General features: G+C 41.4%; 1 protein-coding gene and 1 non-coding gene across 5 annotated transcripts; one reads left to right on the forward strand and one right to left on the reverse strand.

The window, feature by feature from the left end:
* Nucleotides 1-7,494: 7,494 nt before the first annotated feature.
* Nucleotides 7,495-52,529, reverse strand: SINHCAF (SIN3-HDAC complex associated factor). 4 transcript variants are annotated; one of them, XM_064377431.1, is made up of 7 exons: nt 52,343-52,529; nt 32,049-32,190; nt 25,309-25,456; nt 22,902-23,001; nt 21,419-21,545; nt 15,197-15,347; nt 7,495-9,810 (listed from the first exon to the last, which is right to left on the reverse strand). In XM_064377431.1, exons 3-7 carry the CDS (start codon nt 25,434-25,436, stop codon nt 9,651-9,653), a joined length of 666 nt encoding a protein of 221 aa, XP_064233501.1. In that variant the 5' UTR covers nt 25,437-25,456; nt 32,049-32,190; nt 52,343-52,529; the 3' UTR covers nt 7,495-9,650. The 4 variants fall into 4 exon arrangements, with proteins under 4 accessions (XP_064233501.1, XP_064233500.1, XP_064233502.1 ...); XM_064377430.1 differs by lacking the exon at nt 32,049-32,190; XM_064377432.1 differs by lacking the exons at nt 32,049-32,190; nt 52,343-52,529 and adding an exon at nt 52,151-52,200.
* Nucleotides 30,799-30,898, forward strand: LOC135275549 (small nucleolar RNA U13). Its single transcript, XR_010343170.1, has one exon. It is a non-coding gene; the product is annotated as a small nucleolar RNA U13 (small nucleolar RNA).
* Nucleotides 52,530-72,089: the final 19,560 nt, after the last annotated feature.

Below are 72,089 nucleotides of genomic sequence, written 5' to 3' on the forward strand. Positions count from 1 at the left end.
CAATGAATTAACTTCAGTTTTAATTTCGCTGGGTAACCATTAGGTAAGTTTCGGCATCTGTGAAAACTTGAGTGTTACACTGGATGTGCCTACAACACTAAGCATGATGTGTGACTAGCACCACCTAGTGGACATTCATATGGCAATGCGTGATAAGAGAAGCTGCATGGCCAGGATGGAAAAGCTGCTCGTCACAATAGCAGCAAAGGGTTTAGCTAGTTCTTCCTGGCAGCCTCCTCAATAATTCATAGGTTACTGGGAATCATATATCAAATAGTTTTAGCTCTTCAGAAGAAAATAAAATTTATAACTAACTACATTATGACAGACTTTTTTCCTCTTAACAATTGAAACTGGCATCCCAAAGATCTCTAGAAACAGTCATAAAGATAATGCTTACTGCATCTCTCATCACTGGCTTACGTGGAAAAGAACAAAAAAAAAAGTTATAAAGAAAATCTGTCAGGAGTGGTGGCTCACATCTGTAGTCTCGGCACTTTAGGAGGTCAAGACAGAAGGACTGCCTGAGGCCAGGAGTTTGAGACCAGCCTGGCCAATATAGTGAGACCCTATCTCTATTAGAGAAAAAGAAGAAAATCTGCCTGATAAAGAGCTGAAGCAGCAGCCTCAAGCTGCTGGAGCCACAAGCACCCCTGGAACTGTGCACTCAAATGGCATCATCTTTAGCATTAGCTAAACTGGGCGAAAGCACCATTTCTGTAACCTATAACTTGATGGTGCTTGCTCCCTTGGAGTTGTTCAAGAAGTCTAGATGGGCCAAAGCAGGCAACCAGCCTGGCTTAAAATAACTATGCTTGGGGCTTTGGGCCTTGAGGCTAAGAGGTGTGTTGCTCTACTTCAGCATGTTTTATGAACTGGTTCCAAAGTGTTGTTACAGAACAGCCAAATTTTACTCTTCAAAAACTATCTTGAGTAGACCACTACCTGAAACAAATTAATGCAGGAACAGAAAACCAAATATCACATGTACTCGCTACACCTTGGGTACTCATGGATACAAAAAGATAGCAACAACAGACACTGTGGACTACTGAAAGGGGGAGAGTGACAAGAGTTGAAAAACTCTTAGGTACTGTGCTTACTACCTGGGTGATGGGATCATTCACATCCCAAACCTCAGCATCATGTAATATACCCATGTAACAAACCTACGCATGTACTCACTGAATCTAACATAATCATTCCTTTAAAAAATCATCCTGAGAGCCTATCTTGGCCACCCTCTGGATTTCAACATACTTTGTGTGCAGCTTAATTATATCTGGCATCACTTCATGCCCTCTATATAATTTCCCAATCCTGGGATTCATGTGCTGCCAAAGCATAATAATCTTGTAGTGAATACATATTCTCTTTTAAGCACTGAAACCTAACAAAGCTTTGAGCTTTTTTATGGGGGCAGAGGGGTGGTTGCTGATGTGAACTGTTTAAGACCTTTCCTGTGTTCATCATAAATATAGATCAAAAAAGCTTTCATTCTTAGCATATCCAATTAGACTTCATTGCTAAAGATTAAAGAACAAATGAGGGAACAAGCTTATCATTAGGTGCTTATCACTGTGCACCTATTACATGCCAGGCCCTCTATGATCCTCATTTTACTCTTATTATACCTCCATTTGGTATTATTTCCTCCACTTACAAAGGAAATGAACTCAGAGAAAATTTATCAGAGATCATAAAGCTAGTCAGTAGCAAAATCGAGATTTAAATTCAAATCTTTTGACTCTTAATTCCATTGTTTATTCATCTATGCCCTGGTGATATTAACTAATAAGCTCATATGCCAAACATAACACTTACCCCCTATCCACTACATACTTACTTCTGAATAGAAAATAAAAGTCACAGCCGGGCTGGGTGGCTCATGCCTGTAATCCCAGCACTTTGGGAGGCTGAGGCGGGCAGATCACGAGGTCAGGAGATTGAGACCATCACCTGGCTAACATGATGAAAACCCATCTCTACTAAAAGTACAAAAAAATAACTGGGCATGGTGGCACATGCTGTAGTCCCAGCTACTCAGGATGCTGAGGCAGGACATGCCTGTAGACCCAGCTACTCAGGAGGCTGAGGCAGGACATGCCTGTAGACCCAGCTACTCAGGAGGCTGAGGCAGGAGAATCGCTTGAACCCGGGAGGTGGAGGTTGCAGCAAGCCAAGATCGTGCCACTGCACTCCAGCCTGGCTGACAGAGCAAGACTCCATCCCAAAAAAAAAAAGTCACATCAATTAAACAAGAAAAAAGCCCCACAATCTTAGTATGCTACAGTTCTCAAAAAGGACTTAATTCTAGCCATATTTCTCAAGCGTCAAGGGACTACTCAGAACAGTTAGTAGGGCCTTCTACATAGGTGCTCAATGAAAGGTTGTTTTAAAAGTCTCACAGTATTACCCCACAGATTATTTTGTTCATTTACAAAAGAAAAGATATATACTTTAAAATGGAAAAGATCTGCCACTCACCATCTTAACCAAGCGATTAATCTTAGCATCACCAACAGTGGGGACAACTCAACATTGTGTGCTTCTTGACATGACACAGTAACGAAGGCACCACACAACTTACACTATGTCCTTGCCAAAAGTATAATCCAAATCTACTAAGAAAACAACCAAGCCTAGACAACATAGTGAGACCTCATCCCTACCAAAAAAGAAGTTAGCCAGACATGGTGGCACAGGTCTGTAGTTCCAGCTACTCAGGAGGCTGAGACAGGAGAATTGCTTGAGCCCAGGAGTTCAAGGTTACAGTGAGCTATAATCATGTCACTGTACTCCAGCCTGGAAAAAGAGGGATACCCTGTCTCAAAAAAAAATTTTCAGGGAAAAAAAAAAAAAGCCAGGCACGGTGGCTTATGCCGGTAATCCCAGCACTTTGGGAGGCCCAGGTGGGTGGATCATGAGGTCAGGAGTTCGCGACCAGCCTGACCAAGATGGTGAAACCCCGTCCCTACTACAAATACAAAAATTAGCCGGGCACAGTGGTGGGCACCTGTAATCCCAACTACTCAGGAGGCTGAGGCAGGAGAATTGCTTGAATCCAGTAGACAGAGGTTGCAGTGAGCCGAGATTGTGCCACTGCACTCTAGCCTGGACAACAGAGCAAGACTCCATCTCAAAAAAAAAAGCCAGAAAAATCCAGGATAGGGGACATTATACAAGACAATTGGCTTGGACACTTCAAAATGTTCAATGTCATGGGGTGGTGGGGGGAAGCAGAAGACTATTCTAGATTAAAAGAGGAAAGATATAACCAAAAGTATGCCTGAACCTTGACTAGACCCTGGATGAGGAGAAAATGTTTTAAAAGACACCTTGGGATGATAGGGACAATTTATTCCATAAAGATCTATCATATTGGATATTGCGTTACTATTAATCAGCTCAGCTCAGGTATGGCAGTGACAGTATGGCTAGAGAGGAGAATATTCTTATTCCTAGATGAATGTGTATTTACGGGTACAGTATCATGGTGTTACAATTTACTTTCTAATGATTCAGCAAAATAAACTTGATAAAGTACATATGGTAAAATGTTACGACTGTGGATCTAAGTGAAAGTTATACTATTATGCTACTCTTTCAAGTTTTCTGTGTACTTAAAATTTCTTCAAAGTTAAAAGCATTTTTGTAACATTCGTCAATAAAATTCATCAAGACAGTTGGTATAAACTCAACTCTTCTATGAACATGACTTCTGAAAATACCAAGTTGTAAGCAATCAATCAATATAAGTATTTATTGTGACCCTGCTAGTAATACATCCTAATCAACCCCTCTAGGAGATGTAGTGGTGACTAAACAGACATGCTTCCTGCTCTCTTGGAACCCATTTAGCATGTTATTCTGTACATGAGTGTGTTGGAGGAAAGAGAGATTACTCTGGAATGCTTCCCCAAGTGATGCCTCAGCTTAAACCTGAAGGATAAATAAGTGTTGCCTAGTTATAGGATAGTGGGGAAATGGGTCAGAGAAAACAAACAGAAGGTGTGAAGGCACTAATGATGGAGTTGGCCAATCTGGAGAGTGAGAATATTTATTCCTACTGCTTCCTCCAGGCCCCCACTCTTTTTACATAGCTTTTTGGTCTCCTGGCTCCATTAACCAACTCCCTCTACTCAACCTTCAGACCCAGGAGTCGTAACAGGATTCCAATGTTACTAGTCCCAAAAACTGTACTCTCCCTTGAGGTTTCCCTATACTCTACATACAACTTTGTGAAAGGTCCCTTTATTAAACTTTCCTCAAATTATCTATTTTCAGTAAGCCATCTATTTCCTGCCAGCAGGACTGATAAAAATTTCTAGGGACAGATATGGGAGATGTCCGCATATTTTATATGGTATCTGGGACCATGAAATGGAGATGATCTGAGAAGACAGCTGAAGATGAAGCCTTGGCCACTGAGCATCTGAGGTCCAAGGAAAACCTAGAAACTGTGTTTTCAATCAAGAATATTTCAAGAAAGAAATTGCCAGTCACATTAAGTACTGTGGAGAGGCTGGGTAAATAAGATAAATGCTTCGGAATGTCCCACAAAGAAGCCATCCTAGTGACAGATCAACATTGGTAATTGGAGGCCAAGTATACACTTACTTGAGAAAAAAAAAACAGTATGGCCAGGAATGGTGGGTCATGCCAGTAATTCCAACACTTTTGGAGGCTGAGGTGCACAGATCACTTGACATCAGGAGTTCAAGACCAGCCTTGGTAAACATGGCAAAACTCTGTCTCTACCAAAAATACAAAAATTAGCCAGGCATGGTGACAGGCATGCCTGTAATCCCAGCTACTTGGGAGGCTGAGGTGGGAGAATCACTTGAACCCAGGAGGCAGAGGTTGCAGTGAGCTGAGATTGCACCACTGCAATCCAGCCTGGCCTACACAGTGAGACTCTGTCTCAAAAAAGGAAAAAAAACCAAAAAACAGTATAATTGTAGGTTCCTATTTTAACTCTAACAGGAACTTACTAAATAATTTGAGATTTTTTTTTTTGAGATTTAAATATAAACATAAGCAAAAACAACCTTTCTCTTGTATTTGCAAAAAGCTAATACCTGGAGACACAGTTAAGCTAATGTAAGCCATAGAAGTGTAGAGAATAAATGCTGTAAAACAGAATAAATCATTTTCCCCTTTTGGACAAACAGCAGGCTTTGACAAAAAAAACTTTTGCCTCTCTTTAAACTGAATGACTAAGTTCTTTTACACTAAAGCTTGCAACAAAGTTTGTCCAAGACCCCCTAGTCAACATACAATAACCAGCAGTTTCTAACCAGGGTGTAAGGTATTTGATACCTAATGCATTCTCATGACTACAATGAGTAACCAAACTCCACAGCTTCAGAAATTGTTAGACAGAACCCACAGATCCCTTTCTCTGAGAACATGAGCCTGTGAAATTATCTATCTTTGATTCAATTTGGCTTTCTCCTCCCTTCCCAGTTCACTGAACATCACACAAAAATGATTGCCTGGGCACTACAATGCTAAATCTGGGGCACTAGGAAACTGTCCTATGGACACTGAATAAAGAGGCTTCCAGGGTACCTTCCATTGTTCACTGCTGAGCAGCTACCTTGATTGTTTTAAGATACCGTTTCACTAATCCTCCAGCAGTTTTCTCCACAAAAGGACAGATAATACACACTTTGAACATTACCAAATTAAAAAAATAAAATTTGATTAAGTTAAAGATCAACCCATCTGCAAGAGTTAAACTTGCCCCTCATTTCAGCCTTCAGAAAGAAGGTAGGCAAGAAGAGACCCAGGGAATAATTTCCAATGAGGTTTAGGACAGCATTACTATAGCAAGATGGGACAGTTTGGAGAACAAAGGCTTTCAAGTAAGAAAAGCAGATTCTTTCATTCAAGTTACATGACCTCCTGGCACCTCCACTTACTCACCTGTAAATAGATTTTTTTTTTACTTTGCAGGGTAACTTAAACAATGTGTAAAAGTGCCTGGCCCCACACTAGGTTTTTCTTTCCTTTTTTTTTGAGATGGAGTCTTGCTCTGTCACCCAGACTGTAGCGCAGTGGTACGATCTCGGCTCACTGCAACTTCTACCTCTCGGGTTCAAGGGATTCTCCTGCCTCAACCTCGAGTGGCTGGGACCACAGGCGCCTGCCACCATGCCTGGCTAATTTTTGCATTTTTAGTAGAGACAGGGTTTCACCATGTTGGTCAGGCTAGACTCAAACTCCTAACCTCAAGTGATCCACCTGCCTCGGCCTCCCAAAGTGCTGGGATTACAGGCATGAGCCATAGTACCCAGCCAGGATTTTTCGTATCACGAGAGTCATTTTTCTTTTTACTCGCTACACATGAAGGAAGTACTGGCATTGTAGGGCAAGAGGACAAATTTAAAGAGATTCGGTTAAAAAAAAAAATACTGTGGCAGACAAATTCTATGTGCCTTCCCATTAGCCCCACCCCCCACCTCTTGGCGTCCATTCCTTTGTGTGAGCCTCTCCCCCTGGATATGGGAAGGACCTAAGAGGACCCCGTCTTGCTGGCAGCTTGGCTCTCAACACTTGCTGGTAGTGACAGTAATCATGTCAGTGGTCTAGTCAGCAGCCAGGCCACGCAGAGAGCACCCAGCTGGCAAGGAACTGAGGGGGGCCTCCAGCTGACAACCAGAGAGGTCTGGGCACTCAGTCCTACAGCAGCAAGAACTGAATTCTGCCAGCCGAGTGAGGCTGAAATGAGTTCTTCCTAAATCACCAGGTGAGAATGCAGATGAGACCATGAGCATTCTAAAGGACCTAGATTATCTAAACCATGCTCAGAAAAAAACTGAGATTCATTTGTTTTATGCCACTGATTTTGTGGTAATTTAGGACACAGCTATAGGTAATACAGGTACTGTCCATTTCCTTAGTTACCTTGTTAAATTCATAATAACTGTAGTAGGTGGCAGCCAAATCATCCATACTATCCCAAAGCGAATTTAAATACTAACAGTAGTGTAAAAAGTCTGGCCCTTAATAAAACAATTGGTTTCTAAAAGTTTGATATGGATTACACGTTTTAGAATTCCTCATAATCCTGTGAAGTAAATAATCCCATAAATTATTTAACTCAAATTACTAACAAGGGACAGAGCCAGGAACTTGAGAACCGGGGTCCAACCCCTAATGCCACCATCCTTCCTACTTGTATAGTTTCCTTAATAGTCTCAAGGATGCTTCCCACTAAACCCACAGACAATAAAAAAAAAAACCACACCACAGACAGTAAAAACTACTGGGAACATTTTGTTCTTCCTTTTAAGCCCATCTTATCTACTAGATGAATAATTGTGCACATCAGTTAAAATGTCTTTTATTCTAAAGTCTATGTCTCAGTAAAGAGGAATTTATTCCCTTCATGGCTTGTTATTAATAGTAAGCACTTAAACTGAGTACATGTGAAGGCCAGAAACATTATTCTTACTGAAGATCTATCAAACAAAGCCACAAAATAGCTCCTTTTATTTTCTAATAAGACTAGATTTATTCAATACCCTAGTAAAAGTTTTGATTATAAGTATCCAACAGTATAAAAAGTACAAAACAGATCTGTAGATTTCTAATATATTAATACAAAGTGCATGACTACATACAGTACATCCTACAGGCAAAGAGAGGTGGAAGGGGAAAAAGAAGACTGTGGTTGAGGTCTAGTAATAAATAAATAAATACAGAAGTAGAGATGATCCATATTATAGTATATCCTACCACCAATACTGCAGCCAAAATGTACAAAAAAAAAAAAAAAACCATTTCAAAATAACTCAGGAGGATGATAATGGCTGGACTTTTGTAATTCACCTCAAAGACTATGGGAAAGACGACCCAACTCACTGTATAGTCTGTGCATATGGTGGCTTGTAGCACGTAGGATTTTTCCAAAAGAAGATAATATAACATGTTTAGATTAAGAATAACTACACAGTGCTTATAAAAGGTGGCTTACTCCTTATTGTTATTATACTATCCAATTTTTAAAACACAGTTTAAAAATAAGCACTGAGTCTTGTTATTACAAGGCAGGCAAATGCTTCTCACTCATTATGAAAAGAATAAACTGGTGATGCTTTTTCCTGAACATTTACAAAAGAGGCAGTAAGAGTACTCTGGTTTGGGGTCCAGTGAGAAGCTTTTCATGAGGATCTCAGGATTGAAAAGCTCTAAGTTCAGGATATCTCAATGTTCAGAAAACCTAACTAAAAGAAGCCAAACCAAAACCAACCCACTTAACATGAATACAAACCTCTTTTCTTTTAGTAAATTTTACTATTAATACAGAGTGAAAGAAAATAAAAACCTAATAGGCTAAAACAAGTCAAACACCCACTCTAAACAGATAAAAAAAACCTTCACAAAGGTCAACTGAAGTAATCCAGAGCTGAAACTGAATTGTGCAGATTTTCAATGAAGTCATCAAAGTCATGTAACACAAACAAAAGTTGATTATATTTACACACTCATCAAGCCCTCTAAGAAACGTGCCCCAAGAAGCATTAACCTGTTTTGTGCCATCCTGAAGACCTGCACATTTTATTTTTCAGATAGCTTAACATTTTTAACAGAGTGTGTTCTCTACCATGAGGTAATGCTTTGGTACTATTCATACAGGGCTTCACCTGTCCTCAAGACTTGCTATTTCCCCAAGAGGTGCTTTAACTCTGCTTTAGAAGTTTTACATAAATTAAAATCTTTATCAAATATTAATATGAAGGGAGGTAGCACAGGACGCAACATATATAGTCAAGTTACCTCTCTGTATATTTAGAAATTACTTTCTCCTCCAAGATATTTGCCAACAGTAAGCTCAGTCTGTCCCGCTTAATAATCAGTAGTACAGGTTTGAATCTTCAGAACCTTGGCAAGACCTTAATATTTCAAAATTATTAACAACTACCTCTAGGGGCAAAGTCCATGTTAACTGAGTTATGACAAATTTATTATCATGAGGGAAAACAAGTATAGCCAGCCATCTTAAAAAAAATGCCCCAACCACTGCTTCTCAATACAGAAAGACTAAAAACTACATACAGTTTATCATACAACAAATCCCATCTCTGTCCCCTGAAATTCCCCTAGTTTCATTCATTAGAAGGGGATTAAAAAAAAAAAGACTTAAAGAGCACTTTACAGCAGCATTCAGCTTTCCTATGAAATACTCAGCATCTTAAATATTATGTACAACTCTTTTTTTAGTAAGCTAGACACTGGCTTCAGAGTTTGTGGGACTGGGGGAAATCAACCCATTCAAAACTACTCTAGAAGTTGTCTTTTGGCAGAATAGCAGGTATCCAAGTTAAAAATAAGAAGGTCATTCAAGACCAGCCTGGCCAACGTGGTGAAACCCCATCTCTACTAAAAATATAAAAATTAGCCAGGTGTGGTGGTGGGCACCTGTTAACCCAGCTACTAGGGAGGCTGAGGCAGAAGAATCACTTGAACCTGGGAGGCGGAGGTTGCAGTGAGCCAAGATCATGCCACTGCACTCCAGCCTGGGCAACAAGAACAAAACTCTGTCTTGGGGGTGGGAAAAAAAAAGAGGGTCAGTTTGTTGCTTTGTGGTCTTTTCAAAATTTAGATGGTTTTTCTGTTCCCCTTCCACATAAAAACCTCAGTCACCACTCCTGAGTGGAGATGGGCAGAGGCTCTGGCCCTTGCTCCTCTGGCTTCTCAGCAGCTGCTTTCTTATTGCTGCAGCAAGGCTTGAAGAGATGTGTGTCAATGAGAACTTCCCCAAAACGGCCTTTATAGATGATCCCACAACATATCTTCTGTCTAAAAGAAAAAATGGAGAACAAGATACATCGATAAGGAAGAAAAACAGGAATACAAAAGAAATCTACTATTATAACCAGTCCAATATAACCAAACAATTATGCTTCTACAATCTTGCACATTCTAAGTGAAAGTGCTCCTAGAGTAACACCAATTAGCTAGGAAAGAGGAATTACCCAGGTCCCTTAAAGGCCACATTGGAATCTTCTCAAATATTGAAGATGGCATTTTGAGAGACAGCAGTCAGTTTCAAAGGCTGTCCCTCATGTTGTTAACTATTTCTTCCAAAATCACCAATTCTTCAAAAAAAAAAAAACAGCCACCATAAACAAGCTGATGCAGCTAGTATTTTTTTTTTCTTTATCAACTCCTAAGTGCTTGAGCAGCAATTTTTAATTAAATACTGAGTAGATAAAAGTATGTGTGTGGGCCAGGTGTGGTGGCTCACGCCTGTAATCCCAGCACTTTGGGAGGCCAAGGCAGGTGGGTAACTTGAGGTCAGGAATTCAAGACCAGCCTGGCAAACATAGTGAAACCCCACCTCTTCCAAAAATGCAAAAATTAGCCAGGCGTGGTGGTACGAGCCTGTAGTCCCAGCTACTTGGGAGATTGAGGCAGGAGAATCACTTGAACCAAGGAGGCAGAGGTTGCAGCGAGCTGAAATTACACTACTACACTCAAGCCTGGATGACAGAGCAAAACTCTGTCTTGAAAAAAAAAACAACAACAAAAAGTGTGTGTGTTAGCAAAGGTATCAAAAATGATAGACCACATACTCTAAGGAAAAAAGATCATTTCCGATGAAGCCCCCTCCAGGCCCCTCCCCAGTCCCATTTCATCTCATCTCATCCTCTCCCCACTTAATTTTACGTTTATCACTCCCTTTTCTTTATACTTCTTGGTTTCACCATATGTTGGCATTTCTAATCATACTGCACAGTTATCCATTACACACACACACACACACACACACACACACACACACACACACACATACACAGAATCACAATGTATTCTGCAATGTCAATGTTTTGGTCAATATTAATTGAGATCCATACATATTATTATAGAGGTTTATTTCATTTTAACTTATGTGTAATAGTCTATCCTATGAATATGTAACACAGTTTTATTTATCTACTTATTTTAATGTACACATTAGCAGACACATCCTTCAGGTTTTTACTAGTTTATACTGCTGGCATATAGGAATGGGAACATCTTCAACTTTACTCAAAAACAGCCATTTATCAACATGGTTATAACTATTTACACCTGTAACTGACAGTGTTCTCATCACTCCATACCCTCTCTCCAACATTTGATAATAGATTTTATTTTTGTTTTTTACCAATCTAGTGAGTGTAAAATGGTATCTCATTGAAATTTTAATTTGTATGTCCTTGATTTTCAAAAAGTTTGAAGACATTATCATTTAATGAGTTATTTTGTGATTCCTTTCTAAGAGTGTCCATTTTTCTGTTGGTTTATCTTTTTCTTCCATTGTAGGAGTTGTTTGTATATGCCAGATACTAATCTTCTGTCAGATACATGTGCTAGATAACATTTCACTTTCTTTATGGTGTTATTTCATGAATTTAAGTTCATAATTAAAATGTAATCAAACCTGGATTTTTTTTTAAATGCTTAATACTTTGTCATAAAAAATCCTTTCTTACTCAAAAGTCATATTCTATTTTCTACTTTAATGTATCTGTAATTGGTGTTTGTCTATGGTGTGAGATAGGGAACCAAGCAAAATCAATTTTTCCACATGAATAACCATGTTGTTTATAATATCCTAGCAACATTTATCGAACAGACCATTTTCACCCACAAATCACCCTCCATCATGTATCATGTAACAAGTCTGTGTGTGTGTGTGTGCATGTGTGTGTACGTGCGCGCATTTGTTTCCAGGCTCTCTATACTATTCCATTGGTTTTTCTATTCCTAGTCCAAAAACACATTATATCAATTACCATGGCTTTATAATATGTCTTGATTTCTGTTAGGGCAAGTTTATCGACATCTTTCTTTTCCTTCTGAAGATACCTATTTTGGGCCTTTGCTTTTCTATATAAATTGTAAATTAGCATGTCAAGTTCCACAAATATGTTGGGGTTTTGATTGCAATTACCCTGAATCTACGAAGTGATCATCTTCATAACAGTCAGTTTAATAACATCTATGAATATGCTATACCTCTCAATTTATTTAGGTGTCTTTAAATGTTATTCAATGGCTGGGCACGGTGGCTCACGCCCAGCACAATCTACGAAGTGATCATCTTCATAAGAGTCAGTTTAATAACATCTATGAATAGGCTATACCTCTCAATTTATTTAGGTGTCTTTAAATGTTATTCAATGGCTGGGCACGGTAGCTCACGCCCAGCACTTTGGGAGGCCAAGGTGGGTGGATCACCTGAGGTCAGGAGTTCAAGATCAGCCTGGCCAACATAGTGAAACTAACAATAGAAAAATTAGCCAGGTGTGATTAATGGCGCACACCTGTAATCCCAGCTACTCTGGAGGCTGAGACAGGAGAATAGCTTGAACCTGGGAGGCAGAGGTTGCAGTGAGCCAAGGTCTCACCACTGCACTCCAGCCTGGGGAACAGAACGAGACTCTGCCTCAAAAAAATATATATAAAAATACATAAATGTTACAACATTGTATAATTTTCAAATAACTCCTCCAACAAAGGCCTTTTGATATTTTACTACTAGGTTCTTTTATATTTTCTAACACTATGGTAAAATGTATCACTCTAATACCTAGATTTAAATCCTGCTCACTAACTGTGTAACATTAAACAAAGTACTCCCTCTTTGTACCTCTGTTTTCACATAATGCTTCACAGAATTGTTACAAAGATTAAATAAGGCCAGGTGCAGTGTCTCAAACCTGTAATCCCAGCACTTTGGGAGGTCAAGGTAGGTAGATCACTTGAGGCCAGAAGTTCAAGACCAGGCTGGCCAATATGGCGAAACACCACCTCTACTAAAATATAAAAATTAGCCAGGCATGGTGGAGCATGCCTGTAGATCCAGCTATTTGGGGGCTGAAGTGGGAGAATCACTTGAGCCCAGGAGGCGGATGTTGCAGTGAGCCAAGATAACACCGCTGCACTCCAGTCTGGGCTACAGTGTGAAACTCTGCCTTAAAATTAAAAAAAAATTTTTTTAAATTTTTTAAAAAGATTAAATAAATGGATATATTTGACCAGGCATGGTGGCTCACGCCTATAATCCTAGCACTTTGGGAGGCTGAGGTGGGTGGATCACAACAGGAGTTCAAGACCAGCCTGGCCAGCATAATGAAATCCAGTCTCTACTAAAAATACAAAAATCACCTGGGTATGGTGGCGGGGGGCCTGTAATCCCAGCTACTTGGGAGACTGAGGCAAAAGAACCACTTGAACCTGGGAGGCAGCGGTTGCAGTGAGCCAAGATCATTCTACTTTACTCCTATCTGGGAGACACAGCAAGACCCCGTTGCCATAAACAAAAACAAAAGAAAACAAAAAGCATAAATTTAAACCATCTATAAAGTACTTACATTATACACTAGGCACGGTTCTGTTTACTACTACTGGTACTACCACTACCACTACTCCTACCAATATTGTATTGGCTAGAACCTTCTATATAATGCTGAAAGAAATAGTGATAGTCAACACTCTTGATTTGTTTCTGATCATAGAGAAAATGTTTTCATTTATCACAGTTACGTATTATGTAGGCTATACTTTTTCTAAGATACCTGTTGTCTAAGTAAGAAAGTTTCCCTCTATTCCTACTTTGCTAAAAGTTTTGTTTTAAAAAATTAGCCAGGTGTGGTGACACACGCCTGTAATCCCAGCTACTCAGGAGGCTGAGGCAGGAGAATTGTTTGAATGCGGGAGGCAAATGCTGCAGTGAGCCAAGATCACGCCACTGCACTCCAGCCTGGGCAACAGAGTGAGACTTAGTCTCAAAAGAAAGTTTTGTCTTAAACATTAAAGGAATGTACAAATTTGTCAAACTCCTTCTCAGTGCCACTAAGATGACAACACCCTCCTTTAGAAACTATCAGTGTGGACCAGGCATGGTGGCTCACGCCTGTAATCCCAGCACTTTGGGAGGCCAAGGCAGGTGGATCATCTGAGGTCAGGAGTTCGAGACCAGCCTGGCTAACATAATGAAACCCTGTCTCTACTAAAAATACAAAAATTTAGCTGAGCATGGTGGCACACGCCTGTAATCCCAGCTACTCAGGAGGCTGAGGCAGGATAATCACTTGAACCAGGGAGGTGAAGGTTGCAGTGAGCTGAGATAGCACCACTGCACTCCAGCTAGGGCAACAAGAGTGAAACTCCATCTCAAAAAAAAAAAAAAAAAGAAAGAAAGAAAGAAACTGTCAATGTGGTAAATTATGTTAATTGATCTTCATGTTCAAACCAATCTTACATCCCTAGAATAAAACTAGTGGCTGATGATACATTGTTTTGATATCAAACTTGTATCAGCCTTAAAAATGCTTGGGGCCTATGCCCTATTTTACCTGTACTCTGGAAAAGCAAGTGCATGGGCCCCAATCATCTGTTCCTGGACGTTTAGTACAACTTGCCTATTGTGGCCTGGTATTTCTTCAAGGGAAGAGTTTTGACCACTGAATCAATTTTCCTTTTTCTTTTTTTTTTAAGATAGAGTCTTGCTTTGTCGCCTAGGCTGGAGTGCAGTGGTACGACAATAGCTTACTGCAACCCTAACCTCCTAGGCTCAAGCAATCCCCTCACCTTGGCCTCCCAAAATGCTAGGATTACAGGTATAATCACACTTGGCCTAAATCAATTTATTATGAGATTATCTCAGTTTTTCACTTTTTCTTGAGACAGCTTTGCAAGATGTGTTTTTTCTAGTACTATATCTCCTTCATCTGTATGTTCAAATTTATTGGCATAAAGTTGTCTATAATATCCTATTGTTTTTAAAATTTCTGCTTCATCTATATCTAAGTTTCTTTTCTCTTTCTTAAAATTGCTTATGTGTACCATCTCCTTTTCCTGATCCACTTTATCTCTAGTACTTTTCTGGTCATGTTTTTTTTTTTTTTGAAGGACCAACTCTTAGTTTTACTGATTCTCTCCACTGCATATTGTCTTTCTATTCCATTTATCTAGGAACAGAAAATGTAGGTACCTTGATGTGATTTTTATTTTAATAATTTTAATAGGAAGAACATACAAAATCCTACTTCCCTGCTCAATTCCTGCTTAATCCACTGCAATCATGTGTGTTACCAGCTGTTTGCCAAATGCCATTAAATTGCTAAGGAAGTAGAAAAACACTGCCTGTAATTAAGATGGTTTGCTTTAAAGAGATATTTTCTGTTTCTTTTACCTTTTCCAGTATGTGAGATCTAAAAAGGAAAAAACTGGTGTTCTGTTAGAACCAGAAGCCATCTCTGTGTCTGAGCCGTCATCTGACTGGTTACTGTAACAAGGAGATTGAGCTGGGGAGGCACTTGAGGTGGTACTGTGAGCATCAGAATCTGCAATAAAGATTAAAAGAAAAAATAAAATTTTCAGTTTCACTACATGCATCCAAACCTCAGCATAAGACACTGTGAATGAGTTGGTAAAAAAGACAAAGTAAAAAATAATTCATTTTCTATGCACTACTGGTATTTGAAGATATTCACACTAAAGTGTTTTTAAAAGAAAGTGAAAAGATGGAATAGACGTACTTTTTCCTATTCCTCCTGCTTATACAACTAAAATCCCTGGATATTATATATAAAATAAACCTAAGACTCCAAAAGGCAATGACCACCTAGGGAGCTCAAGACCCAAGGCAAGCCATGGTGGTAGGTTCCTTAGTTTTTCCGGATTTTCCTTTTGTCTCATAATCCCCAGCTTTGGAAGTAAAGCAGCAGCCACCCAGAAATGCCAATGGATACAGACAACCAAAACTACAACAACAACAACAACATAAAAATCCAAAACCCCAGTTAAAGCCTGATCTCTCTAGCAAAGAACTAGGAAAGGGTAGCCTAGCCAGACAGAAAACGCTTCTAGACAATAACCTTTCTGTTTCAGCCAAACCTACAGAAAAAACTGTGGGCACCTTTCCTAACCCCAGCAGAGGCTGAGGTGAAGAGCCTACATTTTCACGCTCACAAGACTTACGAAGCACCCCAACACCTGGTGTCAGAGGAAGCCTAATGAAGTCAGGCCTTTCCTTATGGCCCACTAAGTACAAGGCCACCCTCACCATGTGGGAGCCTGAACTCTCCTGATATCCAGTAGTAACAAGGAACCTCCCTCTCCCCGCAACCTCAGATATATCAATGGAGGTTGAGAGAAACTCCAATTTTAACACCTGGTGGTAACAGAGTGGTAGTGCCCCTCCCTCTTTCCCTGCTCTGAGGGGTGTCAAAAAAGCCAGTTAAAATAGAAGGTTTAAATAAGACTCAAAGTCTCACAACATAATCTGAAAATGTCCAGGTTTCAATAAAAAAATCAGTTCAATAATCAGGAAGATCTCAAACTAAATGAAAAGGCCAACACTAAGATGACAAAGATACTAGAATTATCTCACCAAGATTTTAAAGCAGCCATGACAAAAATGCTTCAGTGAGCAACTATGAACATGTCTGAAATAAATGAAACCATACCCTTGGCAAAGAAGTAGGAAGCCTCAGTCAGGCACAGTGGCTCATGCCTGTAATCCCAGCACTTTGGGTGGGCGGATCACCTGAGGTCAGGAGTTTGAGACCAGCCTGGCCAACATGGTGAAACCCCATCACTACTTTAAAAAATACAAAAATTAGCTGTGCATGGTGGCGCATGCCCATAATCCCAGCTACTCAGGAGGCTGAGACAAGAGAATCGCTTGAATCCAGGAGGCAGAGGTTGCAGTGAGCTGAGATCGTGCCACTGTATCTCCAGCCTGGGTGACAGAGCAAGACTCCGTCAAGAAAGAAAAAGAAAGAAAAAAGAAAGAAAGAAAGAAAGAAAGAAGGAAGGAAGGAAAGAGAAAGAAAGAAAGAAGGAAGGAAGGAAAGAGAAAGAAAGAAGGAAGGAAGGAAGGAGAAAGAAGGAAAGGAAAGGAAAGGAAGGAAAGGAAAGGAAAGGAAAGGAAGGAAGGAAGGAAAAGAAAGAAAGAAAAAAAGAAAAAACTAGGAAGCCTAAGTAAAAACAAAACAGCAAACTATAAGGAAAAAATAAATGGAAAATTTATAACTGAAAAAAATACAATAAAGAAAATAAAAACCACAGTGGATGGGCTGAGCAACATGGAGGGGAGAGAGAAAAAATTGAACTAGAAGAATAGAAATTACCCAATATGAACAATACAGAAAACAAATGAACAGGTCATGAGAAACCTGTGGAGCTTAATCAGACATACATCTACATTCATGCCATTGCAGTCCTGAAGGGAGAGGAAAAAAAGAACAGAGGTGAAAAAGTACTCAAATATAGTGGCTGAAAACTTGTCAAATTTGGCGAGACAGAAGTAAGATTCAAAAACCTGACCAAAGCCCAAACAGGATAAACCCAAAGAAATCCATGCCAAAACACATCACAATTAAACCTCTAAAAACTAAACCAGGAGAAAAATCTTGAAAGCAGCCAAAGCATAATGACATTGTACCTATAAAGGGAAAACAAAAGATCCTGATTTAATAAGGAATAAAGGCAGTTCGTTAGCTGCAGAGCTAACCCTGATTTAATACTTTGCCCATTTATTATGAAGAAGACTTCATAAAAACGTTCAAGCCAGACAATAAGTTTCTTGCTTAACAGTCATTGTGCTACAAGGCTGTGGTGCTGCCACATCACAGCAATAGCACTATAATAAACCTCATAAACACAGGTGGAGCCTACCATACACCTTCCCGTCTCAGGACAGGTGGACAGAGCAATCCTTCAATTCAAATAACCAATCAAGTACTTATTAAATATTTATAAGGCATCAAATCCTATGTTATTTGCTGCATTGAAAGAAACAGACTAAAGAAAACTTTGGGGTTTTTTTTAGTTTTTATTTTTTGGGTTTCCTTGAGACCAGATCTTACTTTATCACCCAAGCTGGAGTGCAGTGGCACGATTACAGCTGGCTGCAGCCTCCACCTCTTGATTTTCATGCCTTAGCTTCTTGAGTAGCTACTACTACAGGTGTCCACCACCACAACCAACTAATTTTTTTGTATTTTTCATAGACAAGGTTTTGCCATATTCACCAGGCTGGTCTTGAACTCCTGGCCTCCCAAAGTGCTGGGATTACAGGTGTGAGCCACCATACCCAGCCAAGAAAACATTTCTTGAATAGAGCTCATAAGTATTTTACATTAACAAATATTTTCATAAAACAGCATAAAATTAAGTATCTAAAACAAAGAAAGCACCATTAGTATTTTTAATATGTTAATTTAGCAAACAAAATCCTCAAGAGTAGCAGGCTTTAAAGGAGTAAGTCTAATGGGATGCTTAAGACTTCCTAAATAATTTAACATCAGCAGACAGCTCTATGCAGCTGAGGAAAACCCACTCTCCTAGGAAGTGCTTAATATCTTTAAGCTATTTGAAATTTCAATTATCTGACCATTTTTTATCTGTAAAAATGTGATTTCATATGGTTTCATCGAATACCCGAAATACTAAGATATCTACAACTAACCACATACAAACACAGTATGGAAGAACTCTTCTAGAATGTGGATCTGGAAATTCTTTGAACTGCAATTTTAAGTCTTAAAAATTATCTAAGATTTGGAAGGCACAAAGGAGTGATTAGATGGCATCAAGTCAGTAGGGACAATGAGCAAAGTCAACGAGCAAAGTTGTGGAAGCCCAACACATTCCAGGAACTGACTCAGCTCAAACAAAAATAGGACCTTCAAACACTTTCTAGGAATTCTCAACTGTATTTTGTAGCAAGCAGAAATCATTGCAGATTTTTGGAAAGGATGACACAAAAAGAATAGCTAACATTTATATAGGAATGTATTTTGTTTTACAAAGCTATTTTTTACTTGATTATCCCCATTTCTCTGAATAGAAAATTATGGTTAAACATCAAGTGACTCCAGACTCACACATTTGCTAGTGACAAGAGCCAAAATTCAAAGTCAGATCTATAACTCTAGATACAATGCCTCTCTAGTAGTATACCACAAAATGTCTCAAAAACACAATACAGGGCTGGGCGTGGTAGCTCATGCCTGTAATCCCAGCACTTCGGGATGCCAAGGAGGGTGGATCACCTGAGGTTAAGAGTTCGACACCAGCCTGGAAAACATGGCAAAATCCCGTCTCTACTAAAAATAGAAAACTTAGCCAGGCATGGTGGCATGTGCTGTAATCCCAGCTACTCAGGTGTCTGAGACAGAAGAATCGCTTGAACCCAGGAGGCAGAGGTTGCAGTGAGCTGAGATCGTGCCATTGCACTCCAGCCTGGGTGACAGAGCAAGACTCCATCTCAAAAAAAAAAAAAAAAAACGGTAAGAAAAGAGAATACAGGCCAGGTCTGTACAGGATGCACAGAAGCAAACACACAACCAGAAGCACAGACCATTTAGTGGGAGATATATAAAAATGCACATCTTCCAACTGCTTCAATACACACAGGTGCTAGCAATTTATAATGTAACTGGGGAACACCCTGTTTCGGTTTAAGCCTGCACAATCTACACATCTTATTATCAAAGGGATTTATTTTCAGTCTCCAACTACTATACAGCACAGTTTCACAATATATCTAGCCTTATATTCCCTTAAGTAAGGTAAAAGTTAGATATCACTTTCCCTATAATTAAGGGAAATAGCTAAGAATATACATATGAATAATCAATTCCTCCATCTTCAAGTAATAAAAGAAAATTAATGTTTCCTAAATTTTCATTATAGCATCTAGTAGTGAGGACCGAGCGTAATGATTCACGCTTGTAATCCCAGCACTTTCGGGAGGCTGAGGCAAGAAGATTGCTTGAGCTAAGTCTGAGACCAGCCTGGGCAACATGGCAAAACCCCAACTCCACTAAAAATACAAAATTTAGCCAGGCATTGTGGTGCACATTTGTAGTCTCAGCTATTAAGGAGGCTGAGGCACAAGAATCACTTGTACCCGAGAGGCAGAGGCTGCAGTGACCCAAGATCATGCCACCATAATACAGCCTGGAAGACAGAACAAGACCCTTTTCCAAAAAAAAAAAAAGGAAAGAAAGAAAGAAAGAGAGAGAGAGAGAGAGAGAGACAGAGAGAGAGAGAGAAAGGGAGGGAGGGAGGGGGGGGAGGGAGGGAAGGAGGAAGGAAGGAAGGAAGGAAGGAAGGAAACATCTAATGAGAATGATGGAAGGTAGAGTTAAACTTTAGGGAGATGGGGGCTTGAGAGCTGGTTAGGAAAGCATATAATTAAAATACAAAGAGACACACACTTATATTACCTAAATATTTTACTACATCTCTACCACTTATTAAGTGACCCATATCAAGGTTAAATCACACCTTTGTGCTTCCTATTCTAAGCTCTCAGATGGATGTAACAGATCATTACATATGTAAAGTGCATAGTATACCAAAATGCTCAAAAGAGGTGTAAGCTCTCCTGCACTCCTCACTTTACCGTCACTAAACTTAGATGTCTTTTTCCACTGTTCTAAAACAAGCATGATAACCATTTGTCTTAACTGATAATGTTTTCTCTAACAGGGTCCTATATAGAGTTTTAAAAAGCACTGAGAGCTTCAATGCAGGTCTACAACCCCTAGCCACAATTCTGAGAAAGCTCTGAAAACAGAAAGCGTATTCCTAAGCTATCTGGCCACAAAATGTGGCATGACCTAAACTATGATTATTAAGAAGACAAACCTGGACAGTCTATAAACCATGTACTTATTCCACTAAAGGTGAATACTGCTACTTTTTGCTGTAAAAATACTAATGTGTTTGGTTCAATAATGCTCCTTCAAACCCTCCCAAGGGTGATAGAGATATTAATATATAATAACATTATATGCAGTGTATTTCCTTTTCAAAATCCAAAATCTCAATTCCAAAATACAGATGTGCCACTATGGCAACCTCCCCCCAAAAAAACTTCCAATAATAGCATGTGACCTGACACTAATTAGACATTCCCTTCTCATTTTATCACGCAACACACACTGCTCCTTACACCTGAAAGCAAATCCTGAGGCTAGTTTTATTTCAATATGTAAGTTATGATTTCTAAAGTTATTTTCCAGAAAACCTGGACTTTGGTCTCGGATTGTCCTATAATTATTTACATACCTTCTTGCACATCTCTAGAGCTTGCACAATTCCTTATAGATAAAAATCAAGTAAACCAGCTAGAAATGCACCTTCTAGAAAATTAAGATGTCAGTAAAGACATCACAGTGGTCTCAGTACAATCTCAAGTGGTTAGCCAGTGGAAATACTCTTAAGACATCAAATCAGAAAGAGTGCCAAGATTTCATAGAAATAAGATAACATCTCTATTGAGTCAACATTGCCTTCCAGTGCTCTTTATAAAAAGCAATAAAGGAAAAAATGATCCACACATACCATACACCATCCCAACCAATATTAAGTACTAATGTTCAAATATCAAACTTACTATGACGTTTAAATTCCTTCTGCAGTTTACTGATCTGGTTGCTTTTTATCCTGTTCCCAGATAGAGTTTTCACTTTCTTTGGTTTCAGTGTAGTCTTTAGACTGGGTCCAGCCCTTGCATCTACCACCTGGAAGAAAATACTGAATATTTAATAATATTTTTAAAAGGATACCAGTGTATCCCTTCCCTTTGGTTCAGATCCACGCCTATTTGCGAACCACAGTTTTATACTAAAGAGAATGAGGCTCCATGTGCATCTTTAATCATCACATGAAATAAAAGAATAAATATTATTTATCTAGTGAGGTTTTTAAAAATATTCTTTCCTGTAAAGTGGGTAATAGCGGGAGTCTGTTGGAAAAAAATTTAAATAGATTTGTATATGGGATAATCATTAATGGATGACCCAACTAGGTTAAGAATCAAGCCTAAAAGCAATTCCATTTCTACAGGATAATGCTTTGCAGTTTACAAAAAGCTTTCCTATATTTTTTATCTTCAGTAAAAAGCAGTAAAGGGGCTATTTTTGTTACTCCAATTTTAGACTGAAGGAAAACAAGGCAAAGATAAATTATGTGTTTTGCCTTATTTCACCAAGCGAGTAAATGAGTAAGGGGGTAGAAAGGGGAAAAAAAACTAGAATCAAGGTCTTCAGGTCTATTCTTTGTTTTTTTACTACACACTTTAATCTCTGAGGTGAGTTACATGACAGCAATAGCATGTTCTCCCACAGTCTAGCCCAGCCATTGATTTCAGCCCATATGATCCTGTTTCTTAGGTATTCGTCCACATTTATTATATGCAGATCTCTACCCCATGTAAAAAGGAAGGTTGTTATCATTTTCACTGTTATAATAACAACGCTATCATCAAAGGACAATGTAAGGCTAGTGTGAATAACTATGTGTTATACTTTCTATATATCTCATTCAGTTCTCACAACTGCATCAAAGGACAATGTAAGGCTAGTGTGAATAACTATGTGTTACACTTTCTATATATCTCATTCAGTTCTCACAATTGCTCTGTAAGATAGCTATTATCTTTGCACTTCATAAATAGATGTGACCTGCCCAAAGTACACAACTAGTAAGTAGTAAAGGCAAAATTCAAATCCAAGTCTGATTCTAAAACCTATGTGCTCATTAGTACCAACCTGAGTTCAAAGGATCATGTTATCCAAAGAGATTTAAGAAAAAGGACTCATGTCTAATTAACTCTGGGAATTACTGGGTTAAGCCTAAAAATATGTGAATGCTTACTGTGAATCTCCAAAAGGGGGATATTGGATACAGCCACACCAGGCTATTCTGTTCTAAAGATGCGAAAATGTTAGGCAATTATATCTGAGCAGCAGCTAGTGTTTTTCTTTAATCTTTTCAGACTTTTCTACTCTAGGGATATATTACTTCCTAAATTAGGGGAAATTAATGTTACTTTAAATATAATAGATATAATTGAGAAAAAAGAAAGATGGACTAACATGATTCCAGTTTTTTTTTGATCCTGCTGGCAACTTCTTCCATCTTTTCACAAGCAGGACACAGGCATTGCAGATGTCTCCTGAACGAGTCTCATGCAATCTGATAAGAAAACAATCAAATCTTTATCAGTCTCCCTTACCTTAAAGAATTCATGCCTTCCTAAAATGCAATAAAAAAAAAAAAGTTTGCAGGAAGGGGAGTAACTGAAGAAAATCAGTAGAAGAAATTTTCAGAAATCTAGGAAGACGACTATGTAAGCACCAAAAAAGAGTTTTTCCCTTTTTTGTTCATTAATACGTCTCTTGCACCAGAAATAATATCTACTATATAGTAGAGATTCAATAAATAGTTGTATGTATCAAGTAAAAAAAAAAAAAAGAATTCATGCAAGCACATTTCTTTTGGGAAAAAAAAATTGTATCTACATATGGTTTACAGATACAGTTTAATCATCCTGGATGATTCTGTTTCTATAGTTTTCTACAGAATATTTCTATAGTATACTTGTTTCTATAGTATATTTCAGAAATAAAGTTAACTTCTAGATCCAACAAACCTATTCTATGTACTGCAATTTGGTTATTTCGAAATAAGAAATGCTTTTAAAATTAAATAGGTCAGGATGGGTGCGGTGGCTCACACCTGTAATCCCAGCACTTTGAGAGGCTGAGGTGGGTCGCTACTTGAGGTCAGGAGTTCAAGACCAGCCTAGCCAACATGATGAAACCCTATCTCTACTTAAACTACAAAAATTAGGTGGTGGCTCATGCCTGTAATCCCAGCTACTTGAGAGGCTTAGGCAGGAGAAGCGCTTGAACCCAGGAAGCAAAGATCGCAGTGAGCTAAGATCATGCCACTGCACTCCAGCCCAGACAACAAGAGCAAGACTCCATCTCAAAAAAATAAGTTAAATAGGCTGGTGCGGTGGCTCACGCCTGTAATCCCAGCACAACTGAAGACCAAGGTGGGAAGATTGCTTGAGCGAAGGAGTTGAGACCCCATCCCTACTTTAAAATTTTTTTTTTAATTTTAATTTAAAAACTGCTTTTAAAATTAAAGAGTAAAACTCAAGACCTAGAAGAGATTCTGATTATCATGCTTTTAAACAATGCTTTTTAATTAATCTTTCTTGAAATGTGTAGATACATTTCTTTTTAGGTGGAGGTGTGGGGGTGAACAAAATCTCGCTCTGTTGCCCAGGCCAGAGTATGGGTGGGATTATGGCTCACTGCAGCCTCAACCTCCCAGGCGCAAGTGATCCTCCCACCTCAGCCTCCCTACCACAGGCACATGCCACCATGCCTGGCTAATTTTTCTATTTTTTGTGGAGACAGGGTTTTGCCATGCTGCCCAAGGCTGGTCTCCAACTCCTGGCTCAACCGATCTGTCCACCTTGGCCTCCCGAAGTACTAGGATTACAGGTGCAAGCCATCGCCCCCAGCCCGAGTAGCTATTTCGTAAGTATCAAAATACTACCCCTTGACAAGTAAAATAATGTGCCATAATATTCTAGTTTTACAGCAAATAAAACCAGAGAGGCATTATAGTTTTAAAAAATGAATATGGCCAGATGAGGTGGCTTATGCCTGTAATCCCAGTGCTTTGGGAGGCTGAAGCAGCCGAGAGGTTGAGATCAACCTGGGCAACATGGTAAAATCCTGTCTCTACAAAAAAATAGAAAAATTAGCAGGGAATGGTAGTGCATGTCTGTAGTCCCAGTTCCTCAGGAGGTTGAGGTAGGAGGATCACCTGAGGCCAGTGAGGTCAAGGCTTCAGTGAGCCATGATAGTAACATTGCACTTCAGCCTGGGTGACAGAGTGAGTTTCCGTCTCAAACAAATGAACAAACGAATGACTGTATCACTGGGTAAGGTGGTGCGCACCCATAGTCTCAGCTACTCGGGAGGCTCAGGCAAGAGGATCATTTGAGTCCAAAAGTTCAAGGCTGTAGTGCACAACGATCACACCTGTGAATAGCTACGGCACCCCAGCCTATGCAACACAGGAAGACTGTCTCTTTAAAAAAGAAAAAAAAGGGCCGGGTGCGGTGGCTCACACTTGTAATCCCAGCACTTTGGGAGGCTGAGGCAGGCGGATCACCTGAGGTTGGGAGTTCGAGAGCAGCCTGACCAACATGGTGAAACCCTGTCTCTACAAAAGGGTTTGTCTAGCTACAACTATAAAGAGCTTCACAATTAACGTGGTAGCTCCTCATAATCTGGAAAAAAGTAGGCTGTCAGTATTGTCTGATTCATTTAAATAGCAGGAGACTTAAATAGCCTAGATTAGAATAAATGATTTTAATTAATAGCAAATTGTTCCAATCACCTTGCTTACAAATATTTCCATAGGCTGTGTGTGGTATTTTTTCACTCTAAGAATAGTACAAACATCAGGTGATCTTACCCAAAACAGCTCTGGAAGTCCTTTTCATAGCGTTTACTGTCAGTGAATCGAGAACTGGAGGACTTAGCTCTGCAAATACAGCAGCCCTCTATACTTCGGTACATCTTTGGCTTGTGAAAACCAAACATCTTTTCTTCTGGGCAATAGTCTGTAAAGCCAAAGGAATGACACATCTTTGTTGAGGGCTGTAACAAGGAACCATTAAAGAGTTCTCTGTGCTCCACCCCACCCCCAAGCAACATGGTGTTACATGACCAAGCCAGATAGGCAGCTCAGGGAAAGACCTCCTGGATCTACCTCCATTCTTGGCACTAGCATGGCAAGTGTATAAAACACAAAAGAAAGGCTTAGTTATTTAAGGAGGACTCTACCACCTCCTGACTCTCCTAGCAAACACTCACTCTAAAAATGAGGAAGAGGAGCAGTTTTTAAATCAGGTTTTTAAGTAAGAAATGCCACAAACAATCCTGTAAAATAATGAAGCCATAGGCAATCAAGGATGCATCCTAAAACTTAAGATACACCTTTTTGTTTTGCACCTTTGCATTAACGTGATTCCCCTCTGGGGAAGTTTTGAGCATTTACCATGACCGCTATTTGATACTAAGCACACAACTAGCTCAATATGTATCAGCCATACCACTCTGCCTAATGGGAATTCAGAGGGGATTTCTTCTGTGATAAATGGGAAGTTCTAAGCAGCCAAGTTTGGCCCTGAATTGAAACTGCTGAAAGGAAGATGTAAAATTTACAAAAATCCAAGGTTAGAATTTAATAATAATAATTCCAAAAATCATGAAGACAAAGAATGAGCTCATGTTGTCTGATCACTGATCTTTTCCTTAGTTCTTAGAGGTTTGTAAACCTGTTCTACAGGCTTCGTGCCTAAGAGTAGTAACAGTGGGAGGCAAATGTCCCAGAGATGTAGAGTGAAATAAAATGTAGTTCTCCTGTTCAAAGAAAAAAAAAATCTCAACATCAAGGAAAGAAGGAAGAAAACAACTCTGGGGCTGATGCAAATATGTAGCTGGCAGTAAATCTGTACCTTAGGAAAAGTAATTTGGTATATCCAAATCAAGGGCCAGCTTCACCAGAAAATCTAGACTAAGAGAGGTGATGAAAAGGCAATGAATATGGAAACTAAACTCTAATGGACAAGTCCAGAAGATGTGTGTATGTCTGAGGGTCTAACTACAAATTATCACAACATTATCATATAAAGCAACAATAAAAGAAAAATATATTTAGTGCCCATAGTTTTAGGTGTTAACCACAGAAAATTATCAGTTGTTTTATAAATAAACTGAGATAAGTAAATCTAAAGCTTCAGTACAGTCATGTGTTGCCAACAGTGGGGACATATTCTGAGAAATGCATCACTGGGCATCCTTGTGCAAACATCAGAATGTCTTTACACAAACCTAGATGGCAACAGCCTACAACATCCCTGGGCTATATGGGATAGCCTACTGTTTCTAGGCAACAAACTTATACAGCATGTGACTGTACTGAATGCCGTAGGCAACTGTAATATAATGGTAAGAATCTGTGCATCTAAATATAGAAAAGGTACAAAAAATATGGTATAATCTTTGGGGACCACTATCATATATGCAGTCTGTGGTTGACCAAAACGTCCTTGTGTGGCATATGGCTCTATTTGTCTTTGGATTATCTTGTCTGATCCCATTCCTTTCCAATTCTGGTTAGTATACTACAGCAAGTATTAATGAAAATGATTCAGAACTAACCAAATATCCAGGCTTTTTATGTGTATTTTTGGATATTGAGGGGTTTTGAAATATAATAGAGGTTTTAGAACTTTTAAAGAAAAATATTTTTTAAAACTTTTATTAGCAAATAATTAGCTAAAAACTGAAACTTCCCTTCAAACAGGCTATTGTTAATAAAGTGTTCCTCTTCAATGTTTTTGCTGGTGAGAGAGGCAGGCAAAAGAATGAGATGGGGCAAGGCAGAAAACCTTGATACTTCTCAATAATTAAGTCTAAACAGTTACCTCTAAGAATTGTTGTTGTTGTTGTTGTTTAGTTGATAATAATTTTAGTTGAATGCTTGGGAATTTTATGGCTTTGAGAGGAAGAAAAATGAGGAAGTACCCTCTACACAGTAGTAAGAAAAGGTCTAGAGAGGCCTGTTCAAATGAGGCAGATATTTTTTTCTCGATCCAACAACAAACCCGTATGATAACTGAAAAGAAAATCCTGAAGAAAATAGTCACATGTTGCTCTGGAAAAAACAATATCAAATGACAGAAGATTGCAGAAACAAGAAAGCAGAAGAGCAGTTACTGCTTTAATTTGTATATTCCTGTTTCAAGGCAAAATGTAATACAGCTCTCATCTGCATACTGCCCTGCAGTCTTCTCCAAACTCCCCCAACAGCTTGCATTACCATCAAGAAGGTCAGAGAGCAGTTCCTCTAATACCCTCCAGCTTCACCCATAGCCCTTGGAAACTTCAGCCTCTCTTCTCAGCAAGGACAAAAGAAGCAGAGCAAAAAAGGCCAATTCATTCCATTAATACACAGACCAAATCCAATTATGACAGATAGATTCCTATCTCCACCCTCACAATCTCTTTCCCTTCCCCCAAATGAACAAGTCCTCAAAGCTATTGGCATTCAGCTCATCTCTACGATGTGAACTACCTTCACTGAGGTTGGATTTGACCAAGACCCCATAGTTTGTGCCAGTTACCACACTGGCAAGCTGTAAAGGATGTTAAGGTTAGAGGTAAATACTGAGGCTTTCTTTTTAATCAGCCAACGATTTTTTTTCTGCTGGTGAGGACCTCCACAAAACTTACCCACCAGCCCCTGGCAAGATATTCCATTCATCATCTGAGGAATATTCTTCTTAAACATAGGGGAGAATAGGCCGACGTCGTAAGATGCATAATCCATTTTTATATAGCTCCACGACCTTACTTTTGTCCTGACAAAATTCTTCTGCCTGAACATCTGAGAAGGATCTAAATTCTAGGGCTTACTCTCTTCCTAGGCAATGCTCAGTGAGAAATGCAGTAAGGTGGCAGACACCTGTCCTTATGCAACACACAAGAAGCATGTGAACCTTTTAATGGATGACAACTTAATAAACCTATTAAGCCTTTTCTGAGCTTATCCCCACACTTAAGAGGCACCTGGGAATCCACAGCAGATACACAGGGGTTTCATTTTGGGTTTTGTTTACAGCAACCAAGTTAATCTGTAACCAGATTAACAGTTACAGCTGAGAACAGACCCTATACAATCTCACCCTTAAGCATGCGTTTAGGGGAAAGAATAAAAGCAAGCTTTGAAATGAACCCAAAAATCAGGAAAAACTTAAAATACTAATTATGAACTGTCATTTGTCTTCTAAAATTAAATAGTGGTATTGTTGCAAAACTCTGAGTATACTAAAAGCCACTGAATTGTACACATTATAAGAGTGAATATTATGGTATATAAGTGAGTGAATTTTATGGTATGTGAATGATCTCAGTAAGCCTGTTTTTTAGATATTTAAAAATAAAAAGGGCCGAGTGCTACGCCTGTAATCCCAGTATTGGGAAGCCAAGGTGGGCAGATCACAAGGTCAGAAGATCGAGACCATCCTGGCTAACATGGTGAAACCCTGTTTCTATTAACAGTACAAAAAAAAAAAAATTAGCCAGGCGTGGTGGCATGCACCTGTAGTCCCAGCTAACTGGGAGGCTGAGACAGGAGAATTGCTTGAATCTGGGAGGCAGAGGTTGCAGTGAGCTGAAATCGCACCACTGCACTCCGGCCTGGGCGCCAGAGCAAGACTCCATCTCAAAAAAAGTTAAAAAATAAAATAAAATAGGCCAGGCACAGTGGCTCACGCCTATAATCCCAGCACTTTGGGAGGCCGAGGCGGGTGGATCACGAGGTCAAGAGATAGAGACCATCCTGGCCAACAAGGTGAAACCCCGTCTCTACTAAAAAATACAAAAATTAGCTGGGCATGGTGGCACACGCCTGTAGTCCCAGCTACTCGGGAGGCTGAGGCAGGAGAATTGCTTGAACCCAGGAGGCGGAGGTTGCGGTGAGCCAAGATCGTGCCATTGCACTCCAGCCTGGGCAACAAGAGTGAAACTCCGTCTCAAAATAAATAAATAAATAAATAAATAAATAAATAAATAAATAAATAAATAAAATAAAATAAAACTGAGTTAGGAATTCACTTGTCTTTATCATCTTTATAAATTCAGCATCTAGGATGCCAGTCTCCTAATGGGTATGTCAACCCAAATGAGAGACCAAGATGGGAATCTGAATCTCAGTCAAACAAAGTTTATTAGGCCAAGTTTGAGGATGTGCACCCAGGAAGCACAAGTTCCAACAGCTTATAACCTGTGTTTTAATGTAGATTATATGAGGCACGGTATTCATACATTATTTTAAACAGGGGGATACCTGCAGTACAGTGAAGCAGCAAGTACATTCTTGTCAATTTGACTGGTATTCAGTGATGTTACACATAAGGTAAATGTGGCTGAGTGGATAGGAGAGAGAGGTTAATAATTGTGTAGGCATCTCAGGGTCTGGTGGAAGGATGATTGATTCCATCCTGCCCTTGTTCTATATTTGACACACAAGTTTACAACCAGTACCTGTTAGTAAAATATTTAACAAACTCCAGTTACACATACACAAGGGGTCAGCCTTAGTTAATAGGCTATGGTTTTATTACCCATATGTCCAAACTGCAGCCATCTTAGCGCACTTTTCTCTTTTCTTCTGACACTATCATCATCATCTACCTGTCTATCTACAACATGTTTTCCTAAGATCCTTGAAATAGAAAAAACATTTCAAGATGTTTTCCAAGATTTCAAGGGTTACAGTTAAAACATGCCTATTTATGGGCGGTTGTAACACTTATCTGACATAGCTGCCTTTGCATGTACACATTCCTAAGCCAGAACAAATATTTAGAAGAGGCTGTGTCAATTCATTTTTCCTTTTATTTCCACATTTTACCCCTTTTGATCAAAATTTTTCTTTAGAGAACACAAATGATCATACTTTATGTCCTTTTGTCCCTCTTCATTGGAAGGCTCATTCCCAGAAGTCACATCCCACACTGGAGGGAAAGAGGCAAGATGAGGTTGATCTAGGCCTGAGGCAGGAATTCCAGGGGTATGTAGTGGAATCTGCTGCTAAGCTTACAGGATGATTCTATCTACATTATGCTATCATAATTGGGGGAGAGGTGTCATTATTATTTTTTTTTTAATCAAGACAGGGTCTCACTATATTGCCCAGGCTGGTCTCAAACTCCTAGCCTCAAGCAATCCTCCCACCTTGGCCTTCCAAGTGCTAGGATTGCGTGTAGACCACTGCACCTGGCCCATAATTCTGGTTTTAGCAATAGACTTAGAGCAGTTGGTTATAAATACCCTGAGTAATTTAACTGATAGTAACAGAAGTAGGATACAGACTATGATTATATCAAGGTTTGAGATCTTTTTGTCATTTTTAAGTGATGATTGGGCATTCACACGTGTGTGAGATGTGCCTCCCTGAAACCCTGTTATGACATCAGCACTTTAACCATCTGACATGAAAAAGGGTTCCAACTGCAGACTGGAAGAAATGCTCCAGTTCCAAAGGAAGCCAATTAAGTGGGTCATTGAGAAGATGGGTAGTTTGTGCCTCTTGCCACCATTTAGCTTGCCTGGAAATCCTTTCTATGCAAGTCTCTACTTCACCTGAGGTATTGATGTAAGTGCAGCACGCAGTGTGAGCTACTGCACAGACTCCTTGTCCCAGCTACTCAGGAGGCTGAGGTGGGAGGATCATCTGAGCCTACGGAGGTCAAGGCTGTAGTGAGCCATGGTCACACCACCACCACAGTCCAGCCTGGCCAACAGAATAAGATCCTCCCTCAAACAAACAAACAAAAAAAGGCAATGTAATGGCCAAGAAGACAAAGCCCTTCAATTTGCCAGCTATTTCGCCAGCTATTTACACTATGTCCCCATCCTTGGGTTGGTGGGTGTGGCCCAATGCCACATACCAAAATGTATCCCCTAACTATTAAACATAAGTGAGCCACAGATTGGTTTTACTGCAGGACTTACAAAAGCCTGCATAAGCATGATATTTAACAAATAAGATGTGCTGGCACAATTTGCTTTGCTTTTTCTCCTTTGGACTTTTGGTTGCCAGATATGACAGAAATGTTGGGAGGCCAGGAATGTGCAGGGACAGTGGCCTGGAAAAGGTAAAGACTTAAGTATGTGTTCTAGATAAGTTAGATTGGTTTAGTGATAGACAGGCGTGAGGGCGGTGGGGAGGGGTAAGACTGGAGGGATATTATTAAGCAGAGAATGAAAATATGACTTGGCTTTAAAAGCTGAATTTGAATTTGGAAAGTGACATTTGGAGGGAACTCATGCAAGTATATGGTAACATTTGGAGTGTCAGAAAAATCAATCATTGGCGCAACAAGTAGCATGTAATGATCTTGAATGGCCCTTGGAAGGTGGTGACAAAACCAGCAATCTAAGAGAATGCCTCCATCTGCCACACTTTGGGAGAGTTTAACTAATGAACTATTTTTCCCATCCCCAGCGGAGACCCTGAAAAGTCAAATGTGTATCGAAATGTTAACCAGATTATATATCCTATAAACTGAGTCAAAGCAGACAAGGCCAATAGCCCCCAAAGTAAATATATTACTCTAAGAATGTTTAGACAGGAGATCATACAGGCCTGGTCTGAAGTCTTGGGTCAATTAGCTGTCCACTCAGATGTTGTCAACCTCTTGTCTTGGTTTCAGGGTTGAAGCTGTTTGGTGAATCAGAGACAGGGATCTTTGGTGGGAGTCATGGCCCATTCAGGAAGTTGTGCCTTTTTAAGGTGAGAGATATGGATCCATGAGTCTATACCCTTTAACTCTGCTGCCCATGGATTAGTCAACAGTACCTGGCAGGGGCCCCTTCACCATGGCTGGAGGGAGTCCTTTATGAGAGGTCTTTTCCAACAGACAAAATCTCCAGGTTGGAGGACATGACCAGAATCTTCATCTCCCAGGAGCGCACTGTGGGATGTGTCTTGCACTAAGGCCTGGCTTTTCATGAGTTGGTGAACAAGTCCCTTACAATCGTGCAAGATGTCCCCATTCAGTAAATTTGGATCAGTCATCTTGATTCCCATGTGCCTGGGTCTTCCAGTTACAATTTTATGAGAAGAGAGTTGATAAAGGGATGGATCAAAGGTTGAGCAATATCAAGGGGAGTGCCTTCGGCCAGCAGAGGTGAAAAGCCTTCATAAATTTAGCCAGTTGTGTTTTCATTATTCCATTGGTCCATTCTACCAATCCAGGTTTAGCCCATTGTGTTTTATTATTCCACTGCTCCATTCTACCAATCCTGAGGACTAAGGGTGGTAGGCACAATCAAAATACTGAAATATCGGCCATTTTTTTTAAAACCAAGTCTCACTCTTGGTTTAAAAAAAAAAAAAAAAAACCTAGGCTGGAGTGTAGTGGTGCGATCTTGGCTCAATGCAACCTCTGCCTGCCAGGTTCAAGCAATTCTCCTCCCTCAGCCTCCCGAGTGGCTGGGACTATAGGCGTGCACCACCATGCCCAGCTAATTTTTGTATTGTTAGTGGAGACGAGGTTTCACCACGTTAGCCAGGCTGGTCTTCAACTCCTGACCTCAGGTGATTCGCCCACCTCAGCTTCCCAAAGTGCTGAGATTACAGGCGTGAGCCACTGTGCCCAGCCCCAAATGTTACAAATGCTTAATAACCTAGGCAGTAAAATGAGTTCCTCTATTGCTGTGAAATTCAAAGGGGACTCCCCAAAATGGGATAATCCTTTCTAATAAGATTTTACCCAGTGCCATTGCCCATCAGCAGGGGAAATCCTCAAACCAATGCAAAAACATGCAATCATTACTAATACATATTTAAATTTTTAAAATGATGGCAGCTGGATAAAATCAAGCTACCATAGCTCAAAAGGTCTAGGTAGAAGAAAATGGCCTTGAGCCCCATAAAGGAGTTTTCCAGGATTATGTTTTGGGTAGATGGAATAAATCTTCTGTGCCATGATGATCAATGATAGTCTCCAACAATACTGTTTATAATAGTATATCATTTTATCTGAATTCCAATAGGTCAAGCCGTAAATGTATTCCACGAGGGGCATCTGAAAGCCATTGAGTTAACAGTTTATCATTAGGTCCATACCACAGTTCAGTTTTGGGGAAAAAGTACCCCCAGTTTCATTTCCAGGTAGATCTTTCTTCTGTGGAAGCTAAGTCTTGGCTTTCCTTTAGCATAGACTTAACTGTTTAAGTCTCACAGTCATCCCCAGGATCGGGCTGGTGACTCAAATGCAGCTCTCTTAGCTACTGCATCAGCAAATTGATTACCTTGACTCTACGTTGTGTCTAATTCAGAGTGGCCAGAAACCTTTATAATTGCCAAAAGAGAGCTCCAAGACTTGTCCATTTGTTATGGGTTGCCCTGAGAACCCATAGCATTCCAAAGTCATGAGCACCACCAGATGCATAGGGGCATAATTTGCCACCTTATTCTTTGCTAGTTAACAAGTTTGAGTCACGGCAATCAGTTCAGCCACTTGGGCTGACTTGACCTGAAGAAGACCAGCTTCAATGATCATGGCACATCCTGCTTTAAACTTACCACCTTCTCCCCTCAAGTAAGATACATCTGTAAACCATTCTATCTCAGCATTATCTAGTGGTATTTCTTGTAGGTCTGTCCTTGGGGTAAAAGGTTGCCTGTGTCATCCGGACAAAGTCATGAGAGGTCTTGTCAGAAGAGTGGCCAGGCCTGGTGCAGTGGCTCATGACTATAATCCTAGCACTTAGGGAGGCCAAGGTGGGTGGAATGCTTGAGCCCAGAAGTTCGGGACCAGCCTGGGCAACGTGGTAAACCCAGTCTCTACAAAAAATACAAAAAATAGCCAGGTGTAGTGGTGCACACCTGTAATCCCAGCTACTGAGAAGGCTGAGGCAGGCTGATTAACTGAGCCCAGAGGGTCGAGGCAGCAGTAAGCTGTGATCATGCTACTGCACTCCAACCTGGGTGACAGAGCAAGACTCTGTCTAAAAAAAAGAGAGAGAGAGAGAGAGAGAGTGGCCAGGTTACGATTATTGCAACAAGAGATGGTAACACATTAGAGGATGATAAAAGTAAGACCTAATAGGAAGCTAATTTATTAACAGAAAAGTGTTGAGTATGATGAGAATTCACCATGTTAGCCAGTACCCTCGACTGAATATGGAATGAAGGCAGTAAGGTGGGGACACCATGACTTTCTTTTCAATAGTTTTATATAGAAAGGCTGTAGCTGATATTGCCCTCATACAAGGGGGCAGTCCTGGAGTCATCAGATCTAACTGTTGACTATAGGTCTTTGCTGGTCACCATGTCTGAGTCAACATACCAAATGTGTTTCCTCCACCTCATGAACAGAAAGAGAGAAAGTTCATAGTTTGGGTGTCTTATTGCTGGGGCATTTACTAATCTTTTTTTTTTTTTAAGACAGAGTCTCGCTCTATCACTCAGGCTGGAATGCAGTCGGCTCATGCAACCTCTGTCTCCCAAGTTCAAGCGATTCTCCTGCCTCGGCCTCCCTCGTAACTGGGATTACAGGCATTTTGCCACCACATCTGGCTAATTTTTGTATTTTTAGTAGAGATGGGGTTTCACTATGTTGCCTAGGCTGGTCTTGAACTCCAGGCCACAAGTGATCTGCCCACCTCGGCCTCCCAAAATTCTGGGATTATAGGTATGAGCCACCGCACCTGGCCTACTAATCTTTCTTTAATTTGCTGCACGGCTGGTTGTCCCTCATGAGTCCACATGATGGGATCAGGCTGGTCATTCTTTAAACAGGTATAAAAGGGTTGAGTCACACAATATAAATTTAGTATCCAGCTTCTACAATAGCAAGCCAACTCCAAGAACCCTCTAAGCTATTTTTTAGTAGTAAGCATCAGAAAAGCTAAGATTCCTTTGATTCTATCGGGACTGATGTTCAATCCTTTGTCTGACATGACATGTCCCACATATTTGACTTAAGAAAAGCAAAATTAAAGTTTATCTTTAGATACCTTGTACTCTTTAATGGTCAACTGAAGTAAGTACAAGTTTTCTTCTTCAGAGGAAGAAAGTGTGTCAGAGCAAAGTGTGTAACGATCCCCTGAGAGAAGTCTGAATCTGCTAAATTCAAATTTCAGCATTTCGGAAAAGTAAGTGGGGTGCTGTACAACCCTGGGACATCACTGTTCAAGTATACCATCATTCTCTCCAGGTAAAGGCAAACAAATACTGACCACCTGGATATATAGGGATGCTTAAAAAGGCACTACAGAGATCCACAACTGAAAAATATTGTCAGGGCTGGGAACAATGGCTCACACCTATAATCCCAGCACTTTGGGAGGCCAAGGTGGGCAGATCACTTAAGGTCAGGAGTTCAAGACCAGCCTGGCCAACATCATGAAACCCTGTTTCTACTAAAAATACAAAAATTAGCTGGGCATGGTGGTGTACACCTGTAATCCTAGCTACTTGGCAGGCTGAGGCAGGAGAATCACTTGATCCCGGGAGGTGGAGGCTGCAGTGAGCCGAGATTGTGCCAATGCACTGCAGCCTAGATGACAGACTGAGATTCTCTCAACGAAAAAAAAAGTTAAAAAAAAAATATTGTCTGACATTTGGTATAGCAGACCCGAGTATGAAGATTAAGAAGTGCTGGATATCTAGGTATTATAATACTGTCCACAGCCCTTAAGTTTTGTACAAATCTCCATCCTTTCCCATGTGGTTCCTTGACAAGGAAAATGATGGTATCGCAGGAACTGGTGCAGGGAATAATAAAACCTCTCTCAAGATAATCTCATGACTGGGGCAACTCCACCTATGGCTCTTGTAGTGGTTATTATTTTAATTAGGCAAGGGCTTCTTAGTGTTAATCGAAACCTTTATTGGAGTAGCTGAGAGTATCTTTCCTATGTCTGTGTTAGACTGGAACCACAGCTGGGTAAGAAATAGTTTCAAATGCTCAGCTTCTGGCATTAGTAGGAAGGTTGAAGTTTGAAAGGAGCCTTATGATTTCCTTCCCTTTATTAGATTTCATTTATTTTTCCCATTTTCCCAATCATATGAAGGTATCTTTACATCACTCACAACAACTTGTGATTATATATATATACATATATATATATATATAATGGAGTTTCACTCTTGTTGCCCAGGCAGGAATGCAACAGCATGATGATCTTGGCTTACAGCAACCTCCACCTCCTGGGTTCAAGCAATTCTCCTGCCTCAGCCTCCCAGGTAGTTGGGATTACAGGCATGGCATGTGCCACCACACCAGGCTAATTTTTTATTTTTTTAGTAGAGATGGGGTTTCTCCATGTTGGTCAAGCTGGTCTTGAACTCCCGACCTCAGGTGATCTGCCCGCCTCAGCCTCCCAAAATGATGAGATTAAAGGCATGAGCCACTGCACCCAGCCAACTTGTGATATGTTATGAGGGCATTTTTTGGTTTGCTTTCCCCAATCCCATGGTTCGAGTTCCAGAAACATTTCCCACTTTGAGGAAAAAAAAATGACCATTATGGATATTGTCGAAATTTCAATCCAGGTTAAAAAAATCCAGGGGCTTCTGGGCATATCAGGAAAACATGGCATTGGCTGAGGGTATCACATTCATAGCCTTTGGGAGGACGCCAAACCCAATGAACCAGTAAGGCAAAGGTGTGAATTTAAAGCAAGAGATAGGTTTATTAGGTATACCCACGATGTCAATCTTTTCATTTCTCTGAGAAATGGGATTTCAAGTAAGGTAGAATTTATAAGTGATACAGCAGCTCATGTGCCTATTATATTATTGTGTTAATTTATCCCAAACAGTGAGTTAAAGCAGAGAATTGGGAAAAAATGAAAACCCCTTGTTTCCTCAGAGTAGCCGTAGTTCTCCAGTTTATCATCCTGTTGTTTCCATCTCAGTGTCTTACAATTCCTTTTAAAATGCCCTAGTTTCCTGTAGTAGTGACAGACAAAGGGAGAAGAGCTCTCAGGACCAATACACTTAATTTTCTTCTTGGCCTGGGAATTGTAATAGGTTAACTGTTACCACTGTTAAGTGTACAGCCTTTTGGTTTTTGTTTTTTATTAATGTGCAGGACAACTGTTCAGCTAAGTTGACGTCATTAGTTCTGGCCATCACCTAGTCACGTGACATTTGACAAGAGTGGCTAGTGCATCATTCAAATTGTTTGGGCTTTTTTTTTTTTTAATTTTTGAGACAGAGTTTTGCTCTTGTTGCCCAGGCTGGAGTGCAGTGGTGCAATTTCGGCTCACCGCAAACTCCGCCTCCCAGGTTCAAGTGATTCTCCTGCCTCAGCCTCCCAAGTAGCTGGGATTACAGGCATGTGCCACCATGCCCAGTTAATTTTGTATTTTTAGTAGAGACGGGGTTTCTCCATGTTGGTCAGGCTGATCTCGAACTCCCGGCCTCAGGTGATCCGCCTGCCTCAGACTCCCAAAATGCTAGGATTACAGGTATGAGCCACTGTACCCAGCCTGGGAAATTTTAATTTAATACAATGTCATTTTTATTGTTTTCGAAGTTGTCCACTGATATCTGCAATGTTGTTTTCATGTTTTATCAAAGCTAGTAAAAAAAAATCTAAAACAGGCCTACCTGAATTCTAGCATTGCTGAATTTTAATCCAATCTATGATCTTTTGAAAAACGAAGGGAATGGCATTTAACAGAGAAGGTGGTCATGCCCATGTGTCTTTGAGCCATCTTCTGAAAGTTGGGGAGCTGAGTACAGCAGAGGTCATACTGGATTTTCAGGAACAAGATCTGTTAGGGGATCCAACCACACTGTGCTTTTTCTAGCTATTCCTTAGCTTTAGCAGCTGAAACCAGCATGCAGACAAGTCGATAAATGTCGGAAAGACCTGGGTCATAGGTTTTAATTGTGAGTTCAAATTCTTCGGTAAAGCAAATCGGATCTTCGTAAGAGTCAGGAAATTCCTTAACTATGGCCCATAATTTGACCTTGGACTAGGGTTGATAGAGAATCAGGATTCCAGGCAGGCCAGGCACACATGCTGCTGGTACTGGAAGTGAACCACCAGGACTGAGCATGAGCGAGCCAGTGAGGGGGTCTTGCAGGTCCCCGCACCTAGGACCAAGCATGGCAGCTGCCAAGGTGGCTTTAACCAAGAGAGTAGATCCAACTCAGCTTATAACAGTATTTTTAAAGCATGCAAGCACTGAGAAAAATGGTGAATTTTTCAGGTGTCCCAACGACTTTGTCATTCGATACTTGAACATTTTTGGAGAAAGCCAGCCTAATCCAAAGAATGTGTTACTTTTAAGTGGAGTGGTGGGTCAGATCAAAGACGGAAGGAATGCTGTCCCAGCATTGGTGATGCTAAGTTTGATCACTTGATAAAGGTGGCATCCACCAGATATTACTATTGTAATGATTAGCGTATTTTCAAGAAAATGTGGTCTTTTAATAGGTCCTGTATGCCCCCTGATGCTTTGTTTATGGTAGCCTTTCAGCTGTTTCACAAAGCTGGCAAAGGACAAGTAACTTTTGATCAGAAAGAGGATAGTACCAGCAGTCTACAGGTCTCATCCCAGTCACTGTTCCCTGGTCCCAATGATAACAACTGACATTTATCACCATCAATTGGTTTTGCCTGTTTAAACTTAATTGCAACTATACAGAAAGTACTCTTCTGGTCTGGCTTCTTTTGTTTAACATTTCTGAGATTAATCTATGCTTTGGGTATTTTTTTATTTTTCTTCACTGTATAGAATTCCATTGTGTGACAACATATCCATTCTAGGGTCAATAGACATTTTGGGCCATTTTCAGTTTTGGCTACTACAAGTAATGTGTTTTCAACATTTTTTTACCTATGTTTTGATGTGTGTGTGTGTCAATATTTCTAATAGAACTGCTGGGTCATAGAAAATATGTATATTTAGCTTCAGAAGATCTTGCCAAGCTGTTTCCCAAAGTGATGGTACCAGTTAACACTCATACTATCATTGTATGGTGGCATCATTTTGGATCTTTGCCAACACTTGGCATCAGTTATTTTAATTTTAGTGATATCTCACTATGTGGTTTTGATGAGCATTTCCCTAATTCCAAATGAGTCATACAACTTTTTTTCATACTTATTGGCCATTTGGGTATCCTTTTCAATCATGTGCCTATTTTCTGGATACAAAACCTTTGGTGGTTATGTTTCACAGATGTCTTTAATCTCTGCACTGTTACTCATTGAACTGAGTCTTAAGGAATTTAAGTTCCTAATTTTAATGTAGTACAAGTTAGCAGCATTTTCTTTTGTGGCTAGCTCTTTTTGCATCCTGTTTAAGAAATCTTTGCTTTCCTCCAGGTCCGGAAAATAATCTCCTGTATTATCTTCCAGAAGTTTGTTTTCCTTTCAAGTTTAGATTTTAAATTTTCTAGAATTTGTGATATTTTTACATGGTATTCAAGGCAAGGGTTAGATTCTTCCCTGGCCCTCTTCCCCACGGATATGTGTATCACCCAGCACCATTTAACGAAAAGATCACTCTTTTTTTTTTTTTTTTTTGACACAGTCTTGCTCTTTCACCCATGCTGGAGTGCAGTAGTAGCAATCTCAGCTCATTGTAACCTCTGCCTCCCAGGTTCAAGCGATTCTTCTGCCTCAGCCTCCTGAGCAGCTGGGATTACAGGCACCCACCAACACCCCAGCTAACTTTTTTTTTTTTAGTAGAGACGAGGTTTCTCCATGTTGGCCAAGTTGGTCTCAAACTCCTGACCTCAGGCCTCCCAAAGTGCTGAGATTACAGGTGTGAGCCACCACACCTGTCCAAGATCACTCTTTTTTTAATTAAACAGTGGTACTGCTGTCATAAATCCAGTATGGGGCTGTATCTGAATGCTCTATTCTTTTTGTATAATTGTATATTATCCACTAATACTATACTAATTACTACAGCTTTGTAAGTCTTACAACTTTATTCTTCTTGGCTATTCTTGGCCCTATTCATTAGCAAAACAATTTTAGAATAAGTTGTTAACTTCCACAAACATCCTGCTGGGATTTTCAATACTATTGAATTGAATACGTGTAATATTTGTGTGTATATGTATACTTAAATGTTTTAATCCCTTAAAAAGAGAGAGAATCGGGAATCCCCCACCTATCATAGGCTGTCCCCAGAATGATGCAACCACAGGAAGCATTCCTGTAGAGTTCCTGTCCCTCACTTCTGAACTAGAGGTTGCTGCCAAGGTAGGTGGAAGAACAAGAGCAGGCGCCTTTGGAGCCTTGTTCCCTGTCACAGTATGTTTAGCAAGTGACAGACAAGGAGAAAGAGATGGCAGAAGAGGAAAAATCAGATCCAGCCTGGGAGTTAGAAAGATGAAGATACAGTAAAGGTGTAGGGATGGTGAAGGAGGCACCAAAGAGTAAAGAAGGTACCTCTGAAGATTCTTTTTTTAGTAGGAGAGAGAGTATATTTGAGAGCTTTCTGTTTACACCTTTAAGTTGTTTATTACCATCCTGTAAGGAACAAAGGTCATCCTACCCACTTTTGCTACTTTCAAGATACCACTGGAAGTAGCTTCCCCATTCTGGTTGCTTAATTTTTGCACTAGTACCTTCCATCCTGGTCTGCATATATGGCAATTTTGGCATAACAAAGGATCTGCATTTAGTCCATTATGATTTAGTCATCCTTAAGTCATCGTGGTCCATTTGGTTAAGTAATTACACAATGAGGGACTGATCCTAAGTATTGTATATTAACCCAGTTGGGGTTTCTAAAGGTGGAATCTGATGTTCTACAGTTGCAGGGGATTTAGTCAATTTAGAGGCTTTGTTCTCCACAAGTTTTAATACCTTCTCATTAGATTGACTAAGTCAGGAGGTGTTCTGAATCCAAATGTGCTACCTGCAAACACAAAGGTTGAGGATGCACACCCCAGAAGCACGAGTTCCAGTAGCTTAAAACCTGCGCTCTGAAGTAGACTACATGAGGCAGTCTTTATACATTTTTTAAACAGGAAAATATGTGCAGTATGGTGAAGCAGTAATTGATAATTTGGTTCATATTCAGTGATGTTATGCCTAAAGTAAAGTAAATATGTGGTTAAGTGGGTAGGAGAGAAAAGTTAATAATTGTGTAGGCACCTTACGGTCTGGTGGAAGGATGATTGATTCCATCCTGCCTTTGTTCTGTATCTGATCAACAAGTTTACAACCAGTATCTGTCAGCAAAATATTTAACAAACTCCAGTTACAAACCCAAGGGGTCAGCTTTAGTTTGTAGGCAGTGGTTTTATTATGCATATGTCCAAACTGCAGCCATCTTGGGCCAGTTTTCTCTTTTCTTCTGACACTATCTATCATTATCTGTCTGTCTGTCTGTCTACAGTATGCTGCCTGGAGTTTCTTCAAATGGGACAAACATTTTGAGATGTTTCTCAGGATCTGAGAATTTACAGTTAAAACATACTTATTGATAGGAGTTTGTAACACTTATCTCTGACATAGCTGCCTTTGCACATACACACATTCCTGGGTCAGAAAGAAATTTAGAGGAGGTCTGTGTTAATCAGATTTTTCTTTTGTTTTCACAGGTGCTTAAATGTGTTGCTTAAATTTTAAGTTGACATTTGTATAGCACTTTACATTTTACAAAGCACTTTTGCTGGCATTCTTTCTTTGGCTAGTATTAGCCAAAAACCCAAAAATTTTTTTAATATTATAAACAGTTAAAAACAATCAACCGGCCAGGCACAGTGGCTCATGCCTGTAATCCCTGCAGTTTGGGAGGCCGAGGCGGGTGGATCACCTGATGTCAGGAGTTCGAGACCAGCCTGGCCAACATCATGAAACCGCATCTCTACTAAAAATACAAAAAATTAGCTGGGTGTGGTGTTGCACACCTGTAATCCCAGCTACTCAGGAGGCTGAGGCAAGAGAATCACTTTAACCTGGGAAGTGGAGGTTGCAGTGAGCCAAGATTGTGCCACTGCACTCCAGCCTGGGCAACGAGCAAAACTCAGTCTCAGAAAAAAAACAATCAACCATGCTACAATTAATTATAGCTCTGTCCAAATTAATTGAATATCCCAAAGTTAAAAAGATTAAAAGTAATAGCTAAGTCAGCAAAAGCAATTAAGAGAAATAACTGTAATTATATGGACAAAATATATATAAACAAAAAAATAAAGTTTTAAAATGCAACAATCAAGTCTAAACATCTGTTTTGGTTGATTTGCAGGAGTTTCTTCTACTTTAAATCTGTGGGTTTCATATACGTTTAATGATCAACTTAATGATCTTGGTGTTGATGAGTCAAGAAAAGAATGAGATAACCACAATATATCAAAGATACAAAAGGGACAATTCTAATCTTATCTAATGAAACTGGGAAGCCAATGATCAGGAATAATGTCTAATTTTACATTTAATTCAACATGTAAGTTTACTGAGTATAATAATATACATAGGAAAGAAAAAGAATTTCACAGCAATAGTTTAAAGATGCTATTTAAGAAAAGTTTTCTGATAAATAAAATTAAAGATTACCTCTTATAAATCTCAACAATACCAAATACTTGTTCATTTTAAGGTCCAACCAGAAAACAGAACAAAAAATGCTGAAATGCAAATTTTAGAGCTTTAGTACCCTTTTTTATATGCAATCAGGAGACAGTGAAAAGGTGATGAATTTAATTGAACTATTTTCTTGTCTTTTCAAATCTTGTAAGAGTGTTAATTTAACATTTAAGGATATGGAAAGGGCTCTTATATGATGAATTTAACATCTGTTAAGCTCACCTTAGTTGGTATGCATGCTTGGAAGAACACTACTAGTTTCTCTAATATAACTTCCCCAATCCCACTTTCTACATTCCTTCTTACAGCTTTTTTATATATTCAGAAGTAAAGGGTTTTTTTTAATATTCATAAGTACCTTTCAAAACTCAATAATGCCACTGCGTGGACTACATAGAAGAAAATTGAGGGCAGTAGTCAAAAGTGGTAAATCTACAGTTAACTTCACAACTTGTCTAAATCATCTTGAAAACTGAAATTCTGATACGTACAAATTAGGTGAACAACCTCCCAAATGAAACTATCCTTAGTTTCCAATAAACCAAAATCATAGCTTCTAATTACCATTTTTTCTTTCTAAAAATCAACTGGCCTAAGCCTTTTAAAAAAAACACAAGATAGTGGAAGTGACTTAAACGTCAATGAATTTTCAGACTGGTTAAATTATGGTGTCTTCACACCACAGAATGCTGCTTCAACTTTTAAGAAGAATGCAGTAGTAGGGCCGGGCATGATAGTTTATGCCTGTAATCCCAGCATTTTTGGGAGGCCAAGGTGGGAGGACTGCTTGAGCCCAGGAATTCCAGACCAGCCAGGGCAACATGATAAAACCCCATCTCTATAAAAAATAAAATAAAAGAAGGAATGAAGGAAAGGGAAGAAAAAGGAAAGGAAAGGGAAAGGGAAAAGGAAGGGAAAAGAAAAGGAAAGGAAGTAGTAGCAGATCTACAACAAAAAAAAGAAGGAAGGAAAAAGAAAAGGAAAGGGAAGAAAAAGCAAAGGAAAGGAAAGGAAAGGAAGCAGTAGCAGATCTACAACATATGCAGAGAAGGAACTACATCTAACATATCTTGTTCTGTGAAACAAGCAAGTCGAACAATAGTTATACAGTATAATCCCACAGGATGTTTTTAAAATAAGACTGTAAGTACACAAACTTCTTTTTAAATTGGTTTTTAAAAATAGTAAATAGTGGTGGCCTCTGAGGAGTGCAAGCATGAAAGCAGCTTACTTTCACTTTACTCCCTCCTGCTTTTTTTTTTAACCAAGGGCATCACTCCCCAATAACCTTGGTTATCAAGACACACCTTAAGAGTAATCTAAAAAAGCACAGAGAGCTTAAATAAACTTCCTCAAAGACATACAAATGGAGAGATACAGATTAGAAAATACACTCCATGGGAGAGACTACGAAATAGACTGGTAAGATCAAAATATATAGAGCAGAATGAGAAGGTAATGGCAGAAAGGAGACAAGCAAAAGATTTGTAAAGTGGGAAGGAAGCAACGGTGAACAAAGACAAAAAGAACTAAGCAACCAAAGACAACTTTGAAGTGAAGGAGATGCATTTCTTTAGAGCCAAACTTGAAATGGCAGGATGATGGGAAAGGAAAAGAAATAAACATGAAAAAACACTTGTGATCACAAGCTGTGGGGATCCTTGAGTTTCCGTAATTGGTAATGACACCATTTTAGTCAATCGTATGCTATCGTTAATCACATTTAAGTACAGGATCCAGTAAAACACTAACAGTGTAACTGGAGCAACACTTTTCACAAAGGGTCAACAGGACTAAATGCTTTGTATTCTCCCGCTGCTAGGCCACTTGGCTGCAGTATTCCCCAACAATGAGACATGTTTCATCAGCAGTTAAGGAAAGCCATGGAGCAATAAAACATTATTTCCTCTTACCTGCTTCTAGATACCAGCCTACATCTCAGCAAAATTCCCTAAATTTAGCTAACTTTAAGGAGCAAATTTAAATCTGTCTGGAAGAAAACTGAGAAAAGGGTAGCGGACCCCACTTGTTTGCCAACAGCCTCTCCAAACATGTGCCCTGTCTCTCAGAAATATGGTAAAGCATTTATAACTGTGGCTGTGTATGGAATCCACACTTGGGAGAAGAGCCTAAAACTTATCCTATATAGGAAAGAGGTCAAACTCAGAAATAAGCACATCTTCAACTAAAGTGGCATAAGTTAAAAATAAAATTACAAATTCAAGTCTCTGGGCTTTAGACAGTGTAAAAAACCACCAGGCCCCTCCAATTTTGGTAGAGTTTAAAAAAAAAAAAAACAAAAAAAACTAGGTCTCCCAATTCTAGATTAAGAGGAATTCCAGTGGATTAAAAAAATTGAAAATGTCAGAAAGAATATGTATCTGCTTTTAAGGGATGATTAGGAGTTAGAAAATGTAACTATTCTTGAGTCTATTTCTGCTTCTGTCTTTACAACTAACTAAGAAGTCACTCCTAATTTTATTTGTCCTTCTGTAATATTGGCATAAAATCCCATGTCTACTTTTCAGGGATGCTGTGAAGCAAGGGTATGAAAATATCAGTGTATGTGTAGTTTATGTCCTTGAATTTATAAGACTTGCACATTACAGAAAAATAAATGCTATCTATCCAAAGATATATACAGCAAACTTAATTGAAGGTAAAATTCTGATTATTAAAGATTTTCTTTTAAGCCCAGGTCTGTGGGAAAAGACGAACTTAGCCATTCAGGGAGAATTTCAGGTCATGAAATGGGCCCATATACTCTTCTATGAAGCTATTCTCCCTTTTCAAACTTGATAAAAATGTTAAGAAAATTGATACATGGTAGTACACACACCTGATTTGACCTAAACCTCAGGGAAGTTCCTTAACCTCTCTAATCTTGTTTCCTTATCTATAAAATAATGACAGGCCGGGCACAGTGGCTCACACCTGTAATCCCAGCACTTTGGGAGGCCAAGGCGGGTGGATTACCTGAGGTCAGGAGTTCGAGTCCAGCCTGGCCAACATGGTGAAACCCTGTCTCTACTAAAAATACAAAAAAATTACACGGACGTGGTGGTGGGCACCTGTACTATAAAGCGTCAACACAAGGACTGGCACAAGTTATGTACTCAGTTCTGATGATTCTTTTTATTCACAAATCTTTCTCTTTTTTTCCTCTCATATTTCAGGTATCATTTTGCTTTCTGTCTTTGGGCAATCCACTCTCAGGAAGTTACTAACAACCTTATTGGTAATGCCCCAATATTACTCATGTCCTGATCCAAGCTTTCTCCTTAGCTCTAAGATAAATATGGCCAACTCACCACCGACCCATTCCAACCTTTAAATCCCCTGAACTGATTATATAAATCTTCCCTCCAATCTGCTCTTCCTCTGTTTACCTATCTTGATTATCATCCACAGTTCCACAGTCACACAAAAACAACTTGGAAGCCAACTGAGCTCTTCCTTCACCCTCTGCATGGCCCTCCACCAAATTTACTGTGAAGTCCTTAGAGATTATGTTTCTTCCTTCACCTCCCTCCCCACTGCCCATTTGTTCCTCACGATGGTGCGTGAACTCCTGTCAGAATCTTGTAACTGACTTCCCCACATCCTTTAAACATCTTCCTAAAGTTCAACTATTAATCTTCCCTTGCAAGGTACCAACACTGGCTTCACGATAGTATCTAAACTCCTTGGCAAGGAATTCAAAGCTTTTCAGGATCTCCCTCTGCCTACCAGCTGCTCCCAACCTGGAATTCTGAAATTCTAAGAGTGTCAAACCAACTGTAATAACTAGCCATCCTCTATTCAGGCTGTTATTTCTGTCTGAGATGGCTTACCCTCCATCCCCTTGACCTGGGAAATTCTTTTAAGAATTACTTCTTTTACAAAACCCTTCCATACCTTTATTAGAACACCTACGACATAAGATTTCACCTAATTGTTAATGCATTATCTCCTCTACTCAATGGTAAACCGCTGCAGAGCAGAATCTAAGTCTTGTATTACAACCAGGTGCTAGCTGTACATAGTACACAGAAACAGACAGAATTTGCTAACCACTCAAAGAGTGGGACAGCCAAGATGAATATAAACAGTGTATTTAAGGGCATGGAATGGGAAACAGTGTCCACAATAAAGCCGTAAGGAGTCACTGTTTATGCTATTGATCACAGAAATATTTTAAAAGTTTTCAAAAAGGGGTCATTTGTCTTTAACATGTGGTCTATAGACTTTTGTAGAAAAAAAAAAAACTGATGTTTAAAAGCCATAGGAAAAAAAATGTTTCTTGCTTATTTCCAGCAGAAGTGGAGGGGGGAGGAAATTAGGATAAATAAGAAATAAGAGCTACTTCAACTCAGTACAGTTAACATTCACCAAATTAAAATAATATTAAGTCAAATCAAACTTAGGTAGAAAACAACTAAATACAAAGCTAGAAATAAAGTCTTCTAGTTCAACTGTAACTTTCATATTTAAATACGTAATAGCAATGTGCCTGTGACATTAGTATTTCTGAGGCAAAGCGAAAACCTCCCAACCTTGAAAACAAACTACAAACTCCCTTTTTTGGACTAGATGCATTTCCAGATTATTTCTATAACACAGAAAAATCCTAATTGCAGATTTAATTTAAAACCTGGAGAAACAAAAGACAATGAAATATTCTCAATTTCTAACACCCCCAAAATCAAAACTAAGTGTGGGAAATACAGGACAATCTTGTGGACAAGGCAAATCAGGAAGAAAGAAAAATGACATTTTCCAGGTTTCCACAGGACTTTCTAATGTAAAATGGTTGAATCAGAACTGAAAAGACAACCAAGAGTCAAGGGCAGTGTCTTCCCAGAACTGGTTTCATGAGGTGAGGAAGGGGACAAAAGACACTCATTGTTTCCACTAAAAATTTACCGAATGTTTCCCCAGAAACGGTAACTGATCCAGGCCTCAGTTTTATCTTCTGTAAAATGTTTATTTCCCAGTGTTGTGAGGACAGCAGCAGCTAATATTTATCAATCATGTCACTTGCTTAATTATTTACAACTTATTTACAATAGCTATTACTACCATTTTAGATGAAAAAACTGGTCACAAAGTGACTATCAGATGATCACAACTTTGAAACCTAAGCATTACTAGGTTACTCTGAACAACAAACTTCATGCTTCAATACATGCATTCCCTTTCTTCTCAGCCAATTACATTCCTATCGTCTCTTAAGAAAAAAAGAAAATGACATACTTTTAAAGCAACCTACTATGTGCCTGGCATGATAAACTGATTAATTTGTCCTCAATAAGAGCGTTGGTTCAGATTTAAAATAAGTTTACCCCTTCCCCAGTGAAAAGCATTTATTTTACATGTAAAATGGTTCTTAAATTGCTTCTGACATAAATATGTTTGAGTTTGAGCCCTGTGAGTCAGGATTTCCCAGGACTTGATAACCACTCTGAGGGGGAAAAAGAAAAAACTGACCATTCAGGTTCCAGATATACAGAATTAAGAATACTATGCAAGGACAGACAGACTTGGGGCCTGCTGTCCACCAGTGATCTAGAATATTCTACCTACTGAAACTTCATTATGATCTCCAACCTCCCACAAAAGCAATACAAACAGAAGGCAGTAGAGACCTTGTCTGTGGGTCTTTCCCACCCTAAACTCATTCACTTTGATAATCTAAATCTGTTTTACAACATCTAATTATTAAAACAAAAACCATCAAGCTCTATATGTACATGAAATCTGCCAGGAAATGGAAATTCTAGCCAAAGCATAGCTATGAAATACTAATTATGAAAAACAACTCAAACAATCTCAGTGTATTTGCAAAGCACCTCATATGCATTTTAAATACATGACCCAGAGAAATAGCTGCCAAAAGAAAGCCAAAGTTATTAAATCCAAAGTTTTTCATTTTCTTGACAGGCTTTCTATTTACTAAAGAAATGTACTAATATTGATTGCCTTTTGGTATTGTAATTCGGTCAACCAAAACTTGGGAGAAATATGTTTATTAATACCAAAATAATGAAAAGAAAAAAATGGATTTCAACTAGTATCGATTTTTTTGGTGTGTGGGGGCAGGGTATCTAAGGGTATTATTTCCTAGTAATAATGACTTAGATTCTAAGCCTTAAACATGATTCAAATGCAGAAGAAATCAGGAAAGAAGCAACAGATATGGTGGTGCCTATCAGATGTCTAGACTACAGGCAAACCCCAAATACCAAAGAAGCATCCATGTGTCAAACCAGCATAATTTCCGAGCTATGCCTGGGGCCACATACAAAAAAAAAGTTGAGCTTGAAAAGAAAAATCTAGGAGGGGTAACCAGAAGGTCAACCCCAGTTCACGGGAACTGGGAAGAAGCTAGCCGTTACCCTGTGTCATCTTCCTGAGCAGCTTCCTCCCCAGCCTCTTTACGTTTCCAAAAGGCCCAACTCCCTAAATACTTGCTTCTTCAAGGTCGTCCTAAGATAAGGCATTCAATAACCACCAAACACTGAGTCACGCATACCTTTCAGCTAAAAAAGATCCCCCTTCCCAAAATCACTACATAAATACTTTAAATGCCATCGGGGTTTCTCCGGAACTCACCAGAAACAAACTCCCAGACTTTTAGATTGGAAAACTAAACATGTTCAATTTTACAACATAAAATATTAAAAGACTCTTCAAGTCTGGCAAACTCCAGTTCAAAAACAGGTGCTTTCAGTGTACTCTGAATAACAAGGTCAAATTCATTTTTAAATTATTAAAAGAAAAAGAAAAGCTTTTCTTTACCCTCCTTAGGACAAAGTAAAGAAGGGGAGAAAGGATTGCTGGGGTAAAACTGCCTCGGATACGGTCCCTGTTTAACTAAACAGTAATTCCTAATCTTCCGAGTGTCTGAAGTAATGGAAGGTTAAAGGAAGAAAATAAAAACAAAGAAACTGACTAGGGTCATAGTCACCAGAACAAACTGCACCACCCTACCACCCCAAGAAACCAACTTCCCCCACACCAAAACAAACCTTCCCCTCCCCGAGCCCCCCACCCCCCAGGAACACACAAAGAAACCGGCCGCACGCACAATTCGCCCACAGTACTCACTTCCCTTAGTAGAGCAACTGCGAGCCCCAGAACTTCCCCAGGGTGGTTTTTCGGGCGTCGTCGGGGCTGGGTCCCCTGGACTTGCGGGCCACAGCTCGGCGGGGGAGGAGGTGCTCGCCGCCCTCGCCCGTTTCCCCGAAAGCAATAAAATGCCTCCCCGCTCCTCCCAGGGCCCTACGGTCCCCACCTTCCGTAAACCGCGCCTCCCCCTCGGGTACTCCGGTGACCGCCAAGAGAAACGCCGAGCCCGCAAATAAGAATGCTCCCTGGTGGATTTGTTGGTAAATAAGACATCTCGCGTCGAGAGGAAAGTTCCTGTGGGGGCCGCTCGCCATTGGCGAGGGCGAGGGAAACGGGAGGTGAACCGCGTCGCTCGCCGCAGCCTCCCTCACCTGCGCCGGAACAACGGGCCCCGCGCCCGCCCGGCCCTGCGCCTCCCGCAGGCCGCGCCTCCCGCACGCCTTGCTGCCGGGGCTTGTTCCTCCTCATGGCTTTGCCCTGACGTAATTCAAACATGGCAACAGTTCGACTTCAAAGGCGAACCCACAGACCTCCCAGACACAAGCTCTCGGGCCAAGAGGAACGAGCCGAGGAGTCCGGGCGACAGTCTCCGAACCCCTCGGCCGTCGCCGCCCCAGGCGCCGAAAGTGAAGCGCCGGGCACTACCGCCTTCCTTGCCCTCCCGCCCGCCAGGAGCGGGGAAGCACACCGTCTCCCTACGCACCAGCATGGCACCTCGCACAAGTAGCGCCGCCAAAGTTTCCCCACGAGGGGGCTGAGGAACAAAAGCCCCTCCCGAAACTCGCCCGAACTTCTGGGGCCCCGACCCGCACGGCTCTCAGCCCCGGCGGCCGCCCCAAGCGCCGGGGGCCCGCACGGGCACATGCAGCCCTTTGTTTTCTGTCCAGCCGGGCGCTGCCTACGTGCAGCATCAGGGATGTAGGAGCCTTTCGCAGGGGCCGGGCACTGGACGATCACCCCGGGGAGGGGTCCGGACCCGGCGCCCCTAGGAGTCCAGAGCCTAACCCCCCCACAACCCTCCCCTTGGGAGCGGCCCCATTTAATCAAAGTTTTGCAGTGTCCTTGATGAGAAACGCCCGGAGTGCCCGCCCCGCACGGGCGGAGTTGGCGACTTTCACTCTGCTTTTTAAACTGGCAAGACGCCATCATCGGCAAACCACATTGTCCTGCCGGCCGGACCTGCCCGACGGCGGCCGCATCCCACGGCTCACGCGGGCTGGACATTCGGACCAGGACCAGGGTCGCGCCCGAAGCACGTGGTCTGTCACGTAGAACACAAAAAGCAGTGCCCAACGGAGTTCACTGACTCCTGCGGCGCACACAACACCGCCGCCTCCGTCCCCAGCCAAGTTGGCTTCCCTGGCCATCTTACAGCGCGGACGGCCGCCCACAAACGGGACGCCCTCGCCGTGGCGCCCACACCTACGCTACAGGTGAACGCACGGGGAGCAAAACTTTGGGCTCCGAAGGCACCCCGGACACCAGACGCGCTTGGGCGCGGTCCGAGGAGGGCAGGCGAGTGGAAGACCGGCTGTTTTTAAGCGACCGCGTGTTGCTCTCATTGTCGCATCCGCATCCCTCCGGAGTTGAGCAAACAACGCCACGCCGCGTGCGCTCCGGCAGAGCCCAGTACTGACCCCCAAAGGCCGATTTAAAGCCCCTCAACCGCCAGCTCGGAAGCGGATGGCAACTTAAGTTTCCAAGCAAATGGCGTTTATTGTCCACCCTCGACTGGGGGCTGCAGTCAACTAAACCACGAGGTTTCACAACGGCGCCCGACCCTGCCCGCGCCTGGCGCCCACGCGGACGCACCGACCCCGGCCGCTGCGCGGTGGCCAGCGAGTCGCTTTCCTCTCAGGCCTTTCGGCCGCCGGGTTCCTTTCCGCAAGAGAACACTGCGGTGGAGAAAAGTCATTGTCACCTTCAACGTGTATCCCTCAACTCCGGCGACTCCTCGATTATGCCCAGGCTCCAGTCACTTCCCCCGCCCCGAGACTTTCGGTTTGCCTCAAATACCCTCCCCAATTAAAAAATACACACTGAACACGCGCGTACCAAAGAACCTGGGGTCTGAAGAACACGAAAACAGCGCTCCCAACAATGCCACCTCCAAGACAAAACTTCCTGTGTTTGTGGAAGGACGGGGGGGAGGTGGGTGGAGGTGAAAAAAGAGGAAAAAAAAAACCACTCTGAAATCAAAGCCTCGTGAGACAGTTTTGCACTAGAGACATAGTTAGAGTCACTCACCTTCCAAAAGCAGCCGTTCCACGCGCAACAACGTCCCTGAGGTGCGGAGTGCACGCCAGGCCAGTCTCCCTCAAGCGCTCCCTCCTCCTCAACTGCCTTGTCTAGAAAGATTGTCTCCTGCAGTTCGGCAGTTGCTACCGCTGGCCGGGAAGGTGTAGATTCCGCTTTCCCTCTGCGCACGCGCGGCTCCCGGCACAAAATTCTCTTGAATCGAACTTATTTGCATACGGGCGCGCGCACGTCGCGGGCTGGGAGGGGGAGAAGGCCCGGCGACCGCGCGCGCTCTCGAGGCCTCTATTGTCCTTTTAAGGGGAGAAGCTCCGCGGCGCGGGAAACGCCGCGGCCAGAGGGAAACGGGGGCGGGGACTGCTTACTACGGCGGACGTCACATAAACAAACGCCCCCCCCGCCGCACCCCGGCTGGAGGCCGCGGCGGAGAGGGAGTGGCGAGGTGAGAAAGGGAAAGGTTAGCAACCGAGGGGAAGGCTGCACTGCGTGGCGTGCTTTCCACCCCCGCAGTTCCTAGGGGTACCATCGAGCGCTGAAAAATTGTTCTGAAAGCTGCTTTTGCAAAATTCTCACACCTGTGCCCACTTTCAGTGACAGAGGAGGTGGTCTTGTAAGCACCCAGACTGAATTTATACTAATCCCACGTTTCCTAAATTTTGTTTGAAGTCGGGTTTTTGAAGGTTAAAAAAAAATCCTCTGGGACCAGCAAAGGTTTAGTTTTCGTGCAGTTGTAATGAGTCGTTTAATAAAGTCCCATTTTAACACCCTATCCATTCACTAACTCCTACTTGCCCTTCTCAAATAGTAGCCTAACCCATAACAATCCAATTTTTTTCTCCACTTCGGCCTTAAGATTTCAAGTCTCTCGGAATTGAATGGTTGTTAATTTCCGTGGGAACAGTGCCACTTTCTTTAAAAGACTAGGCAATGGAAAGCCAATAATCTAGGGAGGTGCATACCTCCTCTAGCAGCTTGTAAAGGGTGTTCCACTCACCCGGAAATAATTCCACTAACTGGTGGTCTAGGGAATTGAAAAAGTAACGAATGATGTGCAGACTTTTCCGTGTGGAATATGTAATAATTCAACAATCTAAGCGCTTTCTAGACTCATGAAGAAAAAAACTGAAGTAACTCTTCTCAGACTGATAAAAAGAAAATGAAAACCGAATGATTATGATAAACCTTTATCCCAAGGACACACTTAACACCAACAGGCAGAGACTGGGATTTAATGATAGAAGGTGGGAAGAGAGGAAGGATGTTTTTCCCAGAAACTTGATATTAGTCCCAAGCTACAAAAGTGTGAAAATCAACCATAAAACTTAATCATCTGCTGACAAGTTTCGCTGCTTTCACTGCAGTGTCAACAATACAGATTTAAATAGTTATTTCTGCCCGTGGGTGGTGGCTCACGCCTGTAATCCAGCATTTTGGGAGAATGAGGCGGGTGGATCACCTGAGGTCAGGAGTTCAAGACCAGTCTGGCCAACACGGTGAAACTCCGTCTCTACTAAAAATACAAAAATTAGCCAGGCATGGTAGCACATGCCTGTAACCTCAGCTACTCAGGAGGCTGAGGCAGGAGAATTGCTTAAACCAGGAGGCAGAGGCTGCAGTGAGCCAAGATGCACCACTGCACTCCAGCCTGAGCGGCAGAGTGAGACCCCGTCTCAAAAAAAAAAAAAAGTTACTTCTGAAATGTTAATTTAATTGAACAGGCAATTCCTAGTACATACAGTATAAACCCACTTCTGAACTCCTCAACTAATACTTTTTTTTCTTTAGGTTCTGTAACATACTATTCGTGTACTGTATATGAAAACCATATTATAAATACCTGATGGCAGGCACCTGTAATCCCAACTATTCCTGAGGCTGAGGCAGAGGCAGAAGAACCTCTTGAACCCAGGAGGCAGAGGTTGCATTGAGCCTAGGTCATGCCACTGGACTCCAGCCTGGGCCACAGAGCAAGACCCCGTCTCAAAAAAAAAAGAAAGAAAGAAAAGAAAAAACCAGAAACTCTCATTAAAATATGAGCTCCTTAAAGACAGGGATTTTATCTCTTTCTTACCCATTGTTGTATTCCAGTGCCTGAAACAGTCCATAGCAGATAACATATACTGAATTTTTTGTTATAAGATAATAAATCAATGGACATCCTGCATACATTAGTTGGCTAGGAAAAAAAATTTTTTAATATAATAAATGGCCAGGAGCAGTGCCTCATGCCTGTAATCCCAGCACTTTGAGAGGCTGAGGTGGGCGGATCACATGAGGTCAGGAGTTCGAGACCAGCCTGACCAATATGGTGAAACCCCGTCTCTACTAAATATACAAAAATTATCTGGGCGTGGTTGCGCATGCCTGTAATCCCAGCTACCCGGGAGGCTGAGGCAGAAGAATTGCTTGAACCCGGTATGCGGAGGTTACAGTGAGCCAAGATCAGGCCACTGCATGCCAGCCTGGATGACAGAGCGAGACTCTGTCTCAAAATATATATATATATATACATATATATATATAGTAACACAGGAATGGAATAATAAACTCAAATGTGCAAGCAATGCAGGAATTAAAATACTTTGGATAAACTGTTCAGATAAGAAAGAACCTGGAAGCTGCAGAACTACTGAGTTAACATAGCAAGACTTCCTCTGCTCTCAAAGTACAGATCAAGAAGTAACTTGGTAAGTTTTATAGGAAGAATAGCTTAAAATTTCTTTTTTAAAAATTTTTTTCATAATTTTTAAATTTTTCTTTGATAATCCTATTGCAATAAACAAAATTCTTAAAGAGAAATCTGAATTCCATAGTCTTTTTTTAAAGCAACTATCTGCTATTTTTCAACAACCAGGTGCATTCCAAGGGTTCTTTTGTTCATTTTGTTGCTTGAACATGTCATTACAGATGGCCCTACCCAGGCCAATAGCTCATGTATGGGCTACTTTTAAATACTACTACCTAAATTGCCCAAGTGAATTTTTCAACCTGATACATGAAAGAAAAGAAGTAATTTATAATATATCAATTTGAATTGCAAGAGATTGAATTACATCATGCTAGGAAAATATCTGAGTTTTCTTCTCCCCAGCTCCCGCTCTTGTTGCCCAGGCTGGAGTGCAATGGTGCGATCTCGGCTCACTGCAACCCCCACCTCCCAGGTTCAAGGGATTCTCCTGCCTCAGCCTCCCAAGTAGCTGGGATTACAGGCATGTGCCACCACACTCGGCTAATTTTGTATTTTTAGTAGAGACAGGGTTTCTCCATGTTGGTCAGGCTGGTCTCAAACTCCCAACCTCAGGTGATTCACCCACCTCGGCCTCCCAAAGTGCTGGGATTACAGGCATGAGCCACGCACCCAGCCCTGAGTATTTTTTAATAACTACAATGCTATGTTGAACTCATAAGGAGTTCTCAAATATTTTGAAATTGAAAAGTAACTATTTTGTTTATAATGTATGTCTCACTGTAGAATTATCCCTAATGCTTGACTTTTCATTCCTTTAGCAAATATTTAATGACGATAACTATGTGCCAGATAGTGAAATCATTTCAGAACTCAAGGGGCTCAAGCCTCTCTCATTCATTTCTATATAATCCTATTTTATTTGTTCTTTCCCCCTTCCCCCAGATGGACTTTGCTCTTATTGCCCAGGCTGGAGTGCAATGGGGCGATCTCCGCTCACTGCAACCTCCACCTCCTGGGTTGAAGCGATTCTCCTGCCTCAGCCTCTGGAGTAGCTGGGATTACAGGCACCTGCTAACACACCCAACTAATTTTTTGTATTTTTACTAGAGATGGGGTTTCATCATGTTGGCCAAGCTGGTCTCAAACTCCTGACCTCAGGTGGTCCACCCACCTCGGCCTCCCAAAGTGCTGGGGTGACAGGCATGAGCCACCACATCCAGCTTGCTCCTTTTTCTTCTGCAGAATGTGTTGCCTTCTTTTGAGATTTATTGTCAGCATCTTTAGAATTTAATATTCTTGGAATAGAGGATAAATTATATATAAAGGATTGTAAAAGAGGACAAATCTTGCTTGGTTATGAAGGATGTTGCTAGCAATTTAGTCATGTTTATAATGACAAACTAATGATTGTTTTTAAAATAAAGGCAGATACCCTCAGCAAAGGCTGGTACCAACCACATGAAAACATGTTTGCCGAGCCCAGGAAAGAGCTGATTATTATTATTAAGTATAGTGTTGGTTCCTCTTTTTCTCACACCAAAACGAGTACAATGTTTTATTAATTTGTTTAAATATATTTGAAGTTCAAATAGCAGTGGTCGGAGCAAGTCAGATAAGCTTACAATATAAGATATAGCCAGGATTATGCCATCTAAGTTACCCCGATCCTCCAACAAGTGTCAACAGCTGCAAGAAGAAGTTATTTATTCCTTAATCAAAATTAACTTTTCAATTTTCTGGACATAAAAGCTTAAAGAACTATCAAAAACTTATTCTTAGAGTATCCTGAATTTAGAGCGATTGTAAGTTTTATAACAGTATCTTATGACATTTGAATAGCATGCTTTTATTTTTTACTTATTTATTTATTAAGATGGAGTTTCGCTCTTGTTGCCCAGGCTGGAGTGCAAAGGCATGATCTCAGCTCACTGCAACCTCTGCCTCTAAGGTTCAAGCGATTCTTCTGCCTCAGCCTCCTGAGTAGCTGGGATTACAGGCACCACCACCATGCCTAGCTAATTTTTTTTTTTTTTTTTTTTTTTTTTTGAGATGGAGTTTCGCTCTTATTACCCAGGCTGGAGTGCAATGGCGCGATCTCGGCTCACTGCAACCTCCGCCTCCTGGGTTCAGGCAATTCTCCTGCCTCAGCCTCCTGAGTAGCTGGGATTACAGGCACGTGCCACCATGCCCAGCTAATTTTTTGTATATTTAGTAGAGACGGGGTTTCACCATGTTGACCAGGATGGTCTCGATTCTCTTGACCTCGTGATCCACCCACCTCGGCCTCCCAAAGTGCTGGGATTACAGGCGTGAGCCACCGCGCCCGGCTCTAATTTTTGTATTTTTAGTAGAGACGGGGTTTCACCATGTTGTCCAGGCTGGTCTCAAACTCCTGGCCTCAGGTGACCTGCCTGCCTCGGCCTCCCAAATTGCTGGGATTACAGGCGTGAGCCACCATGCCCGGCCAGCATGCTTTTAAAAAATACAAGTACCAGTAACAAAAATAGTTTTTCATTAAGAACATTGAAAAACTAGAATGAGGCCAGACATGGTGGCTCATGACTATAATCCCAGCACTTTGGAAGACCAAGGCAGGTGGATCACCTGAGGTCAGTAGTTCAAGACCAGCCTGACTAACATGGTGAAACCACATCTCTAATAAAAATACAAAAATTGGCCAGAGTGTGGTGGCAGGCACCTGTAATTCCAGCTACTCGGGAGCCTGAGGCAGGAGAATCACTTGAACCCAGGAGGCAGAGGTTGCAGTAAGCCAAGTTCACCACTGCGCTCCAGCCTGGGCTACAGAGCAAGACTCCATCTCGGAAAAAAAAAAAAAAAAAGGAAGAAAAGAAAAAGAAAAACTAGAATGAGTTCACAGGAGAGTGAATCAGGACGATGAAGAAAGATGAAAACCACAGCATGAAAGCAATAATAGAAGGAAGGCTGTGTTTCGATTGAGCAAGATGGCAATCTTTGACTATCTGAAGGATTATCCTTAGTAGAGAGATGGACTTGTTGTTTTATCCTTTGGAACAAAATTAATCTTGAAAATCAAAAGAATGAGGCTGGGCGCAGTGGCTCACACCTGTAATCCCAGCACTTTGAGAGGCTGAGGCGGGTGGATCACGAGATCAGGAGATCAAGACCATCCTAGCCAACATGGTGAAACCTGTCTCTACTAAAAAGTACAAAAATTAGCTGGGCGTGGTGGCATGTACCTGTAATCTCATCTATTCAGGAGGCTGAGACAGGAGAATCGCTTGAACCAGGGAGTTGGAGGTTGCTGTGAGCTGAGATCACAGCATTGCACTCCAGCCTGGGCGACAGAGCGAGACTCCATCCCAAAAAAAAAAGAAACTCAAAATGATGCTAAACATGATAAAAATTTTCCACGATGGCTCAAAATACTTCCAAAGGCAATTCTTCATCACTAAGCAAACAAATAAAACCAAGATCATCCTTTTAAAAATTCATTCAATGAATTGCATTACTTACAATATGAAGCTAGCTAACCTCTCTAAACTCCTGTTGAATTTTATGCATCTTTGATTGCATGGAATAAACTAGTGGTACCCTCAATAATGCTTCAAGGTCGGCCGGGCATGGTGGCTCATGCCTGTAATCCTAGCACTTTGGGAGGCTGAGGCGAGTGGATCATGAGGTCATGAGTTCAAGACCAACCTGGCCAACATGGTGAAACCCCATCTCTACTAAAAATACAGAAATTAGCCACCTGTAATCTCAGCTACTTGGGAGGCTGAGGCAGGAGAATTGCTTGAACCCAGGAGGCAGAGACTGCACTGAGCTGAGATCATGCCACTGCACTGCAGCCTGAGTGACAGAGTGAAACTCAGTCTCAAAAATAACAATAATAATAATAATAATGCCTCAAAGTCATGAGGCATTTACATCACTGTGGCTACAAACATTAGGGATGTCTTTTTGGAGAGTATGGCATTTGAGCTTAGACATGAATTCATTCATTGATTCATTCAACACATACTTACTGAGTATATACTACATATCAGGCTTGGACAATAAAATGATGACTAATGCAGTGGATTATGTGAGGCAGACATGCCAGGTAACCACATAAATATAATTATGAAAGTCTGAGAAATAAAAGAAAACAAAGTAAGTACCAGGGACTTAACCATGCATGGCAAGGGGATCAGATCTAATCTGGAGGTAAGAGAAGGCCTCTTTGAGGAAGAGACACTGAGATATTAGTAGGACTCAGTGGAGAAGTGGGAGAGAGGGAAAGAGTTTTGAACCAGTGGCAACTTCAGGAACAACAATGGGTGTTAGAAAAAGACATGACTAAGAAAAAGTGTCTGACTAAATAACAGTCAGAATAATAGATTGCATGTGAGTCTTGTTTGAGGGAAAAGATGATGTCAGGTATTGGAGGCAGAGGAAAAACCAGGATTTAAACCCTGTGAATTTGAAAGTTACATCGGAGTTGGAAGTAATTGCATGCCAAAAGCATACCTCAGAGACAAACTCCTATAATTAGTTACCATTGGTTTAATCAACGTTATGTTTCTTCTGCCAAAATTTAGTTTTCTAAATGTCAGTGAGAAGTTGATCCCCCCCCACTACCCCCAGGCTAGGTGCAGTGTCACAGGCCTGTAATCTCTACATTTTGGGAGGCCAAAGAAGGAGGATCACTTGAGCCCAGAGGTTTGAGGCTGCAGTGAGCTATGACAGCACCACTACACTTCAGCCTGGGTGACAGAGTGAGACTGTCTCTAAAAAAAAAGAAGAAGAAGTTGATTCCTCAGACATAGAGTTCACATCCTGGAAGAACCACTGTTCTAATTATTTAAGTCATTACTAAAGGCAAGCATGCTACATCATCAACAGATGATGAACAAGTGAATGAGTAGACACATAGCAGTCAAAGAAACACACTGCATTGCCATTTCTAAAAGCTTTGATGATAAAATGTTGAGGAATCTAGAATTATTTATTTATTTATTTATTTATTTTTAGAGACAGCATCTCACTGTGTCGCCCAGGCTGGACTGACGTGGCACAATTATAGCTCACTAACCTCCAATTCCTGGGCTCAAGTGGTCCTTCTGACTCAGCCTCCAGAGTAGCTGGGACTAAAGGCATACACCACCATACCCACCTAATTATTATTATTATTTTTTGTACAGATGGGGGTCTTGCTATATTGCCCAGGCTGGTTTCGAACTCAAGCAACCCTCCCAGCCCAGCCTCCCAAAGTCTTAGGATTACAAGTGTGAGCTACCATGCCTGGCCAGGAGAACTTAATATATTGCTGACAGTTAAATTTAAAAACTTTTTAGCCGGGCATGGTGGCTCACACCTGTAATGCCAGCACTTTGGGAGGCCAAGGCAGGCAGATCACTAGAGTCCAGGCATTCAAGACCAGCCTGTGCAACATGACGAAATGCCATCTCTACAAAAAAATCCAAAAATCAGCTGGTGTGGTGACACATGCCTGTAGTCCCAGCCACTAGGGAGGCTGTGGTGAGAAGAGGATGGCTTGAGCCCATGAGTGCAAGGCCAGCTTGGACAATATGGTGAGACCCCATCTCAAAAAATACCATATAGTTAAAGCCAAAGAAGCCAAAGAAGTCAAACAAACAAAAAACAATTGCAAGATAAAGGGATTTCTTTGTTGTTGTCTGAGACAGAGTCTTGCTCTGTTGCCCAGGCTGGAGTACAGTGGCATGATCCCAGCCCACTGCAGCCTCTGCTTCCCAGGGTCAAGTGACCCTCCCACGTCAGCCTCTGGAGTAGCTGGGACTACAGGCGTGTGCCACCATGCCAGGCTAATTTTTGTATTTTTTGTAGAGACAGGTTTTCGCCATGCTGGCCAGGCTGGTCCTGAAATCCTGGGGCTCAAGCAATCCTCCCACCTCGGCCTCCCAAAGTGCTGGGATTACAGGCATGAACTACCGCACCAGGCTCAATAATTTCTTAATATCAGTAAAGTATAAGTGATAATAGTTTACCCAAAAGAATATAAATGGAAATAAGCATATAAGAAGATACTGAACTTTATTCATAATAGCTTTATAATAATAAAATTGTTTCTAAACTTTATAACTTAATGTATTATTTTAATGTAAATTGAATTCACCACTTTTTAAATGATGGAATACTTATAAAATGGAATTCTACACTGCTGTTACAAAGAATAAGTCTGTTTTATATATACTGATATAGAAAGATAGTAACAATATATTAAGTGGATAAAAAGCAATTTGCAGGCCAGACTTGTGGCTCATGCCTGTAATCCCAGCACTTTGGGAGGCCAAGGTGGGTGGATTGTTCAAGCCCAGGAGTTCGAGACCAGCCTGGGCAACATGGTGAAACCCCATTTCTACAAAAAAAATTTAAAAATTAAAAATTAGTTGGGTGTGGTGGCACATGCCCATAGTCTCAGCTATTTGGGAGGCCAAAGTGGGAGGATCTCTTGAGCGTGGGAGGTGGAGGTTGCAGTGAGCTATCATTGCACCACTGTACTCTATCCAGCCTGGAGGACAGAATGAGATCCTGTCTCAAAAAAATAAAAGCAATTTGCAGAACAGTAGGTAAAGTGTGATTTCATTTGAGGGGCAAAAAGGAATATATAAGTAATATAATATATACATACATACAGGTAATATATGTACACATGCATATATATTGTGTTTGCACATAATAAGTGATTGCAGGGAGAAGGCATATCAGTGTTAATCACAGTTGCTTCTGAGCATAGATGCAAGAAAGAAAGTGGGAAGGAGTTACTTTTATTTCATCTAATTTTACCCACTTTGGGGTTTTTATTGTTTTTGTATTTATTTATTTATTTATTTATTTTTGAGACAGTGTCCCACTCTGTTGCCCAGGCTGGAGTGCAGTGGTGCGATCTCAGGTCACTGCAACCTTTGCCTCCTGGGTTCAAGTGATTCTTCCGTCTCAGCCTCCCAAGTAGCTGGGATTACAGGTGCGTGCCACCACATCCAGCTACTTTTTGTATTTTTAGTAGAGACAGGGGTTTCACCATGTTGGTCAGGCTGGTCTGAAACTCCTGACCTCAGGTGATCCACCCGCCTTGGTCTCCCAAAGTGCTAGGATTACAGGCATGAGCCACTGCACCCAGTCAGTAATATAAAATATTTTAAGGTAGAAAAAAAACACTATTAAAACACATGTAGGCTGAATGTGTAATCCCTGCACCTGAGGAGGCAGAGGCAGGAGGATTGCTTGAGGCCATGAGTTCGAGACCACCCCAGCCAACATAGTGAGACCTTGTCTCTATTAATTTAAACATACACATATACACACACACAGAGAGAGAGAGCAAGCACATTAGGAAAACGAACAACAGTATTTTTTTAAAAAAGCTTTCTGTCTGTAATCCCAGCACTTTGGGAGGCCGAGGCGGGTGGGTCACGAGGTCAAGAGATCGAGACCATGCTGGTCAACATGGTGAAACCCCGTCTCTACCAAAAATAAAAAAATTAGCTGGGCATGGTGGCGTGTGCCTGTAATCCCAGCTACTCAGGAGGCTGAGGCAGGAGAATTGCCTGAACCCAGGAGGCGGAGGTTGCAGTGAGCCGAGATCGCGCCATTGCACTCCAGCCTGGGTAATAAGAGCGAAACTCCATCTCAAAAAAAAAAAAAAAAAGCTTTCTGTATTACTTTAACAAATGAATTACTGAGGTAACTGTTGGCTTCTTGAACCCGGGATTCACATCTGGTTTGGCTTTAAAGCTTCCAAAGTATCTTGTACAGTACCTGCTCATGTAAATAGTACCTACTTAAATAAATAAATTTACAGCCAAGGAGTCTATAAACGCTCTTCTTTCCTCCACCTGGAACTCTCTTCCCCCTCATCTTTGAATGTTTAATCCTACCCATCCTTCAAGGCCCTACTCAAATACCAGCTTACGTCCAGTAATGGTCCTGCATTGATTGCCAGCTCCGGATCCAGCATTACTCTGCACACCCACATATCTTAGCTTCCTTTACAATAATCTTCACAATAATCCTGACATAGATGCTGGTCTTTCTCATTTACATATGAAAAAATGGGCCTTCACAGTTGTGAAGCTTATTCAGTATCACGTGTCACAGATTATTGATGGAGGTGAGATAAGAAACTCCACCTCCTGACCTGGTTCATTCTGAATTTATTCTACTTTACTCCATGGACTTTGCCCTAATCTCTCTCTTCCTCTCAACTCTTCTAACACTTGGTCAGTGCCTCTTAAAGCACATATTAGTTCCTACTTTATGTTTCATTTATCTGTGTATAGTCTCACATCTCTATATGAGAATGAGAGCTGACTCTAACCATTGCAATCCGTAGATGGCATAAAAATCACCTGTGAACTTTTAAAAAACATTTATGCCACAGACTGAAGGAATCAGAATTTCTATAGTTGGTGCCTAGCTATCTGCATATTTTTAAACCTGAGTAGTTGATTCTGATGCACACCAAGGGCTTAGGACAGCTAGCTTCATCCAAGTTTGATTCATCTTTGAATTTCCATAGTGCCTTCAAATAGCAAATGCCAGGTGGCGCACAGTGGCTCACGTCTGTAATCCCAACACTTTGGGAGGCCGAGGCAGGTGGATCCCTTGAGCTCAGGAGTTCCAAACCAGCCTGGGCAACATGGTAAAACCTCATCTCCATAAAAGTACAAAAATCAGCCGGGCGTGGTGGTGCACACCTGTAGTTCCAGGTACTTGGGGGACTGAGGCAGAAATATTGCTTGAGCCCAGGGGGTCAAGCAGTGAGCTGTGATGGCATTACTGCACTCCAGCATGGGTGACAGAGCAGTACCCTGTCTCAAAAAAATAAAAAAGAAAAGGCTGGGTGCTGTGGCTCACGTCTGAAATCCCAGGATTTTGGAAGGCCTTGATGGGCACATCACGAGGTCAGGATATTAAGACCATCCTGGCCAACATAGTGAAACCCCATCTCTACTAAAATACAAAAAAAAAAAAAAAAAAAGAAATCAGCCAGGTGTGGTGGCACATGCCTGTAGTCCCATCTACTTGGGAGGCTGAGGCAGGGGAATCGCTTGAACCCGGGAGGTGGAGGTTGCAGTGAGCCTAGATCAAGCCACTGCACTCCAACCTAGCGACAGAGTGATACTGCATCTAAAAAAAAAGAAAGAAAGAAGGAAAGAAGGAAAGGAAGAAAGGAAGGAAGGAAAGAAGGAAGGAAGGAAAGAGAAAAAGCGATACCTAATAAGTATTTGTTTTATGACCCATAATCATTAATTACTTTTGTAAATCCAAATATGAAATCAGAGCTTTCTTTACTGGAAGAAAGGTCTATGTGTTTGGGTAATGGAGATGCTATGTGTTTAAGCAATGGAGGGGCCAGTGGATAAACTGTAAGGATTAAAGGTGCCACAGAGCTGTGCTCAAACACATCTGAGATGTTAACACAGAAACAGCCATAAGGAATGAGGAGACTGAGCTTATCAGGTCATCCCTTAGGCTAGCAGCTGCCCTTTCAAGATGTCTCTGAGCTTTCTCAAGATGTCTCTGAGCTTTCTTTCTTTTTTTTTTTTTTTAAAAAAAGCTTTCTGTCTGTAATCCCAGGGTCATGCCTTGTCATCCAGGCTGGAGTGCAGTGGTTCAATCATGGCTCACTGCAACCTCTGCTTCCCAGGCTCAAGAGATCCTCTGACCTTAGCCTTCCAAGTAGATGGGACTATAAGCATCATGCACCACCATGTTCAGCTACTTTTTAAATTCTTTTGTACAGATGGGGTCTTGCTATATTGCCCAGACTGGTCTTGAACTCCTGGGCTCAAGAGACCAGCCTACCTCGGCCTCCCGAAGTACTGGAGTTACAGGCATGAGCCTCCACACCCAGCCTGGCCTTGCTTTTTCTTGAAGGTTACCCTAATTTTCTTACTTTTTTTCTCCTTTATCCTTTTTTTTCTAATAAACATTGAGACAGCCTTCAAAGTTACCCCAATTTTATCCAGATTACATCTGCTTAAAAATTGTATGATATATTGGAAGGATAAAGAGTTTGCCTTGGCTCCCCCAAATTCTCTCTAACTTGTAAGATAGCAAAACAGGACTAGATCCTACTGGCAGTGCTTTGAGAAAGAATGAATTGATATGGGACAGGGAAGGAGACTTAAGGGGACCACGGCTGGAATGTGGTCAAACGGGACGGACCACATATGCACCATAAAGGCTGATATTCCTACTCTAAGGATTTGCCTATTCAAGGAACGATTTTTGGTGATATATCTGCCTAGTAGCCAAATACTCTTATGATAAGAACAAAAATCCGTGTGTGTGTGTGTGTGTGTGTGTTTGTGTGTGTAAGATTAGCTGATGCTTCACTCTTCTCAATCTTTTGTAATACATATTATCATAAGAAATCTCACTGGATCACTTAATAGGGTTGAAACAAACGAAAAATATAAGTAAATAAAAAGAAACAAAAACAAAGAAAAGAAATCTCATTGGAAATCTCACTGGAGATTTTTGCATAGATTTGATCTGTAATGGACTGCTCTTATTACATATGGATTATAGAGCTGACCCATAGTTAGTAAAGTATATGCTTTTATTTTTTTGAGACAGTTTCACTTTTTTTGTCCAGGCTGGAGTATAGTGGCGCGATCTTGGCTCCACTGCAACCTCCACCTCCTGAGTTCAAGAGATTCTCCTGTCTCAGCCTCCTGAGTAGCTGGGATTGCAGGTGCCTGCCACTATGCCTGGCTAATTTTTGGTATTTTTAGTAGAGATGGGTTTTCACCATGTTGTGCAGGCTGGTCTCAACCTCCTGAGGTGATCTGTCTGCCTCAGCCTCCCAAAGTGCTGAGATTACAGGCATGAGCCACCACGCCCCGCCAATGTCATTAATTAATATCTTTGTGCACATACTCTGCTATACGATAAGGATATACAGTATTATAAAATATACTTTCTAGACTGGGTTTGGTGGCTCATGCCTATAATCCCAGCACTTTGGGAGGCCACAGCAGAAGGCCATGTTTGAGAGCAGCCTGGGCAACACAGACTGTCTCTACAAAAAATTTTAAAAATTATCAGGGCATAATGGCACAGGTCTTTAGTCCTAGCTACTTAGGAGGCTGAGATGAGAGGACCCCCGCCTTGAGCCCACAACACAGAAGTTGTAGTGAGCTGTGATTGTGCCACTGCATTTCATCCTGGGTGACAGAGCCAGACCTTGTATCTTAAAAAATAATAGAGTAAAATACACTTCCTATCCTTAATGGGCTTCCAGGTCCAAGAAGGAGACATAACAGTTACATAAAAAGTAAATATCAGCAGCGGCGGCTCGTGCCTGTAGTCCCAGAACTTTGGGAGGTTGAGGTGGGCAGATCACGTAAGGCTGAGAGTTCAAGACCAGCCTGGCCAATGTGGAGAAACCCCGTCTCTACTAAAAATACAAAAATTAGCCAGGTGTGCTGGCACATGCCTGTAATTCCAGCTACTCATGAGGGTGAGGCAGGAGAATCACTTGAACCTGGAGGCAGAGGTTGCAGTGAGCTGAGATTACACCACTGCACTCCAGCCTGGGTGACAGAGAGAGACTCTGTTTAAAAAAAAAAAAAGTAAATACCCAAGTACCTAGAATAAAATAATACAAATTCTGTTTCATATGAAGTATAGTCACCATTATTTCAGTATGAGCTCAGAGGGTCCATCCCTTAAGGAACATGTAGGGAAACTGGACAGGTGACAGATAATTTCAGCAAACATAAAAAAGTATGTATAAGGTGGCCGGGCACCTGTAATAAATAAATAAAGTGGCTCATGCCTGTAATCCCAGCACATTGGGAGGCTGAGGTGGGCGGATCACCTGAGGTTGGGAGTTCAAGACCAGCCTGACCAACATGGAGATACCCCATCTCTACTAAAAATACAAAATTAGCCAGGTGTGGTGGTGCATGCCTATAATCCCAACTACTCAGGAGGCTGAGGCAGAAGAATTGCTTGAACCCAGGAGATGGAGGTTGTGGTGAGCTGAGATGGTGCCATGGTACTCCAGCCTGGGCAACAAGAGTGAAACTCTGCCAAGGAAGGAAGGAAAGAAGGGAGGGAGGAAGGAAGAAAGAAAGAAAGAGTATGCATAAGGTAGTAAGGAAGCACAGAGCTGGAGTACTTGGGCCAGCTGGTATTCAGAGGTTTGGAGAAAGTGCTGCTTGAGTGGATCTGGAAGGATGAACATGAAATTTTCAGGTGAACAAACATGGGCAGGGTTTTCTAGGTTGCAGGAACAAGGTCTGGAGTGGAAAGGTGTTTAAAAAGCATGCCATTGTTCAAGAAACACGCAGATTTATTACAGTGTCAAGTGCATGATTGGATTTGTGGAGGATGAGTCTGGTCAGGTCATGCAGGGCCTGTAAGCCATGTTACAGAACTTGGACTTAAGCTGTAGGCAGAGAAAGCTGTTAAAAGCATTTAAGAAGAGGATTGACGTGATTAGATTCATGTGTGTAAGTAATGCTAGATGCATATAGAGGACAGACAAAAAAATAAGACTGGAGGCAAGCAGATTCCTTAAAATTGTATTCCTATAGTTTTGTCAAAATACTATTGAGGGCCGTAACTGGATAAGGAGAAAGAGGACAGACCTAGGAAACTGAGGCAGATTTTTAAGAAGGGAAAAGAAGAAGGACTTGGTTATTGACTAAATGTATATGAAGGATGGCAAGAGATCTAATTTCCATGGTTCTAATTTTGTTTTTGATTGTTTGTTGGCTGGGTTTTATTTGTTTGTGTTTAGACAGCGTCTTGCTCTGTCGCTCTGGGCTAATGTTTTCTATGTAGAGACAGGATCTCACTATGTTGCCCAGGCCAGTTCCTAACTCCTGGCTTCCAGTGATCCTTCCACTTCCCATATTTCTAATTTTGATGGTGGTCACACGAACTAAGTTTGAGAAACTAGGAAATAAACAGGTTTAGGGAGGAAAATGATCAGATCTGATTTGGGGAAGGGAATGAGAGAGAAGAGAAGCTAGAGAGGAATGAAAGATCAGGGAAAGTTTTTTGTTTGTGTGTTTGTTATGTTTTAGTGTGTGAGTAACTTGAACATGTTCATAGGCTTAGACATAGGGTTGTATTCCATTCTGTATGGTAGGAACTTAGTAAATATTTGTTGAGAAAATGGAAAGATTGTGAGGCCAAGGCAGGTGGATCATTTGAGGTCAGTAGTTCAAGACCAGCCAGCCAACATGGTGAAACCCATCTCTACTAAAAATACGAAAATTAGCCAGGCGGTAGTGGCGCACACCTGTAATCCCAGCTACTCAGGAGGCTGAGGCAGGAGAATCGCTTAAACCGGGAGGAGGAGGTTGCGGTGAGCCGAGATCAAGTCACTACACTCCAGCCTGGGTGACAGAGTGAGACCCTGACTCAAAAAAAAAAAAAAAAAAGAGGCCAGGCACAGTGGCTCACACCTGTAATCCCAGCACTTTGGGAGGTCGAAGCAGGTAGATCACCTGAGGTCAGGAGTTCGAGACCAGCCTGGCCAACATGGTGAAACCCTATCTCTACTAAAAATACAAAAAATAGCCAGTGTGTGGTGGCACATGCTTGTAGTCCCGGCCACTCCAGAGGCTGAGGCAGGTGAATCGCTTGAACCCAGGAGGCAGAGTTTGCAGTGAGCCGAGATCGTGCCACTACACTCCAGCCTGGGTGGCAGAGCAAGACTCCATCTAAAAAAAAAAGGGAAAGGGTTGAGAGGAAGAAATTCAAGATAAAGAGGGTATGACTGAAAAAGCCAGGTCCTGGGAAAACCATCTGTGGCTGTGTCTTAGTCTATTCCGGCTGCTATAACAAAATACTGTAAAATACTGAGTGGTTTATAAACAACAGACATGTATGGCTCACAGTGCTGGGGGCTGGGAAGTCCTAGATCAGAGTGCCAGCTTTGTTGGGTTCTGCTGAATGCTCTCTTCTGGACTGTAGACTTCAGACTTCCTGCCGCGCCCTCACATAGTAGAAGGGTCTAGCTAGCTCTCTTGAGCCTCTTTTACACGGGTGCTAATCACAGTCATCTTGATACCGTCACCTTGAGGATCAGGATTTCAACACATAAATTTGGGGAGCACATAAACATTCAGATCAGAGCAAGCAGAATTAGGAGCAAAGGTGGATGACTTGGTCTTGGTCTTGAGCAATAGAAGAATATTTCAGGGGCACAGTGGCTCATGCCTATAATCCCAGCACTTTGGGAGGCTGAGGCGGGCAGATCACTTGAGGTCAGGAGTTTGAGACCAGCCTGGCTAACATTGTGAAACCCCATCTCTACTAAGAATATAAAAATTAGTCACGTGTGGTGACATGCACCTGTAGTCACAGCCACTCAAGAGGCTGAAACAGGAGAATTGCTTAAACCCAGGAGGCGGAGGTTGCAGTGAGACCAGACCGTGCCCTGCACTACTCCAGCCTGGGAAACAGAGAGTGAGACTCTGTCTCACAAAAAAAAAAAAAAAAAGAGTACTGCGATGTGTGCCTTTTGGGGTTTTTCAAAGAAACAGAGCCAATAGGAATGTGTGTATATATATATGTATATATACACACTCTTGTTATATATGTATACTACATATAGATTAAGCAATTGTAGGGGCTAACAAGCTGAGATTTGTAGGGCAGGCCAGCAGGCTGCAAGCTTAGAACTTGGGCAGGAAGCAACACCGCAGTCTTGAGGCAGAATGGAAACCTCAGTTTTTGCTCTTAAAGTCTTTTTTTTTCTTTTTGAGACGGAGTGCAATGGCATGATCTCAGTTCACTGTAACCTCTGCCTCCCTGCTCCAAGCAATTCTCCTGCCTCAGCCTCCTGAGTACCTGGGACTACAGGCACGTGCCATCATGCCTAGCTAATGTTTGTTTGTTTGTTTATTTGTTTTGAGATAGAGTCTTGTTCTGTGGCCCAGGCTGGAGTGCAGTGGTACAATCTCAGCTCACTGCAACCTCCGCCTCCCGGTTCAAGCAATTCTCCTGCCTCAGCCTCCCAAGTAGAGTAGCTGGGAATACAGGCACACACCACCACACCCAGCTAATTTTTGTATTTTTAGTAGAGATAGGGTTTCACCATGTTGGCCAGGGTGGTCTCCAACTCCTGACCTCACGCTATCCATCCACCTCAGTCTCCCAAAGTGCTAGGATTACAGGCGTGAGCCACGATGCCTGGCCACTCTTAAAGTCTTTTGTGGGGACTCACGTAGAACCCAGAGTTGGTATAAAGATTATTTTAAGCTGAAGACATTTGAGATTCAACAGACCAGGAAAAAAGACTTCTCTGAGCTACACTTATCTGACTAAAAACAACAACTTCTGGGAAATAAGGCTGCCATCAATTCCTATTGAGGGCACATCTACTCCTAGAAGGAAACCTACCCCAAATTGAATAAAACTTACCCCAAATTGCTTCTGCAGGGGAGTTATAGCCCTGAAGCAGATGGAAAGACCACTTATACCTGTATAAGGAAACATTATCATAAACTTTCTTTTTTTTTGAAACAGAGTCTCACTCTGTCGCCCAGGCTGGAGCACAGTGGCATGATCTCGGCTCACTGCAACCCCCGCCTCCTGGGTTCAAGTGATTCTCCTGCCTCAGTCTCTGGAGTAGCTGAGACTATAGGCACCTGCCACCACGCCCAGCTAATTTTTTTTTTTTTTTTTTAAGATGGAGTTTTGCTCCTGTTGACCGGGCTGGAGTGCAATGGTGCAATCTTGTGTCACCACAATCTCCACCTCCTAGGTTCAAGTGATTCTCCTGCCTCAGCCTTCTGAGTAGCTGGGATTACAGGCATGCGCTACCACACCCAGCTAAGTTTTTGTATTTTTAGTAGAGACAGGGTTTCTTCATGTTGGTCAGGCTGGTCTCAAACTCCTGACCTGAGGTGAGACGCCCACCTCGGTCTCCCAAAGTGCTGGGATTGCAGGTGTGAGCCACCGCGTCTGGCCCAATTTTTGTATTTTTAGTAGAGATGGGGTTTCACCATGTTGGCCAGGCTGGTCTCAAACTCCTGATTTCAAGTGATCTGTCCACCTCAGCCTCCCAATGTGCCGGGATTACAGGTGTGAGCCACCACACCTGGCCCATTATCACAAGCTTTCTTATCTCCTGTTTGTTCTCCTGAAAACCCATTCATCTTCCAAAATTGTCATTTGTTTTCCTGCAGGTGCCTTTTTCTCCTTCCCCTTCACCAATTAAGATGGCATATAAGCCCCAAATTCTAGCCAGCCCTTTAAATTATTCATCACGGAATTCTCACATTTGTGTATACCTTGCACACGTGAGTATGAACTGTTTTTTTTGTTGTTTGTTTTTTGATTTTCTCCTATTAAAGTATCTTTTGTGAGTTTAATTTACAGGCTTTAGCTACTGAATCTAAGAAGTTGAGAGGTTTTTTCTCTCCTACACTCTCAATTGGTTGGATGAGGCCCATTCACATTACTGAAGATAGTTTCCTTTACTTAACTTCAACTGATTTTATAGACATTAACCACATCTAAAGATTACCTTCACAGCAACACCTAGATTAGTGCTTCATTGAAAACATTACTAGGCCGGGCTCAGTGGCTCATGCCTGTAATCCCAGCACTTTGGGAGGCTGAGGCAGGCCGATCACCTGAGGTCTGGAGTTCGAGACCAGCCTGACCAAAGTGGAGGAAACCCCGTCTCTACTAAAAATACAAAATTACCCAGGCATGGTGGTGCATGCCTATAATCCCAGCTACTCAGGAGGCTGAGGCAGGAGAATCACTTGAACCCAGGAGGTGGAGGTTGCTGTGAGCTGAGATCGTGTCATTGCACTCCAGCCTGGGCAACAAGAGCAAAACTTTGACTCAAAAAAAAAAAGAACAACAACAACAACAAAATTACTGCCTGGGTGTGGTGATTCATTCCTGTAATCCCAGCACTCTGGGAGGCAGAGGAGGACGGAACACTTGAGGTCAGGAGTTCGAGACCAGCCTGGCAAACATGGTGAAACCCTGTCTCTACTAAAAATACAAAAATTAGCTGGGTGTGGTGGTGGCTGCCTGTAATCTCAGCTACTCAGGAGG

The sequence above is a fragment of the Aotus nancymaae genome, unplaced genomic scaffold (genome assembly GCF_030222135.1).
Source record: "Aotus nancymaae isolate 86718 unplaced genomic scaffold, 86718_ANA_hifiasm-v0.15.2.pri h1tg000016l, whole genome shotgun sequence".
NCBI classification, from domain to species: Eukaryota; Metazoa; Chordata; class Mammalia; order Primates; family Aotidae; genus Aotus; species Aotus nancymaae.

What these genes read in the sequence shown, in the direction of transcription:
- SINHCAF (XM_064377430.1), bottom strand. Translation starts at nt 25,436, where the DNA reads ATGTTTGGTTTTCACAAGCCAAAGATGTACCGAAGTATAGAGGGCTGC. An exon ending in CAAAAAAAAACTGGAATCAT is followed by an intron (nt 21,546 to 22,901) that starts GTTAGTCCATCT and finishes ATTTTCTTCCAG; the next exon opens with GTGGTAGATGCAAGGGCTGG. An exon ending in GATCTCACATACTGGAAAAG is followed by an intron (nt 9,811 to 15,196) that starts GTAAAAGAAACA and finishes TTTTTCTTTTAG; the next exon opens with ACAGAAGATATGTTGTGGGA.